Here is a 72,089-nt window from a genome sequence, read left to right as displayed (position 1 = left end):
TTGGTTTGCCATGTTCTTTTCATTGTGTTATTTGATATTTATATCCTAAAGAAATAAGCAAATATTTCCTATATTACAATTTGATCATGATTGCACTCTAGTCTCCTCTCTTGGTCTGAGGAGACCGGATATATATATATATATATATATATATATATATATATATATATATATATATATATATATATATATATACATTTGTGCGTATGCGTCAATGCCGGTTTATGTTTCTTATTGCTAATTTAGTTACAGATAAGTTTAAATAGGAATGCATTTGTGATATATTCAGAAGTAAAAACTAGCTAGTAAACTAAAGGTTTATAATTGTATATCATATGCATGCAGTTCGTCTGTATTATAAATGCATCCTTTAGTCTCAGCCTAAAGCTTAAGCCGGAAGATAAAGGAAACAGTCTAAAAATATTTTTAGAGGCTAGTACATCTTATTATAGGTTTAAGAATTAGAAGAAAAAATAAAGATAGAAACATGTTTGTGTTCCCCAACTTTTCCTGTTCTGTGTGTCCATTGTCCTTATTTCTGGTTTTCGTTGGCAGGCCTGTCCACCTCGCGTAGAGCAACATAGAACAGTCCTGCATGATCTACGTCTCTTACTTCCCAAGAAAACATATATTCCTGTCCCCGTGCTTTAAGACGTTTTATACCTAAAGTAAGAACGAATAAGATTTTAACATTTATATTAAGTTTAGAAAGATTATCCTACTTCTAGAATGGAAGCGAGGAACTTCGTCTCGCTCTTAGTATATATAAATATTTTCTTATATCTTAATGTTACAGATATAGATATATATATATATATATATATATATATATATATATATATATATATATATATATATATATATATATATATATATATATATATATATATATTATATATATATATGTGTGTGTGTGTGTGTGTGTGTTATCATTTGTCGTATATTTTCTTTCTTTTATGTGTCCATGGAGCCCAGAAGTGGAGATTTAGAAAAGAGAAAGACCAGCACGCGCAAAAAGCGATGCCATCCAAAGGAGGTGGCACTCCGATTCCTGTAGAGGTCCTGCGTAGTTTTCCATGACTGCTGAAGCTGTCTCTTTGGTTGACATATGTTACTCTCAAGCACACACACACACACACATGTATTCCACTCGTGTTGCTGCCCTAGTTATAAATGAATGCTTAACACAACAATGACCACGACCTGTGCTCATAACTAATGCGTCATTAACCCAATATTAGCTACTAGGTCCGTGCCCTTCGCGCGCTCAAGTGAGTCGCCACTATCACTGTCCTTTTGACGTGTCCATTTTCCAAATTCGTACACATAAACCCTCGCTCCTTTAGTGTTCCTCTCTTCAACTTTTAATTAATTTTTTATACAAGTCTATTCTCTACCTGCAACCATGACAAGACAAGACAAGACGAGACGAGACGAGACGAGACAAGACAAGACAAGACAAGACAAGACAAAACCTTATAACACGTATTACAGCATATGAGGCATACAAGAAAAAGAACACGAATATAGCGTGCAATGTTATTAAAAAATGCTTAACAGAGATTCCAAAATTCTAAAAAACACATTCTAAAAAAAGTTGCAAATATTTGTTTTCAGAGTCGCATCTTGCATATGTTCATTAATTGATTATCCCTTATTTCTTGAGACTGACAGAGTGTGCAGTATCTTTCGTCATAGGAAACATTAGCCTATTAACCCAATTTCAACTGGAAACTTATGATTTGCAGTTTTAAACTTAATTAAGTTGGTCGATATATTTTTGAGTAATGAGAAATGGTTCTTTTCTAAGTCCAACTAATTTTAAATAACATGTAATTAAGACCTTTAGATGACGTATTGATATTGGCCGTCCAAGCTTGCATGTATTGATCTTTAAGACGTTGTTTTACCGAATTTTTTAACAATTTAACTGATACAATGCTTATTTCTGTACACGTAGCTTAACCCCACGTCATTTGATATAGATTTTACTTCAAGTAACCAATTAATGTTATAGGAATTATCACCAAAATAATCTGTTAGTGGCCGACTCTCACAGCTTATTTAATTAACATAACCAAAACAAAATCGTAAGAACCTCTCTCGGACAGTCTCCTTAACCAACTAGTTCTCGTAGGTTATAATCTGTATTTTATAAGACAAATAAACGAAGTGCACGTATAATAGTCTTTACTAGCAAGTATGCACAACCAAAATGTGATAAAATAGCATCAGCAAACTTCACTGAGTCTGTGAAGTGAGCGTTTTAGTTTATTACTCTTAATCGGTGCTGTAACTGGAGTTCATTTCCTCCAAAGCAGTTCGGAGCATCAAAATGGTTTTATCCAACTGACCGTCATTGTTGCTTTAATTTTATACCTATATGGATAGGATCCGACTGCCCACTATATGGAATATTGTACAGCTCTCTGTAAACTCGTTGGAAAATATTTTCAAACCGACATATAGACAAGTTCAACATGCTTTACATATCGCTTTTGGGACATTAAATTACATTGTTTTAATAAAAGTCCGAATCATTGTTGTTGAAAAGTTCATGCTAAAAAACCAAAGTCACTGGTTCTGAAAATTTTATGAATACACACTTTGCCACTGGTCCTCAGAATGTTATTAAGTTTAATTCTATTTAACAATTGTTTCGAATTCTATTATTTTCCTGGTATCAGACCATACCCCGAACTTAACAGGAGTTAAAGTTAGAAGATTTTATAGTATATAAGCTGATTGCCTACATCATGAATATATTGTACATTGCACTGCTAAAATCACAATATATCGATTTTTCTCGCGTCAGTCCATGTTCTGCCCTTTTGGGATTTAAGTTTATTCGGGCTAATCCAATATAATAATAATAATGAGGACTTTGTATAGCGCCTAATCTTTAGAAGCTCTAAGCGCTTTACAACATTAGACAACACCTGTAAGATAAAAAAACAAACATTCAATGATATGATTACAAAAACAAACACCATGAAATTAGAAAACATTAAACATGCTGAGAATATTTAAGGTAGGAAGCATTATTAGGTCTTTAAGTTTGTTCTTGCAGTCGAAATAAGTGAGTTTTGAGAGCCCTCTTGAATGTGATCACTGTGTCTTTGTGTCTAAGTTCAGTGGGCAATTCATTCCACGTTGTTGGGCCCTGGTATGCAAAAGAACGCTGTCAGTATGTGCTGAGTTATTAGATAGATTGTACAGATTTTACATACCAAAAGGGCCTCTCTAATACAAAGTGTTATCGTGTTGCGGTTCGAAAGCGGATTGGCTAAACACTAGAATTCGGAATCAAGTTATGCAGTATTTTTTAGGATAATAATGTTTAGTTACGTAAATATATTGTTTCAGAGAATATGTTTGCAGTAAGATACACAAATATAAATAAAAAGTAAGCGGCGGTGAGTCGATAAGCTCGCTCAGCGGTTACGGTAAGATGTTTATTTTTATTTGTATAATTTCACAGGACAGTGATAGTGGCTACTCGCTCTGTCCGTAAAAGCAGTTCTTCTGATATACGTAATATCCTCTAATTAACACAGACACGGTTTGTATACTGTCAAAATAAATATGATAATTGAAGTATTATTTTTAGATAATATATAACTGATAAACTAGACCTGCTAGTTGATATGTGGCTTGAAATTACTAAATCTATCTGATCCACAATTACATAGTATTTGTAGTGTATGAATCAACAGTTGCACAGAAACGGCGACAAGGATGGAATCAGCTATTCTCACTTTCTTCGAATCTCAGTATTCATTAGATCAACGTTTTGATTTTTTCACTTCAATATTTCTCATTTCTTTTTGAGTACTGATAAGTCAGGGTTATGCTGGTTGATGCCTTTTGGACAAAACGAATATGACGCTGTACCATATATCTCCCTACCAAAACAACAATAACAACTCTTGGGGGGGGGGGGGAAGAAGGAGGACACGAGAAATATACTGTCAGAGACATTATAAAAATGTTGAAGTTATGTAATTAAAGGCGGGAACAGATGAATACGACATTGAAACTTTAGAAATATTCATAAATAAGCAGAAAACGTGTCAATATCAACATATTATGACATGTACATAATACTAACATCAAAGGCACGACATATTTATATAGAGAGAAGGAAGCAATAATTTAAAATAACATTGACAAAGTTCAATACTGGATGCATGATTATCAATAGAAATTCGTCTCTCTGAAATTTCACATCAGATTTTGGCACATTTTCTTACAATCGTCAAAATTTGTGTTAAGTCATAGATAATTTATTTTCCATGTGAGCCACATTAATAAGTACCTGAAAGTATAATAAATGCCAGTAAGTACCCGTAAGAATATTAAATGCCAGTAAGTACCCGTAAGTATATTAAATGAATTTCAGATCGACCTAGATTCATAGTAAACAGAGATTTCTCAGCTTTCACAGTGCTGTTTCTTAACAGAAGAATAACTGAACGTCGTTTTCAAACGTTACTCTTTGTTCCAGTTTGACGTCATGTACACGTATGAGATCGTAAAAATACCACACGTAACTTTGCACATTAGACTGCTGTTAACGTATACAGAATTACTCGAAAAATTTATCTGATATTAACGTTATACGTTAAGTCACGCACAACATACACTGATATTCAAACACTTGTTCCTAAATTACACTGACTCTAACATATGGTGAAAAACAAATATTTCACATTTAATTTATTAAGGATCTACCTGTGAGATTCCTTTATCTGAGTAATTAAGGGGCTAACAGTGAGACTTAATTATGCAACATCTCACTACCATGCTAACTGAATGTGCCATCGTAGGCGTCGTTGCAAATATATAAAACAGCATCCAAGTAGACATGCAACAGCATCCAAAGTAGACACTACTTATTTACTTGATTATGACGGAATGAGTCTTTGCAATTTACGGACTACATCAACGACACCTGTCTACTGTCCAAGATCTTGGAATAAATAATTTCCTAGTAAGTAGTTCAACAATCTATCTGTATCGTTCGATATTTTTGTTTTTATTTATTTATATCTGTAGCTGTACATTCTTTCTTTATTTTTTTGTCTGTCTTTGTTTCTTTTATTCTGATAAATCTAAAGCACATCTTGTATTCACATTCAGCAAACAATCATTATATTATATGAATTCAGCCAGCATTAAATATTTTGCAATATAAAATATTTTAAACTGTTTTTACAAGTATTTACTGAGCTCATCCAATTGTATGGTTTATTTGATATCATAAAATATATCGTTTCCTTCTTAAGACTTTTCATCTTATTGCCTTGTATCACAGTTCTACCATGTGAAGAAAGCACAAGCTTTCTGAGTCTAGCGCCTCTGAAAAGCTACAGGGGATTGTACAACAGTCACATGTATTGATACTAATTTGACCATTTGATACTAATTCGACCATTTGATACTAATTTGACCATTTGATACTAATTTGACCATTTGATACTAATTTGATCATTTGATATTAATTTTGACTATTTGATACCAATTTGATCATTTGATACTAATTTGACCATTTGATACTAATTTGATCATTTGATACTGATTTGACCATTTGATACTAATTTGACCATTTGATATTAATTTTGACTATTTGATACCAATTCGACCATTTGATACTAATTTGACCATTTGACACTAAATTTGATCATTTGATACTAATTTGACCATTTGATACTAATTTGATCATTTGATACTAATTTGACCATTATGATTTAGGATTTTCATACAAAACTGCCTTGCCTTCTTAAAGTATCTAGAAAAGTTATATTTTGTGAGATTTACATTGGTGAAGCAAAGATCAAAAAAAATTCCTGACTTAGTGAATATTGTTTGCTTTTTAAACATATCGTATATCTGCTTCTTATTGTATTTCAGGATAACATAGTTCATCTCCAAAAATGGCAATGTTGAAATTCGTGAAATTTTAAATCTAAATTGGACAGTGCTACATTAGAAAATATAAACACTGGACACTTATTTTATACGCATTCTCTATAATTGTTACATTGTCTTGAAAACAGCAAGAAATTTAAAAAAAACTGTCGTATTCTTGTGTTCATGTAACCAATATCTAAGCACGCCAGTTTAGCAACATTTAGCTTTGGATTTACTTCGTTTACAACTGAGTGCAAGTAATGAAATAAAAAAGTAACGGAAGTTATTTTAACTATTTCATTAAATAGGTTGTAAAACGTAGTTCTGGTACATATTTTTATTAATATTAATATTAATATTAATAAAAATATTATTATTATTATTATTATTATTATTGCTGTCGTTGTTGTTGTAAATGATAATTACAGCTATGATCCCCTAAAATGATACTGAAAGCAACGATATGTAGATTCTATCATCGGGAATGAAACATGTGCCTTGTGTAAAATTAATTATAGCATTTCCAGAAATTATCCGATAATTTTTGTGTTTTTTAATTTCCGAGTTATGATCGATTCCATCCATGATTTTCATCACTGAACGTGTAAGACCGAGAGAAGAGAAATATTCCACCACTGGGCTCTTTTCCACTTGATTGGTTTGTCTCTCTGATCTGTGGAGATTTGTTCTTATATTTAATTCTGCTTTTCTCCGTCATATTGGGTACTGCATAATTTACACATGATGAGGTAGATCACATTTTCTCTGTTGCATGTTACAGTGTATTTGTGTTTATTAAACTTTCATCAATGACTGTGCGGAAAATGCGCTTGTTTCCTTTTAGTGTTGTCACGTACTGCATCTGTTGTTTCTATAAGTCTTCAATATCTCATCTATTTTGTATTTGAAAGCGGATTTAACTTTGTCCTTGCTAGGGTGTTTCTGAAATTTTAAGGTCTGTCTTCTAGTCAAACCATGATCATGCTATGTATTGGTATATAAAGGCTTCATAAAAGTCATTGCTATCTTTGCTATATAAATACAATTTCTGAGACCAGGTTTATCAATAGAGCTCTATCCATTTGATTATACTCTTAGCCTCGCTTAAATAACCCGAGACAATGGACCTACATAGCGGAATTTCCAAGGATAGAGTTAAGTTTGTCAAATTTTTAAAGAAGATAATAATACACTGGCCTTAGTTTGTTTTTGGAATCAAGTATGTTCACGTTTGGCTTAAAATGCAGGATAATTATAAACTGGTTTTGAAAGACGATGATAATATTCTAAGTCACTGAATTGTCGCTCTGCTTCCAAACTACACTCATCTCAGTCCATGATATCGGTATCATACCACTATACGCCTTATTATTTTGCAACAAACAAGTTTCTGATTTCCAGAACTGCATGCTTTCTCCAGAACATAAGCAGGCTGTAAACTATATTTATTTTTGAATTTGGATTCACAGTCCTGCTTATTTTTTTAGTTTCCAAATTGTTGAAAAGAATTGTACCGACAAACGCTTTCCAAAATCTTATACATACCCGTTCAAACTGTATATATTATCTGGTATTGGTATTTAGACCTTTCTGAAAGTAAAGCGTGCTGTTCCGAAGTCAGAATGTAACATTCTAGAAACATTTAGCACCGAACTTCCGGATTGAACACCTACGAAACGTGCTCCATTACTGAGTGCTATGTTGCTAGCTAGACGCACTCTTATCCTCCCAGAGTATATTTTCAGAAACTGGAGTCTTCTCATTTTGGAATAAAATCGAACTTTTTGGAGATGAAACAATTTAGAAAAATTCCTTCTTTCGCGAAAAGAATTTGTCGGAGAGTAATTCACCAGCTGAAAGGTCTATTTTGCCAAAGCAGCCACAATTTTCCGAAGTTGGGCAAGTATAGCATAAGCACATAATTTTTAAATAATTATATTTGGTGACAAATCTATAACTTGTAACCTTATTCTGACATACATGTTTAAGGAAACGAAAAAATATTAGTGAATTCCAGAGCGGTTCTTGTCTTTAATAACTCCGTAATGTTCAAAATTTCCATACAGCTTCACAATGTCATCAGTAGTGTTAAAATGTCCTAGGATGCAAAACCTTTCCGAATCCTTCAATTCCCAAGGACCCCATACCGACACAACCCAAATGTTATATTCCCATAGACCAAATACCGTCTTAAACGTATTGAGAGTATTTTGGGATTGCCTCTAACAAATTTACTGACCTGTTTCGAACAACAATCTTTAAGTTTTATTTGAAATTTTAATTTTTTAAGTGCAAATGTTGTAAAGGTAAATGACTGAGACTCTGACGTTAATACAAGGCAACAACTGCACGCACGACAACGACTGCACGCACGGCAACGACTGCAGGCAAGGCAACGGCAACGACTACACGCAAGACGAAGGCAACGACTGCACGCAAGACAAAGGCAACGACTGCACGCAAGACAAAGGCAAAGACTGCAAGCAAGACAAGGCTAAAAGACTGCACGCACGACAAAGGCAACGACTGCACGCACGACAAAGGTAATGATTGCACGCAAGACAAAGGCAACGACTGCACGCAAAACAAAGGCAAGGACTACACGCAAGGCAAAGGCAGCAACTGCACGCACGACAAAGGCAATGACTGCACGCAAGACAAAGTCAACCACTGCACGCACGGCAACAACTGCACGCAAGAAAAAGGCAAGGACTGCACGCAAGGCAAAGGCAACAACTGCACGCACGACAAAGGCAACGACTGCACGCACGACAAAGGCAACTACCGTACGCACTTCAACGACTACACGCATGACAAAGGCTACGACTGCATACAAGACAAAGGCAATAACTGCACGCAAGACAAGGGCAAGGGCTGCACGCAAGGCAAAGGCAACAACTGCACGCACGTCAAATGCAACTACTGCACGCAAGACAAAGGCAACGACTGCACGCAAGACAAAGGCAACGACTGCACGCATGACAAAGGCAACGACTGCACGCAAAACAAAGACAAAGTCTGCACGCACGACAAAGGAACGACTGCACGCAAGACAAAGGCAACAACTGCACGCAAGGCAAAGGCAACAACTGCACGCACGACAAAGGCAACGACTGCACGCAAGACAAAGGCAACGACCGTACGCACTTCAACGACTACACGCATGACAAAGGCTACGACTGCATGCAAGACAAAGGCAACGACTGCACGCAAGACAAAGGCAATGACTGCACGCACGACACCGACTGCACTCACGGCAACGACTGCACGCAAGACAAAGGCAAGGACTGCACGCAAGGCAAAGGCAACAACTGCACGCACGACAAAATGCAACGACTGCATGCAGGACAAAGGCAACGACTGCACGCAAGACAAAGGCAACGACCGTACGCACTTCAACGACTACACGCATGACAAAGGCTATGACTGCACGCAAGAGAAAGGCAACGACGGTACGCACGGCAACGACTGCACGCACGGCAACGACTGCTCGTACAGCAACTCAAGACAAAACTTCACGTGAATTCCTCGTAAGAAAGGGTACCTCCGAGTACTGGGACAAAATTGTTACCATGTTATAATATTATATTACTTTACTGCTTTTGTGCTTGCTAGTGAGTGAAAAATGGTATGCGAGTTTCTGAGTAAGTTCAAGAGCAAATGAAAGTGTTGGTTTGGAAAAGAAAGATACCGTCTTTTGTGATTATTTTATTACTAACAATCAGACAATACAACTTGATCGAATTTCAGTGTGATTCGTGTCTGTAAGACGTGAAATAACTACAAATATCTCTTCTTCAGGCTAAATCAACGGTTCTTTTCAAGAACCACCCAGTATTCTAGAACGGATGCAAGTCATCAGTGTCAGTTACTCTTCGTTTGGCTTGGTCTATGTGTGTTTGTGTGAAGTATATGTGTATGAAAACAAGACAAAAAATATCAGATACATTCCTTTTGTATGCGTGCTTGCACGTTTGTGTGTATTTAAAATCAAACAAAACCCGTCCCTTTTCACGTATCTGTGTTTGTTTACACGGAAAGAAACCAATATTCCCCCCCCCTTTTGCACGTGTTTGTGTGTTGGTAGGTATGGCATACAATAATGAACCCTCTCGTTGCATGCGTCTGCCTACTGGCATGTCAGAAAACAAAATAATACATTTTTCCTTGGCATGTGTGTGTGTGTGTGTGTGTGTGTGTGTGTGTGTGTGAACAAAGTGTACATCTCTCACATTTGTGTGTCTGTTTGCATCAACGAGAATCGTACCCAATCCTTTTTGAGTGTGTGTTTGTATGTATGTGTATTTTACTCATTCAACTTTTTCTACGAGTAATTGTCTATATATATATATATATATATATATATATATATATATATATATATATATATATATATATATATATATATATATATATATATAAACAAATCCATTGTCCCTCTAAAATTATACGCAATAATGTTAAAACAGGAGTCGTGTTGGAGATATTTACTATTCCTCCCCTCTCTTTCGAATGAAATTATTATCTTTTTTACAAGTACAGACATTCGTCTTCTAAACTATTTTAATCTCGATAAAATAACAATGTACACTATATTGCATTTTTAAAACTTTAGTTAACTCTCGTTCGATTCGACGTCGAAATGAAATATTTCGTTACCTTGATCTGGACAAAATTGTATAAAATATGTACCTGCAGACCACGATTTGCTAGTGAAATTTAGTATGAATTTTGTCTGTAATTAGGCTGTAATGTTACATGATGTGGCATTAAAATGTCAATAGGATCCCACACCATTCCATCTGTAATTTTAAATTCCCATAGTGAGCAATACCCACCCAAAATAGTGTCAAGTCTCAATTCGCCCCATATTGACATTCGTCATGGTAACATTTCTATTGACACCCATAGTGACACCCATAATGTCAAATCTCCATGACACCCTTACTATCACCCATAAAGTTAAATCTCCATAGACCCCCCGTACAAACCCTTATCGACTATACACAGCACAAGGAAACTCCAAACTATCCTCGTATCGACACCAATGTATCACCTTAAGTTACCTGGTACTTCCAAGCTTCCCCTATACATATTAATCTCCTCAATAGCTACCTATATAACAACTTATCTAATTATTTTATACTCTTCATCTATTTTTTATTCTTCTATTACTTCGTCTATCTTTCAATCTGGAGAGGCACTTAGCTTCTATTTTCTCCTTTTGATATTGCCGATAATGTTTTAAGTGCGGTTAAAAAACCTCACACCAATTGAAGCTATATATCAAATGTTCATTTATTTATTCATTTTTTTTATCCGTATCTAATTACATTTATCTCTTTGTATATCAACCCGTATCTCATATCTATCTACTCACGTTTATATTGTAAAACCCCTTAGATAAATGATTTTTCTTACTTATGTCTTTGCTTATGGGTATATTATATTTTATTGAGTAATTGCTGATAATGGAGAGACTGTATCAGGAAGATATTTTTCTATTTTGCATCTAATCATGAAATATATAACAAAGATACACTCAAAGTTAAGATAAGATAATTATGCGAGATTTTATTAAAATTCCAGTTGCGTAAATCTGTTATAATATTTCGTTTGACCGAATGGAGTTCCAGCATGGTCGATCTCTTCCATGAAAATACGAGCGTGCGTAGATCACGGTGAAGAATACATTAATTCATTGCAAATGTTCTATCTACGTTAGCCAAATTACCCGTGACATCTTATTTCTCTAAATAATTTCTGCAAGTGGATTCCTATTGAAATACCAGAAGGTTGTGTTGTATCAAACAAGATAGATCGCAACGTATGTAGTTTGTCTCTTTAAATGATTGATGTTGTTTTTTTTCATATTGTGGAATCAAAGTTTAAAAAGCATCAATTTGATAGAATTTAGTTTCTGATAAGAAATAAAGGCCGCAGTCGTGTCTAATTTCCAAACATGTGTTTGTATTAATATATCAATATATGACGATATTTATGTTACAATTTCTGTTGCAGACTCCGCAACAGCTTCCTCTCTGCAGAGACAGTAAGAAACTATCGGATACAATATCAAGTACTATGAAAAATGAGTGCCACTGAAAATAAATCTGCTTGGTTGATAGAAATTGCAGCCAATAATGTGTCTCGACATGATTTTGAAGTTTGAAATGACGGACTATATTTTTACTCTTTACACGCTGTATCTCGCAGGAGCCATGACAGTCGGAATCCCTGGAAATTCCATCGTATTAGCCATATACTACAAACACAAGCCAATCACCAACGTAGACTGTTACATACTATCGATTGCTGTTCTCGACCTTGTTTGCCTTGTAGTCACGGTCCCGATGTATATTGTGATACAAACTAAATTATGGGATGTAACTGATGTAAATGCTTTTTGTAAGGCTTTATACTTCACAGGCCAAATCGTTACATCTGCGGAATCCTTTTTATTGTGTGCTATGGCTATTGAACGCTTCATCAAAGTCTGTAGGCAAAAGTCAACATTTTATGTGGACCGTCGAGGAAAATATATTGCTCTCTTTATAATACTCTCCACTATTTTCATTTCCGTCCCGAATTTGCTTTTTTCGTGGATAAGTAATCGCAGACACTGCATACCAATAACAAATCCTACTTGGATTGCATCTGCATTTTTTCTTTTAACAGTCAGTCTTTGTATTGCCATGCTTGGGATTGTGTCTTTTTCATATGCGAGCGTGGCCAGGACGCTGTTTCAAAGTGTGAAAAAAACAACACAAAATTCAATCGCTTCAAGAACGATAATGCAACGGAATAAGATCGTTCCGCTGCCATGTGAGACAGATCTGAAGCCGGCAACTTCCAGTACGTTTGAGAGGATAACGAATGTAACTTCACTGTCCGTGAACACAAATATTGCGAGTACACACATTAATGTAAGTAGTCCATCTTCTAAACAGCTGGTAATGGGTGAGGCTGCTTATGTGGGAAAAGAACACTCACACGGGAATAATGCCAACAACGAGATTAAGAAAGACAAGGAAAACAGCGGCAATGACTTTGTCAATCTTGGAAAGACAGCAGAGACAAGAGAGCGCGTAACAGGAATAACTGTCGAAAATTTTGCCAAGGCTGAACACATTACTAACAATGTCAAACAAAGTGTAAAATTAGTACGCGAATCATTAGAAAATATGTCTTTACCGCAGAAAAGGAGACTCTTTAGAACAACCAAAGTTTCATTTCTGATCACAATAACGTTTATAATCTCTTGGTTGCCGGTTTGGATCTACACAGTCCTGGTCTATACTGATACTTTCAGGGATCCAACTGGAGCTTTTTTTTTCAAACAATCCTATCTTGTTAACACATTCATGTACCCAATTCTTTACTTAACATGCAATCGTGATTTCAGGAACAAGGCAAAACGGTTGTTCTTCAAAAACCAATCGACAACTACTTCTTAAAGAAAGATCTTGATGGTAGCAATACAAAATAGTAAAATCCAAGTAAGCGAAATACAAAGGTTTCTATTTTATAAGATTCATGCCAGTCTACACAGAAAACTTCTCCATGGCAGCGAACTATTCCGACATTTAGGGATAACTGTGACAATACCATAAGATACTCGATTAAAGAGTTTTTCCAAATAAATAAATGGAATGAGAGCGTCAAACGAAATATATTTAATAATTTTCATAGCTTTATAATTAAACTAACTTCTCTTATTAATCAATGACATAAAATGTGCAGTTAGTTACAGAGACAGGTAGTTGTGTACAAGGGAAAACTTACACAAATCGGACCGATGAAAGGAGAGTTTAAACATAAAGAAATCTGAGACAATAAATTACAAATAAAGGTATGCATAAAACTGATGAGTAACTCTTTCTCTTCATAAATTATGTTTAATGTCTATCATACATTTTATATTGTTTCTTTGTAAATTAATCTCCCATTTGTCTTATGTCTTCTATATCAGTATAAATTTGTTTCTCTTTATTGACCTCGAGGACTAACGTTATGTTTTGATTGAATTTTATAGGAATTTTTATATATAAAAAAAACAAACAAGTTTTATTGTTTTAACTTAAATTTTTATAATTCTCGATAAAAGCAGAATTGACAGTACTTGAATACTACGGTAGATAAATATGGTGATCTCTCTTATATTCACATTGTAGACAAAATTCAGTGATCTCTCTTATATTTCACACTGTAGACAAATATCATTGATCTCGTTTTTCACATTGTAGAAAAATATCAGTGATCTCTCCTATATTTCGGGCTAGGTAAGCAACATTTGAGTTCATAAAAATTGTATATATCAGCAACTACATTCACCTCATACGAGACTGAATACATATACCAATGTTAGGAAGGTCGTGAGACAGGTATATATATACACTACATACATTACAAATCACATGGCATTTATGGTGTTGGTATAAAGCAAATTGATATACCAATACTATTGGTATATCATATTGTGATCCGCCCATGGCGCAATGATACGAATATATAAAGATTCTTTCAACTTCAGGCCTATAGATCAATGAAGAATTTCTACCCATTCATTAGTCATAAATGACATATGAAAATAACGATACAAAATAGTAATAGTCCCTGTTTTCAAAATGAATTAAAATGGTACACAATTTCATCGGAATTTTTTCTTTTGTCCATTTCCTTCTCCCCTCTCGTGCGTAAGGGACAAAATAAACAAAAATCTGGAGTGAGAGAGAAAATCATATTCCGCTGGACGAAAACATTAAAACTAAACTTGTACAAAGTAACCTACAGTAATCTGGTTCGTCGTAACGGTATGTTTACGCTTTCCTTGGGATCTATCTACAGTGTTCAGGATATCAATAATACATAGTTGCAAGAGCCATTCGACACTAGGTTATATGTTAAAATTGTCGTTTATGAAGCACACATGTAGTTGTTGTTTCTTAAACATGTAATAATGTTCTAAAAATCGATTATTAATTATTAAAGATATAAATGTCCATATGGTCACCTCTCTCTCTCTCTCTCTCTGGATTATCGTAGCTAGGTACGGGGGAAAATCCATGAAAATACGAGCACTTGGGATTTTCGCTTGTGTCATACAACGATGTCTCTAGTTTATGAATCATGGTAAAGTTTAGTCAAACCATCCAAACTGAGAGAGAGAGAGAGAGAGAGAGAGAGAGAGAGAGATTTATAGTCCTTAGAAATGTTAATTGAAACAGAATAATGACTTCGATGAACTGTCAATATATTTCGTATTTGTAGCGTACTACTTTCTTCATAAAAACATATTTCATGTTTAATTCATGAGTGTGTCTTATATTGATTTTCATAAATGTGAATTAAAATAAAAACTCAAAAAGAAAACAAGCAACTTATCAATTTGCATATGTGATTGCGAACAACAAGAAAAATCGTAGAACTACATTTTGTAGCGGACACACTCGCAGGGATGTGAGGAGTTCATTCACTCGGTCAATATACAGTTGCCCGGAGCATATCGTGACTCCAAAGTGCAAATATGTGTATTTATATGTGATATAAATAAAATATATGCATAGCATATACACTGTATCAGTGATATGCAAGACGTTGCATAAATGTTTTATTAAAAGGAAGCTCTTCACGCCTCGTTTCCTTTTAATGAAAAAATATACATCTTGTGATTTATCATTGATACAGCGTACATACTATATATATATATATTATGCTGTTTAAAGGTATTGTGAAAAGCAGTTCAGTTTTCTTTTGTAACATACTGTATTCTTTTATTCTATAATGTTAATCAAGAACTATGTTTATGAATTAATTGAATTTACTATGAAATTAAATGTGTTATAATTGTAGTCTAGAACTGATGTCAAACCGACTTTCTGCCAACTTCATGCGCAATAGTAACTAAGCTTAAAAATGATATTTAAGATCCAACATTCAGTAATTTTATTTCGGTATCGAAATATTGAATTCGTGCTGTATTTACGTATACTTTATGTTTTTGGTTCATTCGATATTTGAGTACTTACGTCGAACTCAAAAAGGACAGAAGAATCAGAATCGTATGAAGTTGGTAAGCTTTGAATAAGTATAAAAATTTAGGGGTAATTATATATGTAATTTATATATCTTGAATGTATCGCCATACATGTGTAACCGTCTATACTTAGTATGGTTTGATATTAATAAAAGAGTTGCTACGCTACTGGACAACATAATTCTGACTTCATTTTTCATTTCGAACCTATTACCTCTCCAAACAACCAGCGTTGTAACAAGCGCCCTCTTAGCAACGCCAGAGTGACACCTCCGCAAAAGGAGGACAGACTGACATCTTTCTATCACTTTCGTTCGATCTGAGAGTGTCCGTCAGTAAATGGAAACTAAAAAAGGGACTAATCTATCTGCTAGCAGAGAAACTAGACAGTAACACCCCATGACACAGGATGCCATACAAACCAAAACATAACCAAAACAACGATAATTCATTGACACAACACCAGAAAGCGAAAATGTTGGATACAGGTCTCTAGACCTTCTCGGAACAAATTAGAAAGAAAGAAACAGAAAAGACAATACCCCCCAACTTTTTTGAACCTACATTTAACTGGGATAATTCAGTGTATGGTCGTCAGTTTAACTAATGTGAATGCCAGAATTCTACCAATATATCAGCCCTGTGGTGTCTTTAGACGAGATACTTTGCTACGTTACGTGTTTAGGCTCGAATAAACAGTAACACAAGAAAGAGTGATTTTAAGTTCGAGTCCCGATGAAGAATCCAAGATGGAAGTCGATGACGTATGATGTAACCTGTATTGTTGAAGTCTACAGTTCTTTGTAGAAACAAGAAATATCACTCCGGTTTTTGGAAATCTGAATAAACTTTTATAAAAGCTGCCTTTGTTGAAGAATTTCACATGAGCACACGTATTTTCCAGACATAAAGAATTAATCCTTTTGAATCAAAATAATTGAAATAACTCCAAAGGTACAACAGTCACTTTCCAGTGTAATAGCCCAACTGTGTTTACTTCTCTAATACGATGATTGAAAACTTGAATTTTACGCACCTGATAAGGTTCACGTAGTCATGTTTACATACAAAAAAATCATGTAGCCTCTGTATGTCCTTGATAAGGTCCAATCATTTTACTCTAAGAAAAAAAAATTTAAAAAATTGTTTACATCTTAAATCAGTAGTCCCATCTTGACCTCGACAAGAACCAATCATTTTTAAATAAGAATAGAACTTATTTACGTGGTTGCTATTAATTTTGAATCGAAGTCAGGATCTAGGTCAGCACCTGGTGTTTTCTAAAACGACAGTCAGGGTCAAACTATTTTATGGAAAAAGTATCGTCTCCAGTGAATAAATTTACATTACAATAGCATGGGGTGAAAAATTAAAAAAATTTAAAACTGACGAACAAACAATTAAATTGAAATAAATATATATATTAAATAAGATATAATTAAATCAAATATACACAACACATCAAACAATCTGCTAATAGTTCCTGTGCTGTAGGACACTAAACCAAACAAATATGAATACACTCCCTATATAAAAAAGCACAAGATATAAAAACAAATCCTGCTAACTTCGGGTTTAAAAATTTTTTGCCACTACCCACTCCTTTGTACACTATCAAAAGCTTTCTGATAATCAACGAAAGTCCTTTCCTTCTGTGAAGGTACATATTCACAATGTCACGTAAATATAGTATATCAGCTGATATGGCGATGTTTTTATAGGACCAGACATATCATATGTTCTTAATAATACTTGGGACAAACTTAGAAATGCAATTAATAACATTGATTTATCTATTGTTGCACGTGCCTGAAATGTGACCATATTAATTGATCAGTATATATATATATATATATATATATATATATATATATACATTTACCCCTCTAATTTGAATAGACACCACTTTTGATACCTGAGTTAAATGTGTCACATAAACGTTTACAGGAAAAAATAAAAATGTCATACATGTGTATTAAATAATATATTAAAATAGAATCATAAAAACCGCTTTTGTGTTTAAGGGATTGTACAGCCGTCTGTAATTTTATTTAAAAACCAGATTCATCTATCTATTAGCATGTAGTTCATAAACAGCTTATCTTAATTTATCCCTTCAATATATTCCACCTGCATAGATAATATTTTCTTTAATTACATGCCTGTTAAATTAATTGAACTGTATTGATGAGAAAGATTATAGCACTATAAAATTTTGTTTTTGTTTTCTTTCAAATAAAAATAAAAGTTCATTTAAATCTGTGCCATATATCAGATCAAGGATTGTTAAGACAATTGTTCTTACAGTTAAACTTACAAATTTTGACACATTTTAAACATCATAATCTTCTACATACATCTTTATCACAAATTTTGCTTTTCATTCCATTGTCTAATTAAAACTTGTTCTTAAGGGCCATGTTTCTGAGACACGGGTCAACGAAAATTTTCTAAAACTTTCGTAGTATGCCATCTACTAAATAACTTGACTGTAGGGCAATTGCAGATCCACGAAGTCTTACCCTTGACCCTTACTTGTATGGAGTTGAGAAGAATTCAGCAAGTTTAAGTGCCAATATATGACTCAAAGTTTTTTTTTTCTTCTGGAAATAATGCACTCTCATTAAGTTCTGATATAAATAAATAATGGAGATCATTCATCACATGTACAAATAAATGTAAGTAGCTTTGTGAGTTTTGTAATAAATACGAAGAAATTCCTGGTTTGAGATTGTATATTTGTTCAGAACTTCCGACACAAATTCGAGGCAATTTTAGTAACAAAACATTCTTTTGGTCAAATTAAAATTTTTAATATTTGCATCGGACATCAAGACCATATACATGTTCAATCTTTAGGTTTCTAAGTGGAAACTAGTTAAAAGATTTATGCAGGAAGAGGCAAAATTTGTCTCATATCGACGATTTGATTAACGTTCTAAATTAACAAAGAATGTTTAAAGGTTTAATTCATTGTATGAAAACATCATAGTATTATTAAGAAAAATTAAAAATATTAGATAGTAATGGTAGCCATAATACGCTTTTTGATAATAAAGTTTGCAAATTAATGGAGACGGATGTTTTAATTTTTCCAAGAATGGATATACAGTAATGTGCAAAAAGTTGGTCACGGTCTTTTTTATCTCCCATGACTTTGCCCTCATTGATATTGGTAACTGGTATAGGTCACGGTCTAATATCTCACGTGACTTTGCCCTCACTGATATTGGTAACTGATATAGGTCACGGTCTTATATCTCAAACGACTTTGCCCTCATTGATATTGGTAACTGGTATAGGTCACGGTCTTATATCTCCCATGACTTTGGCCTCACTGATATTGGTAACTGGCATAGGTCACGGTCTAGGTCACGGTCTTATATCTTGGCTTATATTGTAATAAATCACAGGTATATGCATGTGAATCCGAGGATTTTAATCCTTGAAAGTTATCAATATATAACCATACCAGAGGACAACGACAGGGCGAATATAAGGCGGTAACATGTATCAGTAACCAACAAAACCACTGTTAGCACGCTACTATGATAGACGTGTGTGTGCGTGTGTGTGATTTGGATTTTCAACGTAGCTTTCAATCATATCGCTATGATGTCTGCAGTGTGGCAGTTTATAGTGATGTCAAGCACTGGAGCATCATGCCGCAGACATATAGCATGATGTCCCACCCAGTCACATTATCCTGACACCAGACCGACCAGTCCTAACACTAACATCCTAATGCTGAGCGCCAAGCGAGACAGCTGTTAGTACCATTTTTGTAAATCTTTGGTATGACTCGGCCGGGGATCGAACCCACGATCTCCCGCATCCGAGGTAAACGCTCTCACCACTAGGCCACCGGAGCGGTCCATGATAGACATGATTGTTTATTATGACTGATCTGTATTAGCGCTTGCATGGTAACGGCTTCACAAAGGCCCATACTATTGATTGTGACCATGCTGCAAATTTCTGTACAGTTACCGAATTAATATTATTGATTGCAACGACACAGTATTGATATTTTCTGTGGCAGAGAATATGATATGCTGGTAGATGGTAGAGAATATTTTATATAAACTGTGGCACAAAATATTTCGTATTAAAGGATTAGTGATATATATATATATATATATATATATATATATATATATATATATATATATATATATATATATATATATATATATATATGCAAAAGGTATTTTGCGTTATACGGTCTGGACACTAATAAAGCATCATTTTTTTATTGTATGGTGCTTTCAGACCATAAGTGGGACCGTTTTCACGGTCGAGCCGTCAGCAACCAGGGTCTATCTCACACAGACATTTTGCATTTGACGCTATTTGATACAAACACATACAAAGTCTGGTCATTGTACTATGTACATAGTGATGAGTGTCTTTTAGGCTGACACAGTGTTAAAATATATTTTATTCAGCTTTCCAAAGGAATTTTATGATGCAGAAAGGAACGAACCCATTTACTTGCAAAGGCCTCCATTTACAATTTCGAATTACTAGAAACCCAACATTCACATTCGTGAAAGCTAAGGCATAAATTGGATATTTACCTCCATATACATTTACCACTCTGTGCAGAAGCAGACATAAAACAACCGATGCTAGAAAACAAATGGCAGCGACTGGAAAACATCATACAGTTGGATAACGCTGTGTGTATATAACGTGTTCAATAGCATTAGTGTGTAATCACTGCAAAGGTGTATGCCAAAGAAAATAGTTACTATATTGAAGAACATGCCTTTGTGAATAACGTAAAGCACTTTTGATAGTGCTATGTGTTGGTCTAGGTGCTCCGAGATGTCATAAATGTCGTATCAGAGTCAAATCACATAATCAACTTTGCCGGCCACGCGGATTTATGAGTTTTCTGCGCCCATTGACTAATATTTGCTGAACCTAAGATTGCAGAAACAACCGACCTTGTCGAGAAAACAGAAAAGAAGTTAGTGATATGATGACCAGGATTAAAGCGAATGCATTAACTGTTCATTGTAGAGTACAAAAATTAGAACAATTTATTGACGGACTTTGCAATTAGATAGGGTTTTTCAGCATATTTATAAAATTGTCGACTGTGTTTCAACTAAGACGAATCACGTGGATTACGAATAATTTGCCATATAAGCTAACAAATTGTCAAAACTCACGTGGTGGGATAATCACCCATTCCGAGTCGCCTTCGACCATTCCGGGAGGACCTTCGGAATTCCGAGCACCGATTATTATCCTAGACTTCTTTTATTATACAAAAGATGATGGATGGTGGGCGAGACCGACTTTGGTCATAATGCTCTTTTATGGAACTAAAAGAAAAAAAAGTTATATAATGACGTCATAGTGCAGGTAGCAATTGAGAAAAAAGATCTAGTAACTATTGGAAATGAGTATAAAAGTGCGAAAAGGGATGCACTTGGAACAATAGCTGGTTATTAGCCAGAGAGAGTATACAATGTGCAATCCTACCTTCTTTGCTGAAGTGCAGGGGCGGTGTTTGGAGGGTAATCAAAACGTTGGTGCTGGATAGAACACGTGAATGTATCTAACGATAATCAAATTAACATTCCCGTTTGATGCAAAACATTCATAGACTGAATGATCTCTCTTAATTGCAAAACTAATATATTTTATGTATGTATCTGTTTGTTTACGCTGCTGACACCGAACACTTATAAACCCCTTTACCTATTCCCTTGTGGCAGTGTGTGTTTGTATAGGGTATACTGTGTTTGTATAGTGTATAGTGTGTTTGTGTAGAGTATAGTGTATTTGCATAGTGTAAAGTGTGTTTGTATAGGGTATAGTGTGTTTAAGTAGGTTATAGTGTGTTTGTATAGGGTATAGTGTGTTTGTATAGGGTATAGTGTATTTGTATAATGTATATTGTGTCTGTATAGTGTATAGTGTGTTTGTGTAGAGTATAGTGCATTTGTATAGGGTGTGGTGTGTTTGTATAGGGTGTACCGTGTTTGTATAGGGCATATTGTGTTTGTGTAGAGTATAGTGCGTTTGTATAGGGTATGGTATGTTTGTATAGGGTGTATCGTGTTTGTATAGGGCATAGTGTGTTTGTATGGGGCACAGCGTGTTTGTATAGATCATAGTGTGTTTGTATAGGGCATAGTGTGTTTGTATAGAGTATAGTGTGTTAGTATAGGTATAGTGTGTTTGCATAACGTATATTGTGTTTGTATAGTGTATAGTGTGTTTGTTTAGAGTATAGTGCGTTTGTAAGAGGGTATGGTGTGTTTGTAAAGGGTGTATGGTGTTTGTATAGGGCATAGTGTGTATTGTATAGGGCATAATGTGTTTGTATAGAGCATAGTGTGTTTTTTTATAGGGTATAGTGTGTCTGTATAGGGCATAGTGTGTTTGCATAGAGTATAGTGTGTTTGTATAGGGTGTACCGTGTTTGTATAGAGCATAATGTGTTTGTATAGGGTATAGTGTGTTTGTGTAGGGCATAGTGTGTTTGTATAGAGTATAGTGTGTTAGTATAGGTATAGTGTGTTTGTATAATGTATATTGTGTTTGTATAGAGTATAGTGTGTTTGTATAATGTATGTTGTGTTTGTATAGTGTATAGTGTGTTTGTGTAGGGTATAGTGTGTTTGTATAATGTATATTGTGTTTGTATAGTGTATAGTGTGTTTGTGTAGAGTATAGTGCGTTTGTAAGAGGGTATGGTGTGTTTGTATAGGGTGTATGGTGTTTGTATAGGGCATATTGTGTTTGTATGGGGCATAATGTGTCTGTATAGAGCATGGTGTGTTTTTTATAGGGTATAGTGTGTTTGTATAGATTATAGTGTGTTAGTATAGGTATAGTGTGTTTGTATAATGTATATTGTGTTTGTATAGTGTATAGTGTGTTTGTATAGAGCATAGTGCGATTGTATAGGGTATGGTGTGTTTGTATAGGGTGTACCGTGTTTGTATAGGGCATAGTGTGTTTGTATAGGGTATAGAGTGTTTGTATAGAGTACACCTATAAAATTCCTAACTCTTATGTAAACCTACGTAATAAAATAGAGGTAGTTTCATGTAGGTTCCTCAATATTATTTTTAGATACATTAGTCTTCTGTGTGGAGTGAAAAGCATTTTGAGTGAGGGATGTTTACTTTCACGTCCGTTCTTCAGGCATGTAAAACGATGTGTTCGTCGGTACCATTGGTTGTCAACCAAGAAGAATGACTAAAGGTACACACTAAGTCGTGTTTGCGGGGAAGTGACTGCATTTCAAACAGCAAAGATTTCAGTCAAAGAAGTAATAGTGGAGGAAGCAGAAAATATTAAGGCCAGCTGGAAAGAAAAAGGAGGAGCATCAGAAGAAAGGAACTTTTAGCGCCTCAATGCCACATGGATAAAAGTCCAGGATAAAATTAGAAATCTCGGCCATCCTGATTCGATCCCTATTGCGGAGACAGAAGTGCAAATGATCCCCATGACATCATCACGAAAGAAATGGTGGAATATATAGTATAGAAGAAAACAAACGGTCCTTTTCATGGTAACAAACATTTATACAAAAGAGGGATACTTCTTAGTCATTGCCATTTGTGTTTATTTATTTGCGTTTATGTGTTTGTCTGTGTTTTGTATATATGTTCCTTTGTTTGTCAAGGTTGCCAACAACTAAAACTTAAGCGATGTACTGAGTTGCAGACATATTCAGTTTTAATATTACCATTCCCGTTTATGCCAGTTTTAATATTACCATTCCTGTTTATGCCAGTTTTAATATTACCATTCCTGTTTATGCCAGTTTTAATATTACCATTCCCGTTTATGCCAATTTTAATATTACCATTCCCGTTTATGCCAGTTTTAATATTACCATTCCCGTTTATGCCAATTTTAATATTACCATTCCCGTTTATGCCAATTTTAATATTACCATTCCCGTTTATGCCAGTTTTAATATTACCATTCCCGTTTATGCCAGTTTTAATATTACCATTCCCGTTTATGCCAGTTTTAATATTACCATTCCCGTTTATGCCAGTTTTAATATTACCATTCCCGTTTATGCCAATTTTAATATTACCATTCCCGTTTATGCCAGTTTTAATATTACCATTCCCGTTTATGCCAGTTTTAATATTACCATTCCCGTTTATGCCAGTTTTAATATTACCATTCCCATTTATGCCAGTTTTAATATTACCATTCCCGTTTATGCTTATAAAACCATTTCAGGCTATACATTATTAGACTCCATATATTACATGGGATCAACATTATCACCTCAAACGTGCGATGCAATGTTCTTTCCTGTTTTGAGCTATAAACCCATTCCAATGTTAAATCTATGGCCGCATTTTAACATAGGATTTCCCAATGGAGCTTACTGAGGTCAACTCAAGCACTATTACTGTGTAACACTCAAGTTAAGGTCAGCAACTTTTAACACTAATATTGTTTGAGGCTATATTCTTTGAGGCCGTAGAGCCTAACACATGTTAACCTATGGGACATTTTAACATAGGATTCCCCATTTGAGGCCCAAGTGCTCCCTTTGAGTCCCAGATAGCCCATATAACTACTACAGAGTCATTAGTGACCCGGAACAGGTGATTGATTTACAGACATTACAAATCGAGTGACAGTTTCACAATGTATATCAATCAACTCGCTATTAGATTTTGCGCAGCAAAATCGTTAAGTAGAGCAAAGTTGTTGTTGTTGTTATAGGGTTTAACGCCATTTTTCAGAACAAGAGAGGCTATACATGGCGGCCAGTATTAATGGTGGAGGAAGAACCCGGGAAAACCCCGGAAAGAACTACCGACCCACGAGAAGCTACCGGCAAGCTTTCTCACATATCCACATTGGCTGAGCCCGAGACTCGAACCCACGCAGACTGAGGTGAGATGGCAGTGATCCGTGACGAAGAGCGCTTTAGACCACTCGGCCACTCGTAGCCCCCTCGAGCAAAAAGCATCCAGTCTAATTGTGAACAGTTTCCACAACGACAAAGCATACAAAAATTCCCAAAGCATACCAAAGGTCAAGATTAAAAGTAAATATTGAAGAAAAAGAAGGGATGGTTTGGTATGTTTTGTTGTTAGCGAACTCAGATATCACAGTCAGTCAGTAATTTAAGGTGGATTGGGATCGATGCAATTTAATTAAAGTTTATGCTATTTAAAGCTTGACTTAAGATGAAGTATAACACAGGAGAAACTGTATTGATAACTTTGAAAATGAGGAAGGTCCTTATTTAAGAAAAATTACAGGAGAGAAGTATTATCGAAATTTAAACATTGATTTCAATCTTTACCGTATTCAATGCAGTCTCCCATTATAATATAAGAATTAATAGAACATATTTGGAATTCTGCTTCAAGCTTAACCTTGAAAAGTGCTATGTTCAGCTTTATCAGCAAGATAGTTTACAAATTGTAAATACTTTTTAATTTATAATAGCATCGAAAATATCCTGGTTAGGAAGAATGATACAAACAGCATGATTGATCTAACAATTATTGTTACATCGCGAATTTGCGAAAACAAAATGTTGCCGTTTCAATTATAGCCAGCAATTATGCCTATATCAAAATCTGTAAACTTTTGTCTGCCACTGTCGGCCTGCAGTAACTAACAGGTTCAGAAAAAATAGAGACATTATCCAAACTACTTACCGAACCATGAGTACAGGATTTTTGGTTGAAAATATACTGAAAAATATGGATATGTATTTTATTATTTTTCCAATTTATGCAGTAATCAACTCGATGGCATGAGAATAATTCCTTCAGGGAGTGCCAACTCTTTCCGAACTACACCTTGAAGCCACAATATTTTTGTTAAGGAAAGATAACAGAAGTGTAAAAGGACTAGATATTAATTTATAAGGCTAAGGAAATATAAAAGAGTATCATTTGAGGCATGATGTACATCTTGCACAATAGTTCATAATTTGCAAGAGTATATCTCCATTCAATTACCTGATGATGGTCATGGGAAGAAGAAGTACTATTTTCTCACAATGTTGGGAAACATTTACCTAAAGGGATTTAATGCAACAAGTGATGTTTTACACCAACACTGTACATATTTAAGTATCTCGCTCTTTGTCATTTGTGAGAATACTTGAATGAATGGGTGACGTAGCAGGAGTGAACGAAGGGAATAGAATAGCCCAAGTTCTGAGAGCGATTATTTTTCCACCCAATATCTCACGCACTGAGCCGTCATCAACGACCCCTGTTTTGGGACTAATTATTCCGTTTTAACTGCACCTTTGTATTTTATATTTGGTTACTCCTTGCAGAGAATGTTTTGAAAACATGATTAGAAGATGCATTTGAGCAAATCATTTATACAGATTTATTTTCATATTTTCTGCTTGGGGTCATCAATGAAAGAGCATAATAGGTGAAACATCTTATTTTCATATGTGAGAAAAAACTTTTAGTCTTTTAAATATACAATATAACTACTTGAAAATAAAGTGGAGCATGACAGAGTTATATATTTATTGTTATTTACATCTCGTAACTTGTCTGAGAATACTGAACATAATTGCTAACAACTTTTTTTAAGAATGCAAGGAGAAAATAGCTTGACCTCGACTGTTCATTTTGTAAACACTTAAGGCTAACCTGGTTCAAGACCGTTATTCAAATATTAGTAACAGTCACTGAACAAGCTTTTTTCATTTATTTTTATTGTGGGAATAATAAGGCTGAGATCAAGGCTGTGTTCGTTACGTGACCCTCGACTTGTAAATAGTTTTTAGTGAAGTAAATAACTTTTTTCTCGGAGTAAAATGATTGGTTTTTATGAAGGTAATACTGGAGCTACGTGATTTTGTATATGTAAACATGATCACGTGATCCTCTATTTCGCAATTAGGCATTTCCGAATTTGCGCATTCTTTATTTTTAATAGTGATGCTTAGAGAGAGAGATATCTCAATCGGGCTTCTAAACACTGGGACGTAAAGGTGTTTCTTTTGTTGTCAATTTGGGAATCACATATTAATATTTATTCAGATTATTTGGATTCTAAAAAATTAATTCGTTTCTCTGGAAATATTTTGAGTGCTCAAACATAATTCTTGAACAAAGACATTTCTTAAAAATTATATTCGGATTTCAAACACCGGATTATTTAACGTGTTTTTACAAGGAACTGTAGACTCCAACACAGCACAGAATACAGCATACGTCATCGCCTTCCATCTTGGATTCTTCGTCTGGACTCGAACTTGAAATCATTATAACATTTCATTATTAGGACTTCTAAAATTTTATTCGTGGATTATTCTTAGATTATTTTTGGATTTGATTCTTAAAATCGTAAGCCCTTATTATTTTTTTTTACAGTATTGTTCAAGAGAAATAAATAATTTGTTAAATTTCTCAAAACTTGTTTTCACTCTTTCTTGTGTTACTGTTTATTCGAGCCTAAACACGTAAAAGTTGTTTCAAAATCGCTTGTAACAGGAACAGACAGTTTGAATCAGCATGGTTTAGTTCAGTGCCATATATGATATGTATATACTCCATATTGGATCGGAATCATCTTTGCTACTCTTTATTGCTGTTTGCATGCATGTTAGAGGAATATATAAGAAAAATTATCAACTTTACACACACACACACACACACACACACACACACACACACATCTATCTATCTATCTATTTGGTGCATAGTTTGGATAGTGATATATCTATACTTTTTACCTCTCTATTTTCTACTTCTCTGAAGTAAATGCCGAGTGATATGATATATCTCTTCTTTCTATCGCACCCGATATTTATATATTGTTGGCATAGTGACCAGAATTCAGGTGACGGTCTTACATTTAAATGAACAAGGATAAAAAATAGCAAAAGAAGACATCGCTTCTAACTTATCTGAACAACAAATTATCAGTTATACCGAAACTCACGATGAAAATTCTTTTCCGACAAACTCACCTTAGCAATACAATTCTGGAAAACTCACTTTAGCAATACTATTCTGGCAAACTCACCTTGGCAATACTATTCTGGCAAACTCACCTTGACAATACCATTCTGGCAAGCTCATCGTAGAAATGCTATTCTGGCAAACTCACCTTAGCAATACTATTTTGGAAAACTCACCTTAGAAATACTATTCTGACAAACTCACCTTAGCAATACTATTCTGGAAAACTCACCATGGCTATACTATTCTGGCAATCTCACCCTAGCAATACTATTCTGGCAAGCTCATCTTGGAAATACTATTCTGCAAAACTCACATTGGCAATATTATTCTGGTAATCTCACCATGGCAATACTATTAAAGAAAACTCACCTTGACAATACCATTCTGGCAAGCTCATCGTAGAAATACTATTTTGGCAAACTCACCTTAGCAATACTATTCTGGCAAGTTCATCTTAGAAATACTATTCTGACAAACTCACCTTAGCAATACTATTCTGGAAAACTCACCATGGCTATACTGTTCTGGCAATCTCTCCTAGCAATACTATTCTGGCAAGCTCATCTTGGAAATACTATTCTGCAAAACTCACATTGGCAATATTATTCTGGTAATCTCACCATGGCAATACTATTAAGGAAAACTCACCTTAGCAATACTATTCTGGCAATCTCACCCTAGCAATACTATTCTGGCAAGCTTATCTTGGAAATACTATTCTGCAAAACTCACATTGGCAATATTATTCTGGTAATCTCACCACGGCAATACTATTAAGGAAAACTCACCTTAGCAATACTATTCTGGCAAAGTCACCTTAGCCATACTATTCTGGAAAACTCACTTAGCAATAATATTCTGGCACACTCACCGTCACAATACTTGTTTTGCAAACTCACCACTGCAATGCTATTCTGGCCAACTCACCTTAGCAATACTATTCTGGCCAACTCACCTTAGCAATACTATTCTGGAAAGCGCACCTTAACAATACTGTTCTTTCAAACTCACTGTAGCAATACTATTCTGCAAAACTCACATTAACAACAATATTCTGGAAAACTCTCATTAGTAATACTATTCTGGAAAACTCACATTAGCAGTACTATTCTGGAAAACTCACCGTGGCAATACCTTTCTGGAAAACGCACCGTGGCAATACTATTCTGGAAAACTCACCGTGGCAATACTATTCTGGTAACTCACCTTATCAATACTATTCTGGAACACTCACCGTGGCAATACTATTCTGGTAACTCACCTTATCAATACTATTCTGGAACACTCACCGTGGCAATACTATTCTGGTAACTCACCTTATCAATACTATTCTGGAACACTCACCTTGGCAATACTATTCTGGCAAACTTACCTTCTCAATACTATTCTCGAAAACACATCTTAGCAATACTATTCTCGAAAACTCACCTTATTAATATTATTCTGGCACATTCACCTTAGCAATACTATTCTGGAAAACTCACCTTAGCAATATTGTTCTTTCAAACTCACGTTAGCAATACTATTCTGAAAAACTCACATTAGCAATACTATTCTGGAAACTCACCATAGCAATATTGTTCTGGAAAACTCACCTTAGCAATACTGTTCTTTCAAACTCACTTTAGCAACACTATTCTGTAAAACTCACATTAGCAATACTATTCTGGAAAACTCATCTTAGCAATACTGTTCTGGAAAACTCACCTTAACAATACTATTCTGGAAACTCACCTTAGCAATACTATTCTGGCACACTCATCTTAGCAATAATATTCTAGCAAACTCACCTTAGCAATGCTATTATGGAAGACTCACCTTGGTAATACTATTCTGGTAAACTCACCTTGGTAATACTATTCTGGCAATCACACCCTGGCAATACTATTCTGGCAAGCTCATCTTAGCACTACTATCCTGGTAAACTCACCGTGGTAATACTATTCTGGCAAACTCACCTTGACAATACCATTCTGGCAAGCTCATCGTAGAAATGCTATTCTGGCAAACTCACCTTAGCAATACTATTTTGGAAAACTCACCTTAGAAATACTATTCTGACAAACTCACCTTAGCAATACTATTCTGGAAAACTCACCATGGCTATACTATTCTGGCAATCTCACCCTAGCAATACTATTCTGGCAAGCTCATCTTGGAAATACTATTCTGCAAAACTCACATTGGCAATATTATTCTGGTAATCTCACCATGGCAATACTATTAAAGAAAACTCACCTTGACAATACCATTCTGGCAAGCTCATCGTAGAAATACTATTTTGGCAAACTCACCTTAGCAATACTATTCTGGCAAGTTCATCTTAGAAATACTATTCTGACAAACTCACCTTAGCAATACTATTCTGGAAAACTCACCATGGCTATACTGTTCTGGCAATCTCTCCTAGCAATACTATTCTGGCAAGCTCATCTTGGAAATACTATTCTGCAAAACTCACATTGGCAATATTATTCTGGTAATCTCACCATGGCAATACTATTAAGGAAAACTCACCTTAGCAATACTATTCTGGCAATCTCACCCTAGCAATACTATTCTGGCAAGCTTATCTTGGAAATACTATTCTGCAAAACTCACATTGGCAATATTATTCTGGTAATCTCACCACGGCAATACTATTAAGGAAAACTCACCTTAGCAATACTATTCTGGCAAAGTCACCTTAGCCATACTATTCTGGAAAACTCACTTAGCAATAATATTCTGGCACACTCACCGTCACAATACTTGTTTTGCAAACTCACCACTGCAATGCTATTCTGGCCAACTCACCTTAGCAATACTATTCTGGCCAACTCACCTTAGCAATACTATTCTGGAAAGCGCACCTTAACAATACTGTTCTTTCAAACTCACTGTAGCAATACTATTCTGCAAAACTCACATTAACAACAATATTCTGGAAAACTCTCATTAGTAATACTATTCTGGAAAACTCACATTAGCAGTACTATTCTGGAAAACTCACCGTGGCAATACCTTTCTGGAAAACGCACCGTGGCAATACTATTCTGGAAAACTCACCGTGGCAATACTATTCTGGTAACTCACCTTATCAATACTATTCTGGAACACTCACCGTGGCAATACTATTCTGGTAACTCACCTTATCAATACTATTCTGGAACACTCACCGTGGCAATACTATTCTGGTAACTCACCTTATCAATACTATTCTGGAACACTCACCTTGGCAATACTATTCTGGCAAACTTACCTTCTCAATACTATTCTCGAAAACACATCTTAGCAATACTATTCTCGAAAACTCACCTTATTAATATTATTCTGGCACATTCACCTTAGCAATACTATTCTGGAAAACTCACCTTAGCAATATTGTTCTTTCAAACTCACGTTAGCAATACTATTCTGAAAAACTCACATTAGCAATACTATTCTGGAAACTCACCATAGCAATATTGTTCTGGAAAACTCACCTTAGCAATACTGTTCTTTCAAACTCACTTTAGCAACACTATTCTGTAAAACTCACATTAGCAATACTATTCTGGAAAACTCATCTTAGCAATACTGTTCTGGAAAACTCACCTTAACAATACTATTCTGGAAACTCACCTTAGCAATACTATTCTGGCACACTCATCTTAGCAATAATATTCTAGCAAACTCACCTTAGCAATGCTATTATGGAAGACTCACCTTGGTAATACTATTCTGGTAAACTCACCTTGGTAATACTATTCTGGCAATCACACCCTGGCAATACTATTCTGGCAAGCTCATCTTAGCACTACTATCCTGGTAAACTCACCGTGGTAATACTATTCTGGCAAACTCACCTTGACAATACCATTCTGGCAAGCTCATCGTAGAAATGCTATTCTGGCAAACTCACCTTAGCAATACTATTTTGGAAAACTCACCTTAGAAATACTATTCTGACAAACTCACCTTAGCAATACTATTCTGGAAAACTCACCATGGCTATACTATTCTGGCAATCTCACCCTAGCAATACTATTCTGGCAAGCTCATCTTGGAAATACTATTCTGCAAAACTCACATTGGCAATATTATTCTGGTAATCTCACCATGGCAATACTATTAAAGAAAACTCACCTTGACAATACCATTCTGGCAAGCTCATCGTAGAAATACTATTTTGGCAAACTCACCTTAGCAATACTATTCTGGCAAGTTCATCTTAGAAATACTATTCTGACAAACTCACCTTAGCAATACTATTCTGGAAAACTCACCATGGCTATACTGTTCTGGCAATCTCTCCTAGCAATACTATTCTGGCAAGCTCATCTTGGAAATACTATTCTGCAAAACTCACATTGGCAATATTATTCTGGTAATCTCACCATGGCAATACTATTAAGGAAAACTCACCTTAGCAATACTATTCTGGCAATCTCACCCTAGCAATACTATTCTGGCAAGCTTATCTTGGAAATACTATTCTGCAAAACTCACATTGGCAATATTATTCTGGTAATCTCACCACGGCAATACTATTAAGGAAAACTCACCTTAGCAATACTATTCTGGCAAAGTCACCTTAGCCATACTATTCTGGAAAACTCACTTAGCAATAATATTCTGGCACACTCACCGTCACAATACTTGTTTTGCAAACTCACCACTGCAATGCTATTCTGGCCAACTCACCTTAGCAATACTATTCTGGCCAACTCACCTTAGCAATACTATTCTGGAAAGCGCACCTTAACAATACTGTTCTTTCAAACTCACTGTAGCAATACTATTCTGCAAAACTCACATTAACAACAATATTCTGGAAAACTCTCATTAGTAATACTATTCTGGAAAACTCACATTAGCAGTACTATTCTGGAAAACTCACCGTGGCAATACCTTTCTGGAAAACGCACCGTGGCAATACTATTCTGGAAAACTCACCGTGGCAATACTATTCTGGTAACTCACCTTATCAATACTATTCTGGAACACTCACCGTGGCAATACTATTCTGGTAACTCACCTTATCAATACTATTCTGGAACACTCACCGTGGCAATACTATTCTGGTAACTCACCTTATCAATACTATTCTGGAACACTCACCTTGGCAATACTATTCTGGCAAACTTACCTTCTCAATACTATTCTTGAAAACACATCTTAGCAATACTATTCTCGAAAACTCACCTTATTAATATTATTCTGGCACATTCACCTTAGCAATACTATTCTGGAAAACTCACCTTAGCAATATTGTTCTTTCAAACTCACGTTAGCAATACTATTCTGAAAAACTCACATTAGCAATACTATTCTGGAAACTCACCATAGCAATATTGTTCTGGAAAACTCACCTTAGCAATACTGTTCTTTCAAACTCACTTTAGCAACACTATTCTGTAAAACTCACATTAGCAATACTATTCTGGAAAACTCATCTTAGCAATACTGTTCTGGAAAACTCACCTTAACAATACTATTCTGGAAACTCACCTTAGCAATACTATTCTGGCACACTCATCTTAGCAATAATATTCTAGCAAACTCACCTTAGCAATGCTATTATGGAAGACTCACCTTGGTAATACTATTCTGGTAAACTCACCTTGGTAATACTATTCTGGCAATCACACCCTGGCAATACTATTCTGGCAAGCTCATCTTAGCACTACTATTCTGGTAAACTCACCGTGGTAATACTATTCTGGCAAACGCACCTTAGCAATACTTTTCGGCAAACTCACCTTAACAATATTGTTCTTGCAAAATCACCTTAGCAATACTATTCTGGAAAACTCATCGTGGCAATACTATTCGGCAAATCCACCTTGGCAATGCTATTCTGGCAAACTCATCTTAGCAATACTATTCTGGAAAGCTCATCTTAGTAATAGCATTCTGGCAAACACACCTTAGCAATGCTATTCTGGCAAACTAAACTTGACATTACTATTCTGGCAAACTCGAAATGGCATTACTATTCTGGCAAATTCACCTTGGCAATACTATTCTGGCATACTCACCTTAGCAATACTATTCTGGCAAACTCATCTTGGCAATACTATTCTGGCAAACTCATCTTGGCAATACTATTCTGGCAAACTCATCTTGGCAATGATATTCTGGCAAACTCTCCTTGATAATACTATTCTGGCAAACTCACCTTGGCAACACTATTCGGCAAATTCACCTAGGCAATACTTTACAATAAGGAAGAAAATTGAATCTAGGTAACTAGTCAGAGTACGATAGGGAATAACCGAAATCTAGTTAACAAATCAGATTACGATAAGGAACAAATATGATCTTGGTAAGCAGTCAGAGAACTGTAGGGAACAAATGGAATCCAGGTAACCAGTAAGATTACTATAAAGAAACAACTACAACGCATAAGATGTCTATGATGTTTAAGCACCCATCCTGAAGCCCACATTTCGTTATTCTATGCATTGGAACAGCCCTGTAAGATAGGAAAGACATATTCATCTTTAAAGTTGAGGCTATACGCATGAAGAGATACAATTTAATATATGTATTAATTTGAGTGTATTTGTAGAAATTATGACAATATTTTGTCTTTCCCTTTGTGTGTAATAATATGTGTTTTGTACAGAATGCAGACAGTATAAACAAGCAACCTAAGAACGATTTTAAAATGCCAAAAAATACCAGTCACATAGACAGCGGAGACGGCGAAGGCGTCAATAGCTTAGGTCTTTTGGTTAAAGTTTGCCATTAACACAAAGTTCCTAAACTCATTTTTTATTCTCATCATTCTTGGCATTACGCCAAAAAGAGAATTTATTCTGCGATATGCTTGCGTGCCCCTTGTAATAATGAATTCAAGGTAACAGTTATAAGTTAAAAGTCAGTTCATTTTACGACAGGTTTACTACATTCTTGATTTTGTGCTCAAAGTGGAAGATACAGATATTGTTGGCATTATGGTAAGGTTCAAGTTTCATTGGCCTATGAGTCGTAATGAAGATACGATGATACTTCCGCAACATGCTGGCTGACTCATTTGCCCTTCAGATAAAGTACACATTGAAAAAAAGTCTTTACGTTTTATTAAAAGATTTTCATTTGTATTTCAAAATCTCGGAATGTTTTTCTTTCTTTCTCATTCTTTGAAGGAAGCGTTATATGGCTTAGGCTAATTATTGTGGTGTCTGCTATCTTAACCGTTTGATCTTAGAGTTTCAGCATTGCTTCGATCGTGCGCCAAAGTGCAGGCCCTGCCATTCTTGTGACATATTTGGTCATTTCAGGAATACGTTTGTTTTATCCAAACAACTTGCACACAATCAGTCTCGATATTTTTATGGAAAATTAAAGGTGCTGATCAGATAAGGATTGGTCATATTATTGGAAGACCAATGAGGCTGTTTCTAATAAACTCGTTTCTGTCTACCCCCGTTGTTTCTTGTGAATACAGCCAATATATTATGAAGGGATCAGCTTGTCTAAAAGGGAAATGTACAGGATGATTTAAATATTGGGTTTCCATGGTAAATACTTAATGAGAAATAACATGACCTGGTTGCCTGATTTAGTTTAATTGCGTATAAACTGTTGATTAAATAGCCTATAAGCAGCAATGGCTGACAATAAAACCTTGTCGGCATAATATGTTGTTGCACGCTTCGTAACACATTATTGATTAGCTAGTTTTATTGTCAGATATACCGATATCTCAAATTTCCTTGGTGGATCATATTCCGTAATATGAAGTACGATAAAACAGTATAATAAAATGCATTATGGCACCAACATTGGACAAAACAGATGCTGCTGAGATTTTTATGATACCATAAAATCTGCGTGGAAATGAAAGTTGACGGGTATTTGCACAAGTTCATTTACTAGACTAAAAACAGTCTTCAGCATTCTAGACGATTAGATAAACTATATGACATACATGATAAACAATATTTGACAAAATGTCAGATGCTAATTAGAAAAGATGCTTCATCTCTACAGAGTTAATTTAAAACACTGCGATGCAGCTGAAAGTGTAGGATGTGTCTGAATACAGTTTCGTAAAATAAATGGTTATTGATTTAGCGGTACCCCAGACTTTTGAGCCTGCTTTTTCTAAAAGTATATATATATATATATATATATATATATATATATATATATATATATATATATATATATATATATATATATATATATATGGTCTAAGGTTGACATTGCCCGGGGTGGGAGTGGGAGACAAGCGCCCCAATCCTCCAAAATGCCCCATACGGCCTGCGTCTCTTACTGCCTCTGTCAACTAAAATCCAGCTCCTGGCCTTCGCGAGTGGCTTAGATTTGAAGCCCGGCAGACCATGTTTTCTACTAACAGGAGAAGGGGTGAAGGCGGCCCACTGGCGCCTTAAAACCAGTTGCTTCGGGTAGATGGGACTCGTAAACCTTGGATGGTAGCTCATCTAGGAGAAGGAAAACTCCGATTCCAAACCTCTGCTGCCTTGTGGCTATACCCACTCATGGGAAAGGCTAAGGGAGTAAACCCCGACAGAAAATCCGGAGATGGAGTCCCTAAGGCGGTATGACATTGACTTCAACGTCATTCCGGCAACTCCTGCGACGCCGTTGGTGCCAAGCTGTATCGGCATTCGTCGTTCCCTTGGGCACACCAGCTGCGTGGAGAGGGGGGATCTGCTACATGGGCAACAGCTGATTCTCCATACCACCCTGCCCAGGCTTCATAGCTCCACTGGAGAGGACACTCCAGCGTCGTCGTACGGCGTCGGCACAACACGAGAAGTAGCAGTTTACCGGTTCTAAGTCAAAGCTCGATTGGCGTAGAGCTTGGCGCCAGGGGTTACTTCTGACGGTGGGAGAGATCATCAGGTCTCACTGGACAGCTACCGCCCGCCTCAAGCTGGGCAGCCCCCAGTCAGTAAGGTGCTGCCCGCCATGGCCTGCCTGCTTCACTGGGTGCGTGGAGCTTAGAGAACCATCTCGACAAGTGGGCCACAAAACTCTGCAGCAGGAAAGACTAAAAGAAGAAATAAAAAGACTCCAACTCTTCATTTTGCAACCTGGAACATCAGGACCATGTGTCCTGGATTGACCACTGACCTACAGCAGATCGACGATGCACGGAAGACTGCCGTCATTGACAGAGAACTCTCCCGACTGAACATCGGCATTGCCTGCCTCCAGGAGACCCGACTGGCTGACAGCGGCACCATCAGGGAAGCCAATTACACATTCTTTTGGCAGGGGAAGCCCTTGGATGAACCTAGGCAGCATGGTGTAGGCTTTGCCGTCAAGAACACGCTAATCGCCTTCATTGAAATTCCATCATCAGGTACTGAGAGAATCCTTGCCCTCCGGCTGTCAACATCCTTAGGCCCGGTCAACATCTTCAGTGTGTACGTTCCAACCCTCTACTCCACCTACGAGGAGAAAGACAAGTTTTATGAGGCTCTGGATCAGGCAATATCCAGTATCCCCAACAATGAAAGCCTTTACTTATTAGGAGACTTCAATGCTAGAGTGGGAGCTGACCATGAGGCCTGGTCCACCTGTCTCGGCTTTTACGGAAGGGGCAAGATCAACGAGAATGGTCAGCGACTGCTGGAGATGTGCTGCTCCCACAGCCTATGTGTGACAAACACTTTCTTCAAATGCAAGGAGATCCACCAGGTGTCGTGGAGACACCCACGTTCACGCCACTAGCACCAGCTAGACCTCGTCATCACCAGGCGTGCAGAACTGGCCAGTGTCCTCCTTACCCGCAGCTACCACAGTGCCGATTGTGACTCGGACCATTCCCTCGTGGCCAGCAAGGTGCGAATATTACCCAAGAAGCTGCACCACGCCAAGAAGAAGGGTCACCCACGTATCAACGCCTGCTGTGCAAGCAACCCAGAGAAAACACAGCAGTTCATCAGCAAACTGAAGGAAGCCCTCACCAAAGTGACACCTGATGACACCATTGATTCCAAGTGGTCCCATATCCGTGACTCTGTGTACAATTCAGCCATCACAGCTTACGGGAAGAGGGAGCGAAAGAATGTCGACTGGTATGAGGCAAACTGGGAGGAGATGGAGCCCGTGACTGAGGCAAAGAGGAAAGCCCTCCTGGCATACAAGGCTGCACCTAGCCCCAGAACACTACAAGCCCTCAGGATTGCAAGGAATAACGCCCAGAAGACCGCCCGCCGCTGTGCCAAGACCTACTGGCTGAACCTTTGCAACAGTATACAGACAGCTGCTGACACCGGGGATACAAGAGGAATGTATGAGGGTATCAAACAAGCGACAGGCCCCCCCCCAGCTACAAGACCGCCCCCCTCAAGTCCAAGACGGGCGAAGTCATCACAGACCAGGGGAAACAACTGCAGCGATGGGTTGAGCACTATCTCGAGCTATATGCAACCCAAAACAATGTCACTGGAACTGCCCTGGACGCCATTCCAGACCTGCCTGTCATGGAGGAGCTAGACACACAGCCCACCCTGGAAGAGCTCAGAAAAGCCATCGATTGCCTTGCCTGTGGGAAGGCTCCCGGAAGCGACGGCATTCCGCCTGAAGTCCTCAAGAGCGGAAAACCAGCACTGCTCCAGCCCCTACACACACTCCTCTGCCTTTGCTGGGAACAGGGATACATCCCACAGGACATGCGTGATGCCAACATCGTCACTTTGTACAAAAACAAAGGAGACCGTAGCGACTGCAACAACTATCGGGGCATCTCCCTCCTCAGCATCGTCGGAAAGGCCTTCGCCCGTGTTGCCTTGGCACGCTTGCAGATCCTAGCCTCCCGCGTCTACCCAGAATTCCAATGTGGATTTCGAGCCGGCAGGTCAACTGTAGACATGATCTTCTCACTACGTCAGCTGCAGGAGAAGTGTCGCGAGCAGCGGATGCCCCTCTACGTTGCTTTCATAGACCTGACGAAGGCGTTTGACATGGTTAGTCGGAGTGGACTCTTCAGACTTCTGCAGAAGATCGGCTGCCCCCCACGTCTGCTTACTGTCATTATGTCGTTCCACGAGAACATGCACAGCACAGTGTGCTTCAATGGCGCAACATCTGAAGCATTCCCAGTCGTTAGCGGAGTCAAACAAGGCTGTGTCCTTGCACCGACGCTCTTTGCCATCTTCTTCTCCATGCTTCTCCAGTACGCATTCAAGGACTGCAGCGAGGGAGTGTACATCCATACCAGGGCTGACGGCAAGCTGTTCAACATCGCCCGTCTCCGTGCTAAGACTAAAGTCACAGAGGTACTAATCCGTGAATTGCTCTTTGCCGACGATGCAGCCTTGACATCACACACGGAAGATGGACTTCAGCAGCTGGTATGCTGCCTCTCCCATGCATGTAAGGAATTTGGACTGACCATCAGTTTGAAGAAAACAAATGTCATGGCACAGGACACAGACTCCCCTCCCTCTGTCTCCATCGATGGGTACAATTTGGAAGTTGTCGAGAACTTCACATACCTCGGGTCTAACATCTCCAGCTCACTCTCCATTGATTCTGAGGTGGGCGGCAGGATTGCCAAGGCAGCAACAGTGATGGCCAGACTAAACCAGAGGGTCTGGAACAACCCCAACCTCACAGAGAAGACCAAACCAAGCGTGCGTGCTCAGCTCACTTCTCTACAGCAGCGAAACATGGACCACCTATGCAAGACACCAGAGGAAACTCAACAGCTTCCACCTGAGATGTCTGCGGCGCATTCTGCACATCCAGTGGCAGGACAAAGTACCCAACACAGAGGTTCTAGAACGCGCCAACATGAACAGCATGTTCTCCATACTCAGCGAGAGGCGCCTTCGCTGGCTCGGCCATGCCAAGAGAATGGACCCAGGTCGCATTCCCAATGACCTATTATATGGGGAGTTAGCAGAAGGTGCACGACCAACTGGACGACCACATCTGCGCTACAAAGATGTTTGCAAGAAGGATATGAAGACAGCAAACATCAATGTCAACGACTGGGAGAGCTGTGCAAACAACCGTTCCAGCTGGCGTCTAGCTGTCAGGCAGGGAGTTCAAAACGCAGAGGAAAAGAGAAGAATAAAGCAAGCTGAAAAGAGAGCTAAAAAGAAGGATAAGCAAAAGCGTACTTTGGAGCTATGCCATCGTCTCTCGTTGACGGACGGATGCCAAAAGTATATATAAACGTATTTCCTTCATCAAGTATCTCGTCTTAGGTTTGCCGATCAAATTATTCACTGATCTTGCTTATTGTTTGCCGTCAGTAAAATATTAACCTCAAGGCACAAGTCTTTATGTTGGACAATGTACCTTCCCTTTTTGGTCCTGAGTAAATGTTCGTGTGGCTTAGGGCGCTGGTATATGGCAAATAGGCAACAAATGCCGTTCCTCACGATACGGGTTGGATGCCTGACGTAAACGAACTATAATTCTGAAACAGTATTATACAAAAGAAGCGTTTGTTTATTATGGCTACCTTTAAATAGAGTTTATCGACCTCTGATCATCCAACATATATCATTCACACGGCCTAGCACGTTATTCTCCCTGTTTGCCATTGTCAAAGTAATCTATTGGTATCCATGCATGTCTTCTAGTTAGAAACAATCTAGAAAATGGATATTGTTAAGGTAATTATAATTATTTGGTGTAACAGAATAAGGCAAGAAAATAACTTGATAATCCCTTTAAATAAATTGTGCAATCGATTTAATAGATGCGTACAATATTACCTAGGGTAGTTCTCTCTCTCTCTCTCTCTCTCTCTCTCTCTCATAAGGGACAAAATTAATAGGAAATCTGCAGTGTCAGAAAGGAACAGAATTTAGGCTAGACGAAACCCTTGAAACTGAACTTACACCAAGTAACCTACAAGATCCTGCGTCATCTTAATAACGTATTGTTTACAAAACTCTGTCGTGCATTATTTGATCACTTGGACAAACAAAACAAATAACAAAATTAACAAGCAACGGTTTCTCTATTCCGGAGGTTTCCAAAGTACAAACTCAATGATCAGAATTGCTGCGACGCTTAATAAATACAATCTTTCTTTTTTTGGTAAAATTGCACCCATTTCCGAGATGGATGCAGCGGTAATATCTTGGGTGATACGATAACCTTTATGTCAATTTTATTTTTTTTTCTTCTTCCAATTAGTATTTAAGGCGGTGGATATTCACTAGTATACCGTAATATTTCGAGTTAAAATTTTAAGCAGTCTTTGGGTCTTTGGTTAAAGTGTCACATACCCCGAGTCGGGAAACCCATAATTTCGGTTAACCGCGCAGGAAACCTATCGAAGTATTTGCCTATCCATAGGAGTCTGACATTTTATCAATAACGATAAAATCGCTGACAATACGAAATCGCTTATTTATACTTTATCAATTTACAGTACAGATAACGTGAATTTCGTGTTCTCGGAGATTTCATCGTACTTTATTGATAAAATGTCAGAGCCCCTATGGTCTACTGTATTTTTATTTTTTCAGGTATCTTTCATTAGCCATTGTTTTGTATCATTTCCACCATTTCCAAGTGAAAAATCTAGAACTTCAATGTTATGTCTAGTTATGCTGTCTTTTGAGAGAGTAGTTTAGAGAGAATCAATGTAGCCAAAATTGACAGCACCAATTGCAAGATATAAAAAGTTACATATTTTTTTACCCTTTTTTCATTTGGTAACATTTAACATCATAGTCTGTCGTAAATTTGGCATCACACAATACTATTGTTAACATTTACCATCATAGTCTGTCATAAATTTGGCATCACACCGTACTTTTGGAGGAATGAAAGATTGATTTTATGATGGTGGTAGTTGGCACTATTTATCCTGGAGTTTTTATCCTCCTGCTCTGTCAGACTAACGACAGCTTCATAGCAATTATTAAATTTATTTCCATTGACCTTTATTTGTGGATGGTAAGTAAAATCCATCTTCTTTTGACCCCTGGCATTAAATCCTTCAGAACTCTCAAGTGTTAGTACTATCCCTGTCAGAACAGAACACCTGTGTATCCATCAGTAATTGACCTGAAATTTAAAATTGCATGGAAGGCTGCTTCAGCCCATGGTAATAGTAAAGCAGGGAGACTGTCTAGTGAAGACTATATCACAAGGAACTAACTAAAGCTTGGGGTAGAGACTGAAAACTCCAGCAGAAATAGTGACAAGCATTGTTGGTCTCTGCCACCAGTATTGTCAGAAGACAAAAAAAGGGGAGAACTACTTGTTGATCTACTAGTGGTAAAGTCTAATGCAATTCTGACACACACTTAGTGATATGTTTGCCATTACCGTACCACACCTTTGCACCAACTGTTTCAGTTTCTTATGTCTTAAAATTTAAAGGAAATGAGACAAATGCAAATTTACATTAGCATTGTGTTTCATATCTTTGAGCAGTATTAAGAAACTTGATCTAGATTTACAGGTTTTCAAAATACAAACAGGTAGGGCCCATGAAAACTAATTTCACAAATTGTTGTAGTAGTTTTACAGAAATGTACATTAATGGTCCCTTTTGGTCTTTTGTACCTCTATTACAATGTTTTGGGGGCATTTCACAGCTATGTATATTTAGACTAACCAAGATTTCAAAAGTAAAATAGAGAAGAAGATAATAGGGTAAAACTGGTGGGACATTAGTCACAAATTGTCTCCTGGAAAAATTATGACTACTCTGTGGTCATTTGTGCTTCTTTGTTGCCCTCAGTGGTATTTACCATATTTTTTTATGCATATCACATGTACTCATTTGCTAAGTGTTTGTCTAGACCTGCCTTTGTATGATGTACCAGCAGATCAGAGTTTATTTGCTACTCAGTATGCTTATGCTTTTAAAAGAATGGAAAAGCATTTTGGATTGGCAGAAATAATAAGACCATTGAGCTTGAGATTATGTTTTGACCAATCCAAATGACTTTATTTTTAAAAGATTGTTGCTGACTGGCTGTTGATGATAGGATGCATGTTTCACAGTAGAATGACATATCAAAGTAACCCCATTTTTCCGGATTGCAATCAGATACAAGTATTTACAGGAGCCACTGTAGTACACACAGTATTTGTTATATTGATTTTTTTATAGGTTATTTTTTAAAAAATCTTGTTAACATGATTTCAGACACAGGAGTCCATCATGAAGAAGAAGCTACAGTCCTTTCTCTCTGAAATGTTAAAGATGGCTACAGTGAAAGGATTCAGATACTTTGTGATGTACGTAAGGGGAAAAGAGGAAATTGTTCTCAGCGTGGTCAATGAACAACAGGTAACAGATTTACTACATTTGCATCTCAATGCGGTTTATTTCATGACATAAAATCTCAGACATACTATAAGCATATATTAAGCTGCTGGGCATAAAAATACATACAAATACATGTATGTGCAATTGATGTTGGCTACGTAAGGTCCTTATCTATCGCAGGGACTTTTCTGTTTGAACTTTGAAACTGTTGAGATCTCTATCTAGTAACATGTATGCATTTACTGTACATTAAAAGACAAATTTAGGCACCCATATGCTTTTGGCTTTTGTTACAACTCCAGGTCTTAAAATATATAACAGAAAGAAAGTAAAACCATCAATTAAGTAAAATCAACAAGCAGTTTATTGCTCTACAATAAAGAATGAAAATTCAAAAGGCACCTATAATACTATGAATTAAATTCCAAATAATCCTAAATGTCCTGTCACAAGTTCAAACAATATAGAATGTTCTCAATGAATTCAAATATTCTTGTCATTACTTAACACAATGATGTTATCCAGAATGCCTTTGAATGAGTTCATGAAAATCCAAGGTATGTCATAATCCAAAAGTCAATGAGTACTTTCGTTATTCCAATAAATATTTTAAATAAATAATTACTCTCAAATTATATCAGATGTCAGTAACACAACTATAAACTTGGATCACAAATTGATTCACACAGACTGATCTTAAAACAGGAATGAATTATTTCTTTATCAAATTCTTATTTATACACATTTTCATTTGACTATGTTATACTTGAATGTGAAGATTTCCAATGGAAAAACCTAGTCTAGCTGTAAACAAGACTGGCCTTGAACTCAAATGCTACATAAACATTCTTTTTACAACTTTCAGTCGTGGACAAAAGATAAGCACAATATTATAAATTAAATATACATAACATGCTGATTACAGGTGCCATCTCTACCTCCACCCCCAGGAACCTAAAATAAATGTTGTAGCTTGGAAACTGTTGAAATCTCTACCCTTTATTCACACATTTACTGGATATTGTAAAATGCAAGAGATCCTTACATGCATCTGACATTTGCCCCATGGTCAATCCTTACATGCATCTGACATTTGCCCCATGTTCCATCCTTACTGCCCAAAGGATTAAGTCACTTGGTTATAATTTTAAAGCTGTTGAGATCCCCATCAAACATACTTGCAGGGCATATCAAGACAAATGCTCAACTAATATTTGCCCTGCTTACCATAAGGGCGGCAACTCAAGAGGCTCTTACTTCAGGTTTGAGATCAAAATGGGAAAGTGCAATGATAATTTTTTTTAACAAACACAGCATTTTAGTTTAATATTTGTGGAGAACAAAATTCTGCTACAGCTTTATTTAATTCATTTTAGGTCCCAAGTAACGCTTTCTGTATTGATAATTCTGTACCAAATAAAGGCAGAAGAAAATCCAAGGTTGAAGTATTGTCAACAAGTGAAAGTTTCTCCTCCACCAACCTACCTTATGACCAGTAAGTAAAAATTAGCTACATTCATAATAAAATATGTCTTCATTCAGACTAAGTTAATCAGCATTTCATTATATCACATGTCCAATATTAGATGGGCTGAATTGACCAGTTGCTAACTCATAATCTTATATATATGACATAAAGTGTCATTTTTATTCCATAAATTATTGAGTAATTATGTTTTCCAAATTATTCAACACCCACCACCTTCCACTACCAAAGGGTGTTAGTGCTAGAGCCCGTCTCTTTATATCTGGAATTATCAAAATCTTACACTTGAATGATTGCTGTGGGCTCATTTCTTTATCTGCAATGTGTGGCAGTGTCAGCACATACAAAATCTAAAAAATGAAATGCATAAAAATAAAATACATGTTTTCTGTGCCTTAATCTGAAAGAAAGAATGGATAGAAGAAACAAAAATAACATTTATTCATTTGAGTGAACTAGTTCCAATGTTCTAATGTCTGCATAAAAATACATATTTTTATAAATTTAGAAAATTTCATATCAAAGACCTTAGTATGTGACTTTATATACCCCAGCATGTGTGGAACATGGGGATATATAGTAATCCTCATATCTGTCCATCTTCCCTTTTGTCTGGTACTCATTAGCAAAACTTGTCAATTTTGATAATTTGTAGTGAAGCTTGGTAAGTAACATGGTCATCACATGAAGATGCAAATATCAAAAAGTCTGCACCTTTTTCAGAGTTTTCTGGTAATTGCACTTTCTGTCATGTTTATGGCCTTGACCTTGAGATGTGCATATTAACAAACTTTGCTCCTTTTTATCTTGTTAAAAGTGTATGAATCAATTGTATTAGTACAACTTGTGTTGTAGTTTTTGATTGATTGCCCTAAATCTTGGTAAATATTATGGTCATCAATTTGAAATTTATATATCAGTGCTTAAAAGATCTGATAGCCTGAAACCCGGGGCCTCTCTAATTTTAGATCAGGCCCATTCTGTACTCTAAAAGCCAGTCGGTCTTGTTAGAGAAGTTAATAAAAATTTGTCAGAGAAAACTTTGATTGTGCTGATGAAAATACAGAAATAGATTTTCAAGATGTTGACATACCTACTATAACCCAGAGTAATCTGATTACAATCAGATTGCCACTGTCCTATGTGTAGTGGGGATCTGATTTTAATAAAATTGTAACACTGCATGTCATGCCAAAAATATGATCGTGTACTCCCAAATCCCCCTGATATGGTCATGTTCCAAGAAAACATTTTTCAGTAATTTTTATAAATAGAAGAAAAAAATACTCTGTCAGTATATTCCCATTACATGTAGCATATATAAACAGTAAACAGTCATGATTCAAGCTGTTATATTACTTTCCTTTGGGCAGTTTAAACAGAGGAAATTAAAAGGCAATGAAGTCATGTATAAATCACATTCTACTGAATTGGTTGACAATAGCTAGTGAGATGTGTCTGAAGATTAGAGTGGGAGAGCCCATTTTGCTAATTTGCAGGACACAGGACACAGAACAACCCAATAGATAAGTTAAAGAGATGCTCAATGCATGTTGGAGAATAAAGTTTATTACGTATCATTGCTTTGAATAAAAAATGTTTAAGACATATGTATTATAGGTTTTTGACAAGTTTATGAACAGCAGCAATGTTTCTTTGAAGTCGGATTTTACTGCATATGTAAAGCACAAAGCATGCTAATTTCATTTGTCGGTATAGTGTTCAAGTGTGATTCATTTTAGAAGCTGATTTAGGAAGCAATTAGCTATCAATAGCATCAGCAAAGCCCCCCCCCAAAAAAATTTCAGAACTGATTGATGGAGTTTTACTTTGTGAAACATGCCAGCAAAAAAAAAAATAAGGTGGGGGAGAGGCAATTAATTCTTTGCACATACAACATATTGACATACGTCAGCTTGGTTCTGATTGGCTCAGATCATACAGCAGGACAATCCATTCTCCAGCAAATGTAGTGATGAACATTACCACTTGCATTACCTTCAAACCCCCTACTGAATTTCATTTCTAGCAATTTGCAACGTTGTGTGACAAAAAGGGGACATTTTTGGCATATGAAAATTGGAGTCTGGGTTTGTGGAATTTCATTCAGGACTTACGATTTTTTTTAAGTCACCAACCCTTGACCCATGTCTAGAAACATTTAATTTGAGCACTGTATATCAATAAATCACTTTGTTGCTGTAACTTGTTTTAGAGTTATTGTCCTCTTTGTCCTTTAACCTAATGCAATGTATAGCACAAACTTGTTAGCACCGCAAGTCCCACAGGTTTAGATGGGTTGCCATGAAACTCAGTAATTGTTATGTTCATTACCTGAAGATGCACCTATTAATGCACTTACTTTACTCACACATCTTTGTAGAGTTATTTCCCTTTCTACTTTGTAGCTTAATGCAGTGTATGATACAGTCTTTTAAATGCATCTTGTCCCACAGTTCTTCGTGTACTTTTTTATAGATTGATGTGAAACTTAGCACATATTATGGTCATAATCTAAATATGCAAATATTGGCAGCTCTTTGTACTCCTGTGATTTTTCTTTTATAAGAGTTATTGCCCTTTTTGAAGAGCTCAATGCAGTGAGAGATTTTTTGGTACTTCTAGTGACATTGAAAGTTAGTACATATTATTGTCATCATCATATACACATCTTGACATATCACTGTTTTCACACTATTTTCAGAATAGTAATATGATCTATTTTGCTGTTGATTCATTGCTATCAGGAGTTAGGTGTGTGATATGGTAGGGGCAGGAATATATTTGCATGAGCAATTGCTCATCATTCTTTTAGTCCTGTTTTTTTTTTATATATAAAACTTGCCTCATGTTTAATTTGTTCTACAAAGCAAATTTTAGTCAAGTAGTGCTCAAGTTTCAAATGACTAAATGGATCATATAATGTCACTTGGGTAAATTCATACTAGATAAAGAGATTAAAAGACATGTTCATTAATTCGTAGTGTCTGACCACAACATTAATAGACATAGACTAATTACATGTGTATGTGTCATGACATCCCTCTTCATACTGTAAAACCATATGTGATGTATAGATTACTTTCATTTTTTCATACATGATATGTAGCGAAATAATGCAGTTATATTAGGGCTTCTCTGTATCCTTCCTTAGAATGTAATTGTTTGGTATCCTATGCAGATATACCTCTATTTTCAAGCGATTATCAGATGTGTGTTTTTCTAATGGAAACTTTATATGCTTTATTTGGTACCAAGCACAAGGCTACAAATGAGCCTGATTCTCACAACTGTGGTGTATATTGGTAAGTAAATCTAATTGCATGAAGAAAAGAGAACATCTTTGAGATTCATTGAATAAACCATGGAAATGAAAATTTATATTTGCCACAAAATTTTTAAAAAAACAGGGAGAAATTATTAGCTATATGCACATATTATCACAAGTGTGGAAGGAAGCAGTTCATTGTTAACAAAAGAATTTTGACTATATGTTTTGATTTGTTCTTGCTGCACATAAAGCAAAAGTTTGACTAAAACTACAAATTTTAAGGTACATGTAATAACATTTTTTCAGATTTGCTGGCACATTGTGCAGTGCAAAATCTGTGTCTTTGCTGTTTATTGTTAAGTGGGTAACATACACTTGAAAATAAGGTATACTGGATATTAGGGGACTATGGCATTTATTTCATCCTGTCTGAGGACAGTTTTATCTCCATTGCAGGAGATCTTTGCTTCTGTCCCAGAGGTCCCAGATGGTGCTTAGTACCCATGGAGTGTCTGGTGTTGGACTGCCTCCAGCCTCACCTAGTGAAGGAGAGTTTAATGTGGTATGTGATATAGTGTCTGGAGTTGGACTGGCTCCTGCCTTACTTTGTGATGCAGTTTAATGTGGTATGTGTTATAGTGTCTGGAGTTGGACTGGCTCCCTGCCTCACTTTGTGATGCAGTTTAATGTGGTATATGTGATATAGTGTCTGGTGTTGGACTGGCTCCCTGCCTCACTTTGTGATGCAGTTTAATGTGGTATATGTGATATAGTGTCTAGAGTTGGACTGGCTCCCTGCCTCACTTTGTGATGCAGTTTAATGTGGCATATGTAATATAGTGTCTGGAGTTGGACTGGCTCCCTGCCTCACTTTGTGATGCAGTTTAATGTGGTATATATGATATAGTGTCTGGTGTTGGACTGGCTCCATGCCTTACCATGTAATGCAAAATTTAATGTGGTATGTGATGTAATGTTTATAGTATTCATGCACCTTGAATCTTCCCATTTGTTTTGTACCCCCTATCAGTTTTGAAAACAAAAAGCATAAAGGATATAAAAATGCACAACACTTGTCATTCATTTCATCAGTTTATAACCTGATTGTCACCAGGAGAGCCCAGACACAGTCAACCTGTTGCCATTTTAAATCAAACTTGAGTTTTAGTGAATGATACTCAGAATATTTTTTACAAGTGAGTTTTAGTGATTAGATCAAGTTCTAATTTAGTATAATATTACATGTAATAGTGTTGTCCAATCTGTGCACATCAAGGTGTTCCAGTTAAAATCCTTGCACATGGAAGTATGATGTGTACTTAAGTAGAGACCAAAAATGATGCTCATCCAGGGATGGTCCTGGCTTTTAAAAAGTTGTCACCAAAAAATCGCCAACCTCAATATTTTGTCGCCAATTTCCAAAAATGTCACCAGAACAAGAATTGAATATTTTTCCAAGTCTATTAATGTAATAGGCAATGAAAATTGAAAAAGATGGGATAGTTATTTCTTCATTGACAACAAGCAACACAGTCATAATATTACAAAATAAATCATTACATGACTATTTTGCAATACTTCCATGGTCTTTGCATCCCGCATCACCATTAGTGCATAGGTAACACTGTTGTCACCTGAAATAAATGCATTATCAAATGTAAAATATCTACTTTCCTGACATCTACAGTCTCTCTCTCTCTCTCTCTCTCTCTCTCTCTCTCATTTTTTAAGTAGAAACATCAGGTATTAAGCAAATCTATACTATGCATATTATTTTCCAAATAATAGTTTTGTAAGGAACTTTAGTTGATGACATTTTAATACTAAAACCCTATGATTGTACTTTGCAAATGTAAGATAACTGATATATAATGCGACCATCGATTTCATGGCATTCAGGAATTAGATGCTCCCCTCCCCCCTTATTGCTAGCTTCACAAAGTACATCACCGTCAACCAGGTATTCAGAAATTTATTTTTGCCATACTGTACATGCTTTGCTTGTATTGAATTGCTTCCTAAATCCCAAGAATGATCACTGAATGCTGTATATTTTTTCTCGACAAGCAAACAAGGAAATCCATTCCCACCAATGAAACTTACATGAGTCAGCACCTGGCATTAATGTACCACATATATATAAGCATTAATTACCGTCATTAAATTAAAAGAAGGAATGAAGAACATTACAGAGCATATCTGCCCCCCAAAAATAATTTGGAATAAATATGTTATTTAGTAATCAGTGTTATATGCATATGTGAGTTAACAATAAGGAAATAAGGTGGGTTATAAAATGTGGGAAATAGTTATCACATGTATTGTAGCTTGAGACCACATTTGAATGGATAACATAAATTTACACCCATTTTAGGCATTGTTAGTTATAACAGAAAAGGGCATTGCTTATTTGTCACTCAGTTGCTAGTGCTTTCACTCACTGTAGATCAGGCGATTTAACCTTTAGCTATTGTGCAGTTTGGGCATAGCTGACCATAATATGAAACGGGGGCACGTGACTAGCGGGGGGTAATAACTCAATCCACAGGAAGAAATGGCATGTCCTTTGAGAATTTCACATGTATTGGACCCAAAAAATCAGTGACTATTTAGTGAAAACGATGCTTAAATATGCCGCAAAACACTTCCCAGTGGTAGGTCCTAATTTGTGTGTATTCGGATTTAATCTCCCAACTTGGTTTTTTAAAAGATTTATGTTTTGCATGACACGCTAGAATAACTGTACTGTATTAACTAAATTTATTCAATGACTATTTGAATTCTTTGGAAATCTTTCTGTACATTTGAAACTTCAACACAGATGGGGCATTTTTCATTGGAACGTATTCAGATTTCTTGGAACTCTTGGAATTGAAAGGACCTTTAGGAACATGCTGTAAGTTAATTTAATTCTTTCATTCCTGTATTTGAGAAATTATTTTCAGTTATGCAAAATTTGTTTGTTTTGTTATTTCTTGTTGCGTAGTTTAAGTCCCTGGAGTCATCACACGGGATTGATGGCAAAAGTAAAAGATCAATGAGCAAAATTAACATATATTACTTACCCTGCCTGGATTCATGTTTGGTGACACACTCCTTCAAAATATAACAACCAGTTGTAAATGAATTGACGACTTGTGCCTTGATACATATATCACAGAACATCTGCTTTAACTTTGTATCATATCTCAGCGACGGACACCCAAGTTGAAATTTTCAGGAATTTTTTACCCGTTCATCATGATGTGGTATTACATTTGAAGCATTACTACCATCACTACATGCAGATGATATTGTGCTGCCAGGTATAACATAACGTTCAGTGACTGTTGTCTGATGAATTTGCACTAAATCCATATGCTGTTAATTTTGTTAATTTACTCTTAGGATGAGACGATGAACATGCAACGGTAAACTTTCGTTTACCCATGATAAAGTTGGACTGTTGACAGTATATAATTCTGATTGAGATTTTTTCCATTTGCTTTGTATTTATACACAGCAATCAGTACTTCAAAAATACTGTTTTCTCTGAAGTTTCTGCAAAACTATTTTATTGGTACATTAAAAGAAACAGAAGGATTAGCCGTCATTCAATTAAATTGTAGCTGTTTCTGTTTGTATCTTCAGAGGTCATTTGATTCTAGGTATAGTCCGGTAGCATGACTGAGTGTATCACAGCATACAGTACTCAGGTCAGATGTCAGCATAAGCGGATTATGATGTAACAATGCACTGTAACGATGGGTTTGCCAATACGAACAAAGGCTTTGTTTATGTAACAGATTCAAGTGCATTGTGCATCCAAGTTTGTGGCTTTCTTTTGTGGTCCCTTTTTATGTCTCCACTCCATATCCATGGTTGTATGTACAAATTAAACAGCCAAAAAAATCACCAGATGGTATATTTTGTCACCAATAAGGAAAAAAATCACAACTTACGACATTGACGATCCCTGTCATCTGATATCCAGCAATGTCCACCATGGCAGTCATCTTATAAATCTTGTTATTGCAATTCTTTTGGAATGACTCATCATTTTGCCATGGAGTTTTCAGTTAAACACTTCTTACTATATGTACATGTAGTTTGGTCCTGTTTGAAATGGTACCAGTCTGACATCACAAAATGGCCATCAGGGTCAACATAAAAATTGTGTATTTGCTACTTTTCCTGAACAAATGGTTGAAGTTGACATATCAGTTTCCACAGAAACATTTCTTTATGATATACAGTTTGTGAAAATAAAAATTGTGCTGATTTGACCTAATAACATAGTTGTTATATTCTGCCGTCTTGAAAGTTTTGTAATGGCTAACCTGATAATATAGTCCTGTTGAAATTGGGTGTCGCTGATAAACCTCATGCAGTACTGTATATACTTGCGTATAAGCCCGTTCACATATAAGCCAACCCCCCAGACTGAACAGGGATAAACACTAAAAAGTGCATGACCCACATGTAAGCCGACCCACAACTTTGAGACGTCACAAGATGCAAGCAGTAAGTTCTAAATGCATTTATTTAGGCAAACATATATTAACAAAGAGTACACATATACTTATCTCGTGCTTGGCATGTATAATTATTAAAAAGAAATGATATAAACTTGATTGAAAAGTAATTGATTTAATTTTCTGTTTTCTTATTGTTTCTGCCTAATTTAGATTTGTGTATAATTTGATTGAACGATGACAAGAATTGAGCAATCACGAGTTGCTGTAACACTACCTCTCCCTTTTGACTCAATTATTGTTTGTTTATGCATTATATGCATTGGACATTTTATATCAGTGCACCAGTAATTACATTTTTATTTTGCCTTGAAATTGTTAAAATTTTATCCCAGTATGACAACACAACGAACAACAATACATTTTGATTCAACGCTCCCAATTAGGCTACTGAACATATTTACATAATGGCACCACCGCATGTACATTGTAGGTTTGAACATACGTTGAATGAAGTACATTCCACTGAATAAAGTACATCACTTGGAGTTGAATCATGGGCACCACTGCACTAAACTTTATAATATCTCCAAAATATAATAATTAAGTTTCAGAAATAATCCTTCGAAAATTATGCTAATACCATAAAAGTTTAGTTGTAGTTTGCTTTGATGTAAGCAACCTTACACCATACCTGTCAGCTCTCACATCGGGGAAAAAAAACATCCTAGATAAATAGATATATCATATGCATTACATGGAAGTCATGTTCTGTTGTATCACCTGTGAATATTGTCGTGATGAAATAATTACTAGATAGGATGTTAAGTTTAAACATTTTTCACGTAAATTTATGATTTTTTTCATCAACAACAATACAAACATCAGAAAATAAACCAGAACAAAAAATAAATAACAATACAAAAATCGGCAATTAATTTCAATCTCAAGAATGATCACCATGAATGCTGTAGCTCCATATGCTGTGGCTCCATTCTTACCAAAGAAACTTACCTGAGTGAGCACCTGCAGGGATGGTCCTGGCTTTTAAAAAGATGTCACCAAAAAAATCGCCAACCTCAATATTTTGTCGCCAATTTTCAAAAAGTGTCGCCAGAACAAGTAGTGTACATTTTTTGAAGTGTTAATTTAGTCTATTAATGTAACAGGCAATGAAAATTACAAAAGATGGGTTAGTTAATACTCTAAGTACAATAAGCATTAACAAAATGTTACAAAGTGTTATATGAAGATCCGTCGCGATCTTAGGGCTACCAACTTGTTGAATGCAGTTTCAAAGTCTAATTTTTCACATCTGTACATGCTGATTCTCATTAAATTCTCGAGAGATGAGATGCAGAGTTTATTTCTGATGTCAGTTTTTATGAAGTTCATCTTACTGAATCCACGTTCACAGTCTACAGTGCTGACAGGTGACACCAGTAGTCTCTTGGCAGCCCCCCTCCCCTTATGGCTAGCTTTACAAAGCTTGAGATTGCTTCCTAAATCCCAAGAATGATCACTGAATGCTGTATAAATTTTCTCGACCAGCAAACTAGGATCTCCATTCCCACAAATGAAACTTACACGAATCAACACCTGGCAATATTGGACCGTATATATAAGCATAAATTCACACCCAATTTAGGGATTCTTTCACTCCTGTATTTTGAGAAATAAATAATTATTATTAATTATGCAAAACTGTTTTTTTTTTTTTTTTTTTTTGCTATTTCTTGTTGCAGAGTTTAAGTCTCTGCAGCCATAACACGGATTGATGGCAAAAGGAAAAGATCAATGAGTAAAATGCTGCACTGGCGACAGATATAATTGTGATTGAGATTTTTTCCATTTGCTTTGTATTTATACGCAATAGTCGGTACTTCAAAGGTTATCAGTTTCCTATGAAGGTTCAGCAAAACTATTGTATTGGTATATGTAATAAAAAAATAAAAAAACAACAACAGAAGGATTAGCCATACAATTAATTGCATCTGTTCTATTCGCGTCTTCAGAAGTCGGTCAGTTGTAGGTATAGTGCGTTAGCATGATTGACTGTATTGCTGCATACAGTACTCAGCCCAGATGTCAGCATAAGCAGATTATGATGTAACAATGCACTCTAAAGATGGGGTTGTCAATACGAACAAAGGATCGTTATATTGATTCCAATGCATTCCTTAGTCAAGTTTGTGGCTTCCTTTCATTCTCCCTTTTAATTTATCCAGTCAAAATCCATGATTGTATGTACAAATTAAATAACCAAAAAGTCTGTCGCCAAAAAAATCGCCAGATGGGATATTTTTGTCGCCAATAAGGAAAAAAAATCGCAATTTGCGACATTGGCGAAGCCCAGGACGATCCTTGCACCTGGCATTTTTATACCGTACATTAAAACGTTATTTCCCATCATTAAATTAAAAGAAGGAATGAAAATACATACCAAACATTACTGTATAAAACTAATCATGCTAATATTATGGAACGAAAAGCAATTACACAGATTCTCTCTTAACACAAGCCAGATTTGTGGTTTTAATGATTAACTGGCCGGTTTTGCTGTCAGAAAACAAAAGACAAATCCACCAGCTATCAACAAAGGAGACGAAATATCAAACTTTAAGGTGTGTGAAAAGTTTTGATGTTGTTCAGCAGAAACACAAACCATAGATTGATGATGATCATAGTTCATTGATTATGAGAATTTTAGCCTTTAGTATTACCACTCTTCTTGAAAATGTAAGTTATGCTGGTTATGTGCCTTGTACAAGTAAATGTGGACACCTTTTCATAAATGTTACCTCAGTTTGTAGGATTGTTTATGTCATTGAAAATGAGTATCTCACGAGCATGAGATTCAGTGTAAATGGAACAGCTATTAAGGACTAGATAAAATGTTATCTGGAAGAATGCAATTTGGTTGAAACAATGAATAAAGCAAAATCTGCATCTAATATAGTTATGAATAAAAAAGGATTTAAGTGACGTTATGCATGCCTTACACTGTGTAAGTACTATAAATTATAGGTCTCCCATGTAAACTCTTGGGCCCATGAATTATGAAGTCTGTATTTACCTTTATTTAATTTCTTGATGGGGAAATCAGAAAATATGCATATGCAAAATAATAGCAAAATCATTCATAGTACTTGATAACAGTTTAATAAGTGTGGGATCACTAATAATTATTTTTTTTACATGCATATGTCTTAGGACACAGAATAAAATAATTTTTCGTGTCATAAGATATACAACCATTACAGTAGTCAACAAAAAGACTTAAAAACTGTCAAGTTTAGACATTGGCTCACAGATAAACCAACCCCCCTTTATTTTTTCCTCAATTATTTGGCCTATATGCAAGTATATACAGTATATGTTTATTTTGTCCGTTGATGCAAATAGTACTGATTTGACGTTCCAAAAAAACATCCACCATTAAATTCTCATTACAGCTGCTTCTTCTGGCTACATAACTTGTATGGCATATTTTTGTGATTTTTAAAAAAAATGAAATACATACTGGAATATTATTTGAGGAGAATTCATACTACTATAATGTAGTGCATCTTACCTGCCTTATGTGCAGGAAACAGTTCGTAGGTAAAGATAAAACAGTTCTTATGGGACCACTCAGGTGGCCTATATGGTTTGAGGATCCACTTCTGATGCAGGTTGCAGGTTCAAATCCAGGCCGAGTCATGCTAGAGACTTACAAAAATGGTTCTGGCTTCTGTCTCGCTCAGCATTAAGAGGTTAGTGTTAGGACTGGTCGGCCCAGTATAAGGTTAATGTGACTGTGTTGGACATAATGTTTATCTGCAGCATGATATCCCAGCGCTAGACACTACTATAAACAGCCCCACTGCAGACATCATATCGATATGAGTGAAAAATTGTTAAAGCTCTGTTAAAAATCCAGATCACATATACACCTAATTCATAGGTGAAGATAAAACAGTTCAGAGGTGAAGATAAAATAAAATTTCCAGCTTGAATGATGGGACAATCTTAGTATATCCACCAATATAAAGCTAGTCCATGATCCAAACATTTCAATATTTAAATTTACCTAATCACAGTATACACTGTCGACAATTTAAAAAAATAGAAGTCATTCTGTCTACTCCAGACCCTGAACATAGCACCAACAGACTTAGATATTGAGAATGTTTTGGATTTACTAGCTTCAAACATATCACCCAGCTGGGATCTGCATTAATCTGGAAACATTTCAGTCATTTTCCTTTAGCATGTAGATATGGCTTTGACAGTATGTCAGGTTCAAACTCGAAGGCCATGGCCTTGAATTTTGTACTGCACTTACTATCTCAGATTTACAGTCAATTGCAGCCACCCATGGGAAGAGGCCAGACTAGTCTTTTTACATAGGTTGGTCTCATAATGCAGGTTAATCTTTCAGGCTCAGTTTTCAAACAATCACCATGCACTGAATACCACTATCTTTATTTTTATTGTTATTATTATTATTATTATTATTGTTAAAGCTATGTTAAGAATCCAAATCATGCACACACATTAATATTAGTATTATTATTATTATGTTGTTGTTATCAGATTTTGTTTTGTGTACTGTTGAAATCAAAAGTACATATAATATTCTCCAAATTATGTTCCAGATAAAATCGATCCTATAAATGAAATCATCACTCTTAAAAAAACAATTGATCAGAGGTTGTTTTGTGTACCATGACAAAATACTAATTTCACCATTAATTGACAGACTGTTATTATGATTTTCAAACAGGTGACTGTTTATTCAGCCAGCTTGTATAATTTGTCCTAGAAAGAGTTGTGTACACTTAGTACAGTATCTGAATTAACCAGTGGCTCAACTTGCCAAGATAAAAGACAGCTGATGTGAGAAGCCTGTAACTTGTAGAAAATGAAAAAAAGTTTAGTGTGGCTATTGTTAGTAACACATGAACTGAATCTTCACCTGCCTTTGCAGACAAATTTTATAAGTATTAAATTACTCCTGACCTAATAAAGAAGGATGTACCAGACCAGGTAACTTGTATATCTCCTCAAAGATTAACTTTTTTCATCAGAGATAGCTTTAATTCAAACATAAATAAAATAGATGAAGGTAGTTAGCTATACCTGTCACTTTTGTGCAAAAGGTGACTTCCATTTCTTCCGTGACAATAAAAACCGCTGTTCCCACCATCCAACAAATTAACTACTTCAGTCTCTACACTAATGTTAAAAAATTGCCCGACACTTTTGGCACTTTGAGTTACAATGACAGTGTGGCTGAATGCAATCATCATCATGATGATGATCATAGGGCATGGGGCCTCAGCAATTCTTCTCCATCATATTGTTTTGTGTCGCCATCTTGACTTCTCCTTAGATAGTTCCTGCCATATTTTTTATCTCTTCCTTGCAATTTTTTTCATGTTTTCTTTGGTCTGCCTACTGATTACTCTTCTCTTGCCTTGAGGCTTCCACTCTAGGGCTTTTCAAGTGATGTGTCCTGGCCTCCTCAGTGTGTGTTCTGGCTTCCTCAGTGTGTGTCCTGGCCTCCTCAGTGTGTGTCCTGGCCAACTCCACTTTTGCATGGCTATCTCATTAATAATAAGCTGCTAATAGATTTAGAATCAATGTTGTGTTGCATTCTGGCCATCAAATTTTGAATACATATTGGAGACATATGTTGTCAAATGACTGCAGCCTGTTTTTGTAGTTTGGTAAACTCTCCATATAGCAGCACTGATTTAACACTGCTGTTGAATATGCTGAGTTTGTTCTTTGTAGAGAGCAATACCATTATCAAAACAGGTTTACGGTGTTAAAGGTATGCCTGGCTTTTCTGACCCTGATTTATGCATCATCTTTTCCTCCAGGCTGCCAAGATAAGAACTCATCCTCCAGTTTGTTTCCATAGAGTATGATTGCCTCATTTTGCTTGTTATTAACTTTTATTACCTGGGTTTTCACTGTGTTTTATAATGCATATGTTGGCTTTTGTGGGACAGTAGGCAAAGGTCATCTGCAAAGGCCAGGTCTTCCAAAAAAGCTTGTGAGTGACCATTGGATGCCAGTCTTGTTTTGCTTTAATGTTTCCCATATATTCCAATCAGTCACCATCGGGGAAAATCATAGGCGAAGGAGGCAGCCTTGTGTGACTCCTGTTTTTTCTGGGAATGCATCTATTACCTTTCTGTTGTGGATTTCTCTACTGGTTGCATCATCATACAACTGCTGAATGTGTTTGGTGATCACCAGTGGTATGCCAAAGGGCCGGAGGAGTTTCCAGGAGGCATCACTGTCAAAGGTTTTTTTGAAGTCTAAAAAGTTTACTCTGTAAGTACAGGGGAAATTGTCATTCTTTGGATTGTTCATTGATGATCCTGGTATTAGCTATCTGGACCTTTCTTCTCTAAATCCAACTTGTTCTGGACTTTTGGTCAGCTGCTTTCCAAAGCCTTTTGAGGATGATGCAAGTCAGGATTCGGCTTGGTACCAAAAGTAGAATGATTCTATGCCACTTTTGGCATTGACCCCATTCTCCTTTCTTGAGTACTGTGACTAAATGGCATGTTCTCCTTTAATCAGGGATAAGGTCTGTTTCACAGATTTTTAAAAGCAGAGTATGCAGCATATCTGCTGATGTGTTGTGTCATTTCTTAATGCTTCTGAAGGTATTCCGTCAGGCCAAGCTGCCTTTCCATGCTACATATCTTTTATTGCTTTAATGAATTTCTTTCTTTGGTCATGGGCTGATATTAAACTGGGCATTGTCTGTGGGGGTGGTATTTCTGGTTTTCTGTTGATGGCAGGCAGTTGAGTAGTTATTGAAAGTGTTCCGTCCATCTGGCCCTCTGTTCTGCTTCCTAGGTAATCACCATTCCTGATTTGTTTTTTACTGGTTTGGTCCAACTGACCTTCTTGCCAGACACTTTTAGTGATGTAGAAGAGGGATTTTAGGTCTTTCTTGCCTGCTGCTGATTGTGCTTCTTTTGGTGAATGCAAGCTATGAAAGAAATGTTTACAAATCATTTCATATAATATGTTATACCTATCTATCCAATGCCTTCCAAATGATGTATGTGTTTAATTTGAATGCTCAAAGCAGTCGCTGTCGACTTGCTCCATTGGTGCTTAATACAGTGAGATACCACCATTTGGTCAGGGAAGTGCAGCAGCTGACCACAAAAAGCACATGCCTTTTGTGTAAACATTGACCAGGGTAAATTAGAATGACCTTTGATACCAAATGACCACTTTATAAAGATGACCATTCACACAGGTTTGACTGAAAATAATTTTTAAAAACCAAATTTGATATGCTGGAGTTTGTCAAGAAAATCAGATGTTTTCAGTACGAAGCAGTTAAAATGAATCAATGGACAAGAATGAACTTCTCTTAGATTTCTGGAAATTACTTTCTTGATTAGAGCATTCAACCATTTGAAGGAATCCTGTTAATGAAATTGTGTTTATGATATCCAAAGTCCTTATTAGTTTGTTACAAACATATTGATTTCTACAGTGTTCTAATATTTGTATCATTTTTTAAGTAGTATCTTTAAGTGTCGGCAACACGTGCATTTTGATGTTAAATGTACAAGTCTTATAAAGGCTGTTGGAGATCATTGGTTGTTTCGCTAAGCAAGTTATGTCTAATTTTCTTTCAGGATGAGAATTCAACACTGTTTCTGGTAGCCGGTTATGCACGATATATCTGTCCCTATGTTTGGGTACGGTCGAATCATGAACGGCTCGTGAAACTAACTGGAGATTCTCAAAGAGAGAAAGACAACCCACTTAGATTAAAGTCAACCCTTAAATGGAAAGACAGAGGTATTTATAACTATTCCCTAAAGTTCAATACATAAGGAATCTTCCTTAAGTTTTTCATTAGAGATAAAATTCACATAGTTATTATAATTTGTTGCATGCAGTTGACAGTGAGTGACCCCATACAAATTGTATTAGGGACCCGTCTGTATGTTAATCTGCAATTTAGTAAAAGAATTTTATGTTCAGATTTTCGTAACATCTTTTACAGGAGTTAGGGCCCATGAGTGCCTGACCAGTTGGCTTTTGTTTCTTAACTTTATCAAGGATTGCTGGATTTCAACAAAATCTCGCATGCAACTTTACACTTATGAGACCTTAAATGAGTTACATTTCCAGCATTCCACAACTTTATTTACATGAATTATGCCCCACAGATTGACTGTCCTACTGATTTGGGATTCTGCGTGATAACTTTACCAGTGTTTGTTGGAGCTAAGCACATTTTGACATGCATATTTATGATGATAGAAATTTTAATGAATTCTCAATTTCCAGCAACCAATGACACCATTCAGAGAAGTTGGGCCCCAGATATTTCATCCTGGTAACTTTTTGATTCTGTTGCAGATATGCACTAAAGATTCTCAGAGTTTGATTTCAAGTGTTCATGACATCGTTTACTTGAGTTATGGCCCCTGATTGATCTTCCTGACTTTGCTATCCATAGCATTAATTTTTCAAATTTATGACAGTACCCATATGTTCATGGTGTGATAGCTGGAAATTCACTGTGCTACAGTTAAGACTGCAGATCTTTTAGTTCAAATGCTGTATTGATGGTCATAATTAGTAAATATTGTGCTTTTTGAAACCATTTTTCAGTCAGATGCACAAAAGTTCACTGGTACCAGTACTGTCAGTAAAAACAAAGAAGACTGCAGTTATTACAGTGACCAACACTTTTATTACTGATACTGCTGTTGCCATTACTATAATTTCTTCTCTTTGTTACAGAGAAACGGTGTAATAGAAGCAAGAGAGACAAATCAAGCACAATTTTTCCCATTATATTTTTTTATTTTTAGAGGTGTATATATGGGATCTAGTGGCAGAGGTGGTGAAATTATGCACATATCCAGCTCCCACCAATCCCTTTGCCATAGACTTTGACTACTTCTCCCAGCTTTCTCTCCCAGAGAGGGTGCTGTCCACTGCTGCCATGGTTCAGTTTTTACAGAAGATTCTCATCAGCACACCAGAGGAGAAGCAGTATGCCGGACAAGGTGGGTTTACTCTGGCTGATGCTGATAGGTGTCAGTAGATTAGTTGGTATATATCGCAGTACGTCAATATTTTGATTTTTTTATAATACTAATTTTGGACATCCAGTTGAAGTGGTGTGTGGTGTTTAATGCACTGGCCTGTGAATTGCGTGCTCTTTTGTCATGATTTTGAAAAAATCATTTTAATGGAAAAGTTTCCACTCCAGGTGAGTATTTTTATGCTTTTATGTTCGGGCATGATATTGGGGAACATGTTTGAAGGAGAAAGCAAATTTTGAAGTAAATTATGTTTCTCTAAGAAATGCTTATCCAATTACATTACTTAAAAACCCTCCCAACCGCCCTTCCATGCAAGCATCCTCATTAGTATCTCACTCGGCTAAAAACTAGTGATACCTGGTGGTGTCAGGGGGAGGTAATGGACAAGAGTTATTGCCCTTTGTCTATTAGAGATGGACCAGCAAAGGCAAATTTTGTCTTTTAGGGCTGGATGCACAAGGTAGCAGGCTAATATTCCTAATGTACTGTGGATGGGTAAGTATTCTCAGAAAAACATAATAAAGTTAATTGCATTGACCCTGTTTAGATCACATTTGAATTGCATTGTATACCTCAGAGGTAAATTATATTATACATGGTATGATATCATAATGTTGCCTTTTTTATGTGTAATATTGTTTTACATATTTATTATAATAATACTGTCATAAAATAAAAGTTATTGTCACTTGGTGGATCCACATCATTAATAGGTCATTAGAATAATATTATTTTACAGAGATAAAGATGTGTTCAACCAGAAAAACTGACTTGATGCACATGAAGTTTAATGTTTACTGTATGAAAATGGGTAAAACAAAGCTGCTTAAGAAATAATTTGCATGCAACATTTCTTTTTCTTTTCAGTAGTTACATTTGTACATATAACAAAACTCAGATTCCCTGAATTAATAAAGCATATATTCAGGTGTACTGGATTGTACAAAAAACAATTGGTTAGGTAATCAGTGTCAATCAGTCTAATGGGAAGGATAAAAAATATGCACAATTTTACAAAGCCAAGTGAACAAAGTCTCTAGTGATTCTATTAATGGTGGGGTTTTTTATTTAACAAAAGGACAGTTGCAGAAATTTTGTGTACCAGATGACCCCATCATGAGTTGCCCATTGTGTCTTGATCAACATTTGTATTTTGTAGTTTTTGAAGAGTTACAGTTGATCACCAAGCATCACTACCAGGCACTGAAAGAACTAATTCAGCAGGGAGGTCTTCCTATTGTTTACCAGCAACAGCAGCAGCAACATCAGATTTCATGGGAGAGTAGCCAGGGAAGACAACTCACAACACAAAGATCCAGAACCTCTTCATACAATGCACCCCATAGTGTTTCAAATACAGGTCCATCTTATGGATATGGGAAAGCAAGCATGTTCTAAATCAGAGATCTCAAAATTTTGGATGAATGCCTGTATATGACAAGTTAGAAATATATGCCTGTTTAGTGAGGGATGAATGTGTAGATGGAACAGATATGGTAGTTATCACAAAGCTAGTGAAATGGTAAACCTTTCATTTATTTAATCACACTATTTTTTTTACCAACTGTAATATGCTACTGATCAGAGTGCAATTGAAATGGCTAATTACTTCTAAATAGTTGCAAATTTACAGCCAGTTATGCCGAGTGGTTTTCAGCGCTCTCTGTTATGGATCACTGCCATCTCACCTCTGTCTGCACCAGTTCAAGTCTCGGATTCGGCCAATGTGGGTATGTGAGGAAGCTTGCCAGTAGCTTCTTGTGGGTAGGTGGTTCTTTCCGGGGTTTTCCCGGGTTCTTCCTCCACCATTAATACTGGCCGCCATGTATAGCCTATCGTGTGCTGAAAAATGGCGTTAAACCCTACAACAACAACAACAGCCAGTTATGTTCTACTCACCTCCGAAATGGCTGCTTTGATGGCCATGGTGAAAATCTTGTTATGGCTATTTCTTCAGAATCAAGGGTGTTTTCACTAAAACACTAGACCATCATGTAACTGGTTTGTTTGTTCCTCTTACCACCAACATATTACCAAAGTAGCCCTCTAAAAAACATGGGTATCACTTTATCCTCTTTCAAGAAAGAGGAAATGATATTGTACCATCACAGAAATTCTAATGGTGTAGGTCTGACCGATAACAGTGTGTCGGTGGTTCGTTCCGGGGTTTTCCCGGGTTCTTTCTCCACCATTAATACTGGCCACCATGTATAGCCTATCATGTGCTGAAAAATGGCGTTAAATCCTACAACAACAACAACTGACCCATAACATGTCCACTTTTGTGAGAGAATTTTGAAGACCAGACCTCATTGACTCTAGGGTGAAGTTAAACGTTACTACATTCATTTTTGTACTTCACTGAATTTTTTTTTGTGGAAAACAGTGATAGTGAATTTGGATCAGACTTTGTATTTATTAGCATGCCAATGAACAGGTCAAAGGTCGTGACTTGTGTTGTCAGCTGTACTGGTCTGGTTTGTGAGCAAAATAACACAAGTAAGTATGAATGGATTTTTATCAGATCCATTTTGTGGATGTGTCTAAAGAAAACCTTGAATGATACCACTTATTTATTAACTCTTTTTCTCCCAAAATGTGAATTGTAGATTTTATCAAACTTCAGATGTGATTATCTTGATAGTGAAACAAGTTCATTGATCTTCTGTTGATGATATCAGGTTCAAGATCAAAAATCATGACAAAGAATTTCACTTACAATATGCTGTGAATATGTTAATCCAAACATGATTGAAAATAATTCTTTTTACCAAGTTTGGTATATTGGAGTTTTTTTTAGGAATATCATAGATGGTTGCAATACTCAGCACTGAAAAAGATTACAAGGATAAAATCAACAGAATCTTGGATTCTTGGAAATTTGTTTAGCCAGTAGAGTGTCAGTCTTGTCAAGGGACTCTTGGGTTGTTCCTCTGCAATCATTTACATTGTTTGTTCAGGAAGCTTACAATATTTGTGTGAAAACAAATTTATTATTAATCCACTCAGAACAGAGTTGTTGAAATGCATTTATGACACTATGATTCCCTGTATTTTCTAATGAATTTTTGTTTTCATTTTCATTGGTTTGTTTATTAGACTAAGTAAATAAATATAGTTGCTAAACACTTATCATTTGATGCTTAGCAGAAACTCTGCCTTACATGAGAAATTAGTTTATGCTAATGTATCACAGTAATCTAATTAGCTAATTCAGTTCAGTTTTAATTGCCAGTTTGTTCTTCCAAACTACAGTAAAATGTTTTAGTAGAATTGAAAGCCTGAACATAGGCTATTAATCAATTGTCTATGCTTAGATAAGCTTCCATTCAGGTTTGATGTGTATAGAAAATCAGGAAGCACTCAATACTAGTAGTAATATATAACGTTAATAATATACAACTAATACATTATTGCTAACTTTGAATTAGTGAGATGCTAACAGACAATGATCAGATAAACAGTGACTTTGAAACATATTTTTTGCTGAATATATAAATCATGTAGATTGAAAATTTATGACTGACAAATTGTCAATCATACCTGCATGGAATTTACATGCTTTCTGGTCTTATGCTACATTTTAAGGATATGTTTGGGGACATGTGTAAATTACAAAGTCTGTGACATCAAATTCCCACATTGGTCAGTTGATTCATTTGTAATTAAGTGATATTTGTGGCTATTATTTTATACTTTGATACAGTTTCATACTTTAATCGGTCATTGGCTGTAGCTATTTGTGGTTATTATTTTATACTTTGATACAGTTTCATACTTTAATCGGTCATTTGCTGTAGCTATTTGTTTTTATTATTTTATACTTTGATACAGTTTCATGCTTTAATCGGTCATTGGCTGTAGCTGGTTGCTAAACAAAAACTTTACAAATTGTTGCATTTCATTAATTTCACCATCACTGAACATGTATGAAAAAAAAACACATTTGACCTGCATTAATTTAATAAAATAAACTTGTATGTATAATATCCAGATTTTACATTATACCTTTCTTGCATTAGAAACCTCTGGGTTTGTTGTTATGGTCTGTGACCAGCAAGTTTAGTTTTCTTATATTCAAAAAGAAATTTCAAATTTCTGCACATATTGTTTGCAAGTTCTGACTTCGTAAAATATTTTGATCCAGGGAAAGGCATTTTTGAGTAATATAATAGATACTGTATATCAGAGTTTTTGGAGTACATCAATATAACTCTTTCATCCAAAACGAGTATTTTCAATTTTTGCAGTTACAGTTTAGCATATAATATACATTTTGATGGGATCTATTTTTGCTGACTCATTCAAAAATTCCCAGATTTTGTCCACAGCTGAAAAGTAGCTGCTATGTGGTATATATTGAGTTTGGAGGTCTTATTAAATGTTGTCCATAGTGAATTTATAAAAGTGACTTGATACTGTATTGTTCTACTGATACTCAAATGTTCTACCTCAATCAAAATATGGAGGACTTGGATCCAGAGAAAAAAATTTTATTCCTCGTATATCCAAGCAATAACTGTACTATTAAGTTTGTTTATGTATTGCTTTAAATAAGAAAGAGTAGAATGTCTCTCCATTTATTTTTATATATATATATGTGTATATATATATATATATATATATATATATATATATATATATATATATATATATATATATATACAGTGGTCTCCCTCTTATATGAGGGGCCCCGAGTGGCCGAGTGGTCTAAAGCGCTCTTCGTTACGGATCACTGCCATCTCACCTATGTCTGCGGCGGTTCGAGTCTAAGATTCAGCCAATGTGGGCATGTGAGAAAGCTTGCCAGTAGCTTCTCGTGGGTCGGTGGTTCTTTCCGGGGTTTTCCGGGTTCTTCCTCCACCATTAATACTGGCCGCCATGTATAGCCCTATCGTGCTGAAAAATGGCGTTAAACCCCACAACAACAACAACAACAACAACCCTCTTATATGGTCACCCTTCTGCACTGGGAATTTGTCCTTATGAGATGGGTGGCCTTTCTCGAGGGGGACTAAATTTGTTGTGAGAAGTATATGTAATATATGTAGTAAGAAAGCTACATACTTCAAAGCATTTAATATCTTCATTTAATATCTTTTTTTTAAAAGTAACATTAATTATTAAATGGTTCTTCTTGTTATAATAATAAATTTATTTCAACTAAATATACATTAATAGTTCTTATTCTTAACATAAAGTGTGACATACAAGTGGATATTGTTGTCATGCACATTGCAAAAAATGTCATTTAAATCTTGGTACATACATAATTCTCTTTCCATTTTCCCACTGCTGCTGAATAACCTCCTTATTGGTTACGACGTTGCTTTTTAGTCTTTTCTACATAAAATTGTTTAGCAAGTCCCCCTCCCCTCCTCACCTGATATTGTCGAGTAGAATAGTCAACTTTCTTCTAAAATAATACATCTCTGTTTACACGATGACATGTTAATGTTTGGTAATGATTTATTCGGATGTTGCTAACTGTATGCGATTTAATTATGCAGACAAAATTTTTGTAGAGTGGACAAAATGACTTCTTCATAAAGAAAGCAGTAACTGTGTTGTCATGTGATTTTTCAGTCTTTGGTACCTTGTTTTGTTCAATTTTTGTGTGTGTGTGTGTTAATGTACAAAATCTATTTTTAGCCTATGCTGAACCTGTTATGATCTTGACGATTACGTCCAGTTGTAATCATCAAAGAAAAGAACTCAACAGATGTGTGAAGCCCAAAACTCTGTCATAACATTGCTGAGCCCATTTCATGTAAACATTGGCTTTTATAGACAATAATATAATATTAATCTTAGTGTTATATGTACTTTAGTCAACACTTCTTTCAGTAACGGAAACTTTACAATGGGAGACATGTATCAACAATAGAGATAATCTGATTACTGACCTTACGTCACAGTATGAATTAATTATTGGTTCTGGATACATTTGAAATAAAAAGTGGCCTTCTGTGAGGGGAACATTTTACATTTTTGTACTAATATGATGGCTGCTGGTTGCGTTAGAGTGGTGGCCATTCTTGAGGGGTACTTTTGAAGAACACAAACTCATCGGTGCCAAGGGATTCTGGCTGTAAGAAGCTGGTGGCCGCTGGTCAAGGGGGACTAATATATATATATATATATATATATATATATATATATATATATATATATATATATATATATATATATATACACACACACACACACACACACTGTTTAAAATATGACATTGTCAAAGTCATTTTTATTATTTTATTATGTTGAAATTCATTATGTATATGTAATTGATGATCGATTTATTGTATTTGCAATGGTCATATCAGCAATATAAACCTAAAAGAAACCATTCCTGTGAGCAGTGTTCTACTTTATAACAATTTTCATAACTAAACATGTGTTCAATTTGTCTTTTTTCAAATTTCATTTTATCAGAAACTGCCAGGTGTTCACCTTGTAAATCTACGATATTCATTCTTCATGCTGCATTTTATCATCTAGGTGTCTCACAGAATGCATTAAAAAGCAGCATAGTAATAAAAATGTATGTAAACATTGTGAAGACCTTCAGCATCTTTATTCCCATGCTTCATTGTTGGGGAAATTGTGGGTTGTCCTTTGATGATAACCATGCACCAGAGGGCCCCTTGAAGGGGGTCAGAGGTCAGATTTATAAAAATGCCAATTGTTCAAATATTTTGGGACCAGATTTTATGTAGTCATATTAAAATGAAATATACTGTATGCAACAGACTTGATTTGTTAACTCTTGTGTCATGGTCAAAGAGGTGGGGGATGTAGGAATGTATACTGATACGCATGGAGATTTGCCATGGAATATTCGTGTGCTGACACCCATGTCATAAGTGGGGGTATGTAATCTCGCAAACGTGGGCATTTGACTTGCAAGCTTGGGCATTTGACGTGGAAAATTAATGAGCTAACCCTTATGTCATGGTCAGATGTCAGGGGCAGGAATGTACGTATATTGTGGTTCACCAAGGAAAATTTATGTGCTGATTCCTGTGTCATGGTCAGATGTCATATGTCAAGGAGAGGAATATATATATACATTGGGGTTTGCCATGGAAAACTTAGTTGCTGATTCCATTGCCATGGTCAAAGTTGTGAATTATGCATACTCAAGAGCACATGGACTTTTTGCCTTGGAATATTTAGGTGTTGCCCTCACTGATAGTCAGTTGGGGGTGTGGTTTGTATACATGTGCATATTTACCATGGAAATTTAATGTACTTTTTCCTGTGTCACAGTCCAAGTGGTATATATATACTTGTAAGTATGGGGATTTTCTACAATGAAATCAAGTTCTGACTTGTGTCACAGTCCAAGAGGTATATATATATATATATACTTGTAAGTATTGGGATTTTCTACAGTGAATTCAAGTTCTGGCTTGTGTCACAGTCAAAGGAGAAGGTGGGGTGGAGCTAAGTATATTAAAAAGTTTAGATGCTGACCCATGGACAAAGGTGATGGGCGTGTGTGCTCATAAGCATGGGAATTTAGATGCTGGCCCACATGTCATGGACAAAGTTGATGGGCGTGTATGCTCATAAGCATGGGAATTGAGATGCTGGCCCACATGTCACTTGAAGGGGGTTGGTATGTATACTTGTCAGCATGGGTATTTACCATGGAAAATTCAGGTTCAGACCCCTGTGTTACAGTCAGAATGGGTGGGGGGGGTATGTAGCCTCATAAGCATGGGGATTTGCCATGGAAGATGCTCTAGTTTCATGTTATGTATTTTGATTTTGCATGGAAAATGATATGTAGGCATTTCGTGTGGAACAGATCATGATGTATAGTTGGTCTAAAATGAAAATGGTGTGGACCTGATGTCTAATATAACCACAACATTGTCCATCTTAAAAATATTGTCACTACTTTCAGAATGGATGGTTGTATAATTATAGGGCTTTTGCGAAAAGTTTCTTTTGATATTTAGTTGGTCCTAATGGTGCCATTCAGACATTCAGTATGTCTGCCAGAGTGGCAATTGTGAAAATCTTTCTATCACTTTTGAATGAATGGTCATATGAGCATTAGGTTTTCGCTGAAAGACCTCTTATGATGTCTAGTTGGTTGTGATAAAAATGGTGCCAATCTGATTTATTCAAGTATGACTGCCACAATGACCTTGAAAATGTTATCACTACTTCAGGTCATATCGATATTGTGCTTTCAGCAAAAGACTTCTTATGATGTCTAGTGGGTACTAAAAAGTATCATGCCAATCGGATAGCAAATATGGCCACCATGACATCCATCATTAAAACATTATTACTGCTCCAGAAGAATGGAAAATCATTTAAATATGAAGATTCCACCAGAAGACTTATGTCTTATTGGTCCTAAATGAAAATGGTGCCAAGTTTGACATCCAATATATCAACCACAGCAGCTAATTGGAAAATATTATTGCTGAAGAATATCAATGATGTTTTCAATGCACAGCAGTTAAAAGTAAGAAATGATCTTATCCTGGAAATTCTTTTCAGCTAGTCAGTCCCTCTGAGGGACTCTTGTTATTATTTGCAACATAAAATTTTGAAGTGATTCGCGATTAGTTTCTTTTGTAAATGGTGAGTCCTTGGCACTTCTGTATGTCTGAGGTTATAATAAAAGTTTAAAAAATTCTGCTGCAGCATAAAACCAGACAAATGGCATTGAGGCTCCTTAAATATATATACCATTCTCGAAAATATTATATTACATGTGTAGCATGCACAAAGTTTCAATTAAATGTGCCCTTCAACCCCGATCCTACATGGAAGAAGAACGAAAAGTATGTGAAATAAATGATTATTAGAACAAAATAATGACTATTTTTTGTCTGGAGCTGTTAAAATTTATAGCAGATGTTGAATATATAGTGTTACAACTCTATGGTCTTAAACTAAGTAAGAGAAAAAGCAAGACCAACAAGTTTATTTCCCTAGAATACAAATTGAAAATTTAAAAGGAACTTGCAGTATTGTGAATTAAATCACAAATAATCCTAATAGTTCTAACAAAAACCCGAAAGTATAGAGTGTTCTGAATTAATTCCAGGTCTTGAAAGTACTAATGTACCGATATATCCATAGCCTTGGTTTATCACAATGATGTAATCCAGAACATCTTTGAATGAATTAACAATAATCCCTAAATAGTGTTTCAGTCCAAAATGTTAATGATCACATTGTACTTCCAATAAATAATTTAAATAAATAATTTCTCACAAATCATAACTGTACACAATTAAAGTGATTCAAGTGAGACTGATATTAAAATAAGAATGAAGAATTGTTTACTTTATCTAACTTATGTCCATACTGTCCAAAGAAATGCTCCATCTTATTCTTAAAAAAGGTAAGGTCTGTTTACTTAAATTTTAGCAAACAACCTGACAAAAGTCGGGCCTTGAATTCAAATCCAAGTAAATGTGTTGTTTACATATGATTATTATCTTAAAGTATAATCTACAATCATGGACAAAAGTTCATTATGTAATATGTTGTGTGCAAATAGCCCTTACAATCTACAAGTATGGACAAAAGTTAAACACAATATAGATATAGATAACAATACATGAAACCCATCTTGAGAGCTCAGGACAGGTGTTTTCTTCAACATTAGAGGTCGTGATGTTGCATAATGCACTTGATTTATGCACTTAAACTTGGATCTTGCATTACAGAGGGTCTTCAGAAATGATGGTCTTTCAGGACAAGTTGGTATCCACATAAGTGTTTTCATGACAGGTGGACTTCTATATCAATTATCTTTCATGACCTGTGGTTCATAATTAGTGGTCTTTCATGACTAGGTGTTCTTTGGAATAAGCTATTTTCATGAATGGTGATGTTTTTGGTCCCCTCTTATACGGCCACCCCTTCTGCACTGGGAATGTGGCCTTATGAGATGGGTAGCCTTTCATGAGAAATATATGTAATGTTTGTAGTAAGAAAGCTACATACTTAAAAGCATTTAATATCTTCATTTCAAATTAGGATTACTGTACCAAGTGAAGATGTATAGGCTGGTCAGTCCAGAGAGTGAAGGGAAGAACTCGCTTATAAATCTTCTAACCATTGAAACATTTTAAAAAATTTAGTTTAAAGCACATGTTAAATCCTTTTGCATATTAATACATGTACATATATATTATATTACATCCATGTAACCAATGAACACAAAGTTATTTCAAGTCAGTATTGTATCTTGAATTTTAGAATGGTGTTAAATTCACTAAATTGGCAAATGATATATAAAAAAATGTTTTAATTATAGCAGCTTTAGTCAAATGGGTTTTGCCAGTTCATGGCCAGATGATCCCACTATTATTGTTTGCATTTAAATTAATCCAGGATGTAATGATCGAACAATGTGATAAACTGTGATAATTTAAGTTAAAATCATGTACATGCATAAGGCTAAACTCAGGAGACGCGAATGTAAACACACAAAGTGCCAGGGATGATTGATTACACTGTGAAACTCCTATGCTGAGATACGGACCTCCACCAGTCAGCTGCTGAAAATGCTTGACAGCATTTATAGACCATGGTAGTATCTGCATTGCTATATTATATAAATAAAATTATTTCAAATAATAATATGCTACTTTTTATCTTTGCTCCTGTACAGTATCCTATTTCATTAATAATATGCATA

General features: G+C 35.9%; 1 protein-coding gene across 1 annotated transcript; it reads left to right on the top strand.

Moving 5' to 3' along the window:
• Window positions 1-40,892: 40,892 nt before the first annotated feature.
• LOC149798607 (uncharacterized) lies at window positions 40,893-67,965 on the top strand. Its single transcript, XM_089957435.1, has 7 exons — window positions 40,893-40,946; window positions 42,983-43,126; window positions 44,482-44,600; window positions 48,319-48,424; window positions 59,981-60,146; window positions 61,172-61,369; window positions 62,568-67,965. Exons 1-7 carry the CDS (start codon window positions 40,935-40,937, stop codon window positions 62,804-62,806), a joined length of 984 nt encoding a protein of 327 aa, XP_089813561.1. The 5' UTR covers window positions 40,893-40,934; the 3' UTR covers window positions 62,807-67,965.
• The last annotated feature ends 4,124 nt before the right edge of the window (window positions 67,966-72,089 follow it).

The sequence above is a fragment of the Sinohyriopsis cumingii genome, chromosome 5 (genome assembly GCF_028554795.1).
Source record: "Sinohyriopsis cumingii isolate HCF-2022 chromosome 5, ASM2855479v2, whole genome shotgun sequence".
Taxonomy (NCBI): domain Eukaryota; kingdom Metazoa; phylum Mollusca; class Bivalvia; order Unionida; family Unionidae; genus Sinohyriopsis; species Sinohyriopsis cumingii.
The sequence above is the reverse complement of the archived record's forward strand: the minus strand, read 5'-3'. Positions and strand labels throughout refer to the sequence as shown.

What these genes read in the sequence shown, in the direction of transcription:
- LOC149798607 (XM_089957435.1), top strand. An exon ending in CCTTAAATGGAAAGACAGAG is followed by an intron (nt 60,147 to 61,171) that starts GTATTTATAACT and finishes TTTTATTTTTAG; the next exon opens with AGGTGTATATATGGGATCTA. An exon ending in GAAGCAGTATGCCGGACAAG is followed by an intron (nt 61,370 to 62,567) that starts GTGGGTTTACTC and finishes TGTATTTTGTAG; the next exon opens with TTTTTGAAGAGTTACAGTTG.